The sequence below is a fragment of the Dendrobium catenatum genome, unplaced genomic scaffold (assembly GCF_001605985.2).
Source record: "Dendrobium catenatum unplaced genomic scaffold, ASM160598v2 fragScaff_scaffold_1687, whole genome shotgun sequence".
Taxonomy (NCBI): Eukaryota; Viridiplantae; Streptophyta; class Magnoliopsida; order Asparagales; family Orchidaceae; genus Dendrobium; species Dendrobium catenatum.
In genome coordinates this window covers 42,632-102,860 of record NW_021320149.1, presented here as the reverse complement: position 1 = coordinate 102,860, position 60,229 = coordinate 42,632, and the positions used below count along the sequence as shown (strand labels likewise).

General features: G+C 37.1%; 5 protein-coding genes across 6 annotated transcripts in view; 3 read left to right on the top strand and 2 right to left on the bottom strand.

Moving 5' to 3' along the window:
- LOC110112074 (meiosis-specific protein PAIR3) overlaps positions 1-8,952 on the top strand; it is a 32,345-nt gene extending 23,393 nt beyond the window's left edge. Inside the window, exons 11-13 of the mRNA XM_028701407.1 lie at positions 7,606-7,740; positions 8,313-8,404; positions 8,626-8,952. Of these exons, the coding sequence (XP_028557240.1) occupies positions 7,606-7,740; positions 8,313-8,404; positions 8,626-8,697 (299 nt within the window). The 3' untranslated portion in view covers positions 8,698-8,952. The remainder of the gene's footprint in view (positions 1-7,605; positions 7,741-8,312; positions 8,405-8,625) is intronic.
- LOC110110404 (pentatricopeptide repeat-containing protein At4g11690) lies at positions 8,451-15,785 on the bottom strand. Of its 2 annotated transcripts, none has more exons than XM_020841863.2 (2): positions 14,059-15,785; positions 8,451-8,728 (listed from the first exon to the last, which is right to left on the bottom strand). In XM_020841863.2, exon 1 carries the CDS (start codon positions 15,748-15,750, stop codon positions 14,248-14,250), a length of 1,503 nt encoding a protein of 500 aa, XP_020697522.1. In that variant the 5' UTR covers positions 15,751-15,785; the 3' UTR covers positions 8,451-8,728; positions 14,059-14,247. The 2 variants fall into 2 exon arrangements, with proteins under 2 accessions (XP_020697522.1, XP_028557239.1); XM_028701406.1 differs by lacking the exon at positions 8,451-8,728 and adding an exon at positions 9,694-9,883.
- A 9,292-nt stretch (positions 15,786-25,077) lies between these two features.
- LOC110110407 (HVA22-like protein a) lies at positions 25,078-34,382 on the top strand. Its single transcript, XM_020841866.2, has 5 exons — positions 25,078-25,199; positions 32,015-32,041; positions 32,119-32,241; positions 32,629-32,875; positions 33,964-34,382. The coding sequence occupies exons 1-5, from the start codon at positions 25,144-25,146 to the stop codon at positions 34,219-34,221; spliced, it is 711 nt and encodes a 236-aa protein (XP_020697525.1). The 5' UTR covers positions 25,078-25,143; the 3' UTR covers positions 34,222-34,382.
- A 604-nt stretch (positions 34,383-34,986) lies between these two features.
- Positions 34,987-43,438, bottom strand: LOC110110401. The gene is made up of 3 exons (XM_020841857.2): positions 42,897-43,438; positions 35,700-35,889; positions 34,987-35,493 (listed from the first exon to the last, which is right to left on the bottom strand). Exons 1-3 carry the CDS (start codon positions 43,400-43,402, stop codon positions 35,287-35,289), a joined length of 903 nt encoding a protein of 300 aa, XP_020697516.1. The 5' UTR covers positions 43,403-43,438; the 3' UTR covers positions 34,987-35,286.
- Positions 43,439-49,300: 5,862 nt separating this feature from the next.
- On the top strand, positions 49,301-50,173 carry LOC110110400 (transcription factor ILI6-like). Its single transcript, XM_020841855.2, has 2 exons — positions 49,301-49,438; positions 50,008-50,173. The coding sequence occupies exons 1-2, from the start codon at positions 49,301-49,303 to the stop codon at positions 50,158-50,160; spliced, it is 291 nt and encodes a 96-aa protein (XP_020697514.1). The 3' UTR covers positions 50,161-50,173.
- Positions 50,174-60,229: the final 10,056 nt, after the last annotated feature.

Below are 60,229 nucleotides of genomic sequence, written 5' to 3'. Positions count from 1 at the left end.
TTGAAGGCCTAATATGAATGTATTGAAACAAATACACAGGTCGCCACGGCCACATATTTGCTTAATGGTTCGAACCCTGTCGACTCCTATTGATCCGTATAGAAGGATCGGGTTCGAATTTAAATTCACTTGTTGACCCGCGCAACATCCCTAGACGTCACGTGTGTACCAATAACACGTTTGCCGGGGCCTATGCGGGTTGAGATTGTATTTACCCATTGTGTACCTATGTGTATACAAACTACGGTGCACGTGTAGGAATATTTTGAAATATTATATAGTTGTGCATGTAACAGCCATTTGAGTGCGTACAACTTTTCATTTGAGGGCTTGTACACGCCTTCTGTCCGCTAGCACGAGTATTGCGGATCCGGTGGCGTGGGGTTGTAGGTTGTAAACGCCTTCTGTCTGCTTGTATCAGTGTTGCAGATCCGGTGGCGTGGTTATTTGGATGTCATGAGGTATTTCCTCATCTTGACATTAACCCCCGTTTCTCAATCACTAGGGAAGTTATTTTCTGGATTTTGAAGTCCGTCGTTTTGATTTGGAAAGAACTCTTTTTAGGCTCTTCGGTGTAGTGGACTTGTTATTTCTGGTATTTGTGGGTACCAGAGTTGTTTTCTTCTTAAATATAGAATTAAGAAGAGACTTTGGAACACCAGAAAGTTTGGTTCTAATTTGTTCAAACATTTTCTCCCTTCCGCCAGGGGTGTCTTTTTTCGTCATCGGGTTGCCTTTGTACCCGGTGTATTGACAACACTTTGATCACAACTGTTGTAGGTGATATCTGTACTTGTGCCCACAGTGGTTCGTCGTGCCTACGATATATCCACTGTTGTTATCCACAAGTATCCATTTGCAGGGGATCGCTGCATCTATTACGATCTCCTAAAAATATTTGTAGAAGACTCATTGTTTCTGCATCATATCCACCCTTTCATCAGTCTCGGGTGGTTTTGCTAATTGTACTTGTTTACAGGGGACGGTCTTTCTTCGTACACCAGGTTATTCTTGTACCTGACATGCTTGTAGATCCTAATCACCGTTATCGTAGGTGATATCTGTACTTGTGCCCACAGTGGTTCATTGTACTTACAATACACACTGTTGTTATCCACAAGTAGCTTGTACATATTTACGGGACCCGTTGTATTTTCTACGACCTCCTGAAGGTATTTGTAGAAGACCCATTGTTCTTGTATCATACCCACCCTTTTACCAATCTCAGGTGGGTCTTGATTGTACTTGTTTGTAGAGGACATGTCTTTGATTGATGGTCTCCAGTATTGCCATCTCATTCAACAGGCTTATGTGGGGATTGTTGCTGGAGTTCACGCATTGAGGTCTTGTAACGTACTTTGAGTCATTCTTAACCATATAAATATTCTTGTAGTTTGAACTCCCTCGTGTGTGATTCAAGCTACTTTCAGAGCCGGCGAACTCCTGTTCTTTGCTTCCGATCGGAATGCCGTAACTTCCGTCCCGACAGGTAGGGAAAGTCGTCGGACTGAGCGAAGTCGGACAAGCCACGAATGGAGCTGGAGGAGCGCTTGACGGGGAGAGAGTTACCTTCACAGGCGAGCTCCCGATCTTGCTTCCGATCCGACAGAAGGAAAAGTCGTCGAAGGTGCGGGCTCGACCAGCCACGGGAAAGCCGAAGAAGCGCTCGACGAGGAGAAAGCTACCTCTACAACGAGCGGGTTCCCGTTCTAGCTTATGATCAAAACGTTGTGGTTCCGATCCGACAGCAAGGGAAAGTCGTCGAATGAGCGAGAGATCGAGAGAGAGCGAGAGAGAATCGCATGAGAACCGAGCGAGGCCGAAGGCCTCGTTTTCTTTGGCTTTTTTAACGACGTGAGGCCGTCGTGCGATGAAACGACATAAAGTCGTGTAAGAGGACGGCGAGATCGCAGAAATCACGCGAAGAATGGCCGCGTCGAATCGTGTTAGGGCGGCGTCCGTAGAGGTACGTTTTTTTTTTTATGTTTGTAGGTCAACACACAGTCCATTGGAAATCTCCTTTCTTGAGGCAGTCTCTTATGGGGGCTACGATTGTGCTGAAATTCCTAATAAACTTCCGATAGAATGTGACCAATCCATGGAAACTCCAAACATCTCTGATAGTTTTAGGTTCAGGCCACTCGTTGATTGCTTGTACTTTCTCAGGATCGGCTGAAATTCCTTGCGAGGATATTATAAACCCTAGAAAGGTGATGCTAGTTGTGAGGAACATACATTTCTTGGGATTTGTATAGAGTTGCTCCTTCCTCAAAATCTCACAGACTTGGCCTAAATGATTTAGATGTTGATCCACCGAATTACTATAAATTAGGATATTGTCAAAGTAGACAACGACAAACTTTCCAAGGAATGGGCGAAGGACTTGGGTCATTACTCTCATAAAAGTGTTAGGGGTGTTGCTGAGACCAAACAGCATAATCATCCATTCATACAGCCATCTTTAGTCTTAAATATCGTCTTTCATTCGTCCCTAGGTCTGATTTTAATCTGATGATATCCACTCTTTAGATCTATCTTCAAGAAAAGGGGTGCTCCCGTCATTATATCCAATATGTCATCCAAGCGGAGAATAGGGAAACGAAATTTCACAGTAATCTTGTTGATAGCGCGGCTATTAACACACATCCTCCAAGAGCCATACTTCTTGGGAGTTAGAACTGTGGGAACAACACAAGGACTTAGGCTCTCTTTGATAAATCCCTTTTGGAGTAAATCATCAACTTGTTCTTTTAACTTAGCGTGTTCTTCCGGGTTCATTCAATAGTGGGGAAGGTTGGGCAAAGAGGCTCCGGGTACTAAGTCTATAGTGTGCTGGGTGTTACGCAAAGGGAGTAGATGGTTAAGGAGATCCATTGGGAAAAAATCCGCACAAGTGTCAAGGAGAGGCTGGACTTCTTCCGGGATAGGTTCTCCTAGCTTCGTGCTTGCTTCCCGACCACTAGGGCATACACAGGAGCTCCTTGACTCAGTTCAACATCGACTTCCTTTGCAGTTAACAAATTTAAACCTCTGCTAGATTTAATGGGGACAGGTTTAATGTCAGTTTTGTTTGGTTTATGTTGGGAGGGAACTAGTTTGATCTTCTTGCCATTATACTCAAACACGCAGGTGTTTGTCCTCCCATAAATGTGGATGTTGTTGTCAAATAACCAAGGCGACCAAGGATAATTTGACCCACATCCATCGTCAACACGTCACACCAAATCTTCTCTTGATATCCAACAAACTCGAGGGGAATAAGGCTCATATCTTTTATCTCCATGGAAGTCGAGTTAATCAAGGAAACCTTATAAGGATTCGGTTGGGGTGTCGTCCTTAAGTTAAATTTGGATATCATAGCGGAAGAGACAGCGTTGATATAACTTCCACTATCGATGATGACCTTACCGCTCTTATCTTTAATCTTAGTAAAGGTATGGAAAATGGAGGTCCTACAAAGGGGTGTCAAATTTTGACACGACCCGAAACACGACCCGAACCCGGCCTGAAAAAATTCGGGTTCGGCTCAACCCGAACCCGAGACGGGTCGGGTTCGGGTTAACCCAGCAACCCGAAATTGACCCGAAAGTGACACTAAAACTCATATTTGACTCTAAAACTCGAGATTGACCCGTTTTTGACCTGAAAATCGAATATTGACCCGATTTTTTACTCGAAAATTATCAATTTTAGATCAACTTCGGGTCATTCGTGTCGGGTCGGGTTGACCCGGACCCGAATTGGGTCTGGTTTGGGTTGACCCGAACAGTGCTAGGTTAGTTCCGGGTTCGACCCGAACCCGACCCGCTGACCCGAATTGACACCCCTAGTCCTACGCCATTCATCACTTGGCTTTGATTGGGAAAACACACATCTAACAAGTTGTAGATCAACAGGGTTATCTTCGCAGAAGAAGTCTTCTTCCTCATCAACGTGATGAACTAGATCAGTCTCAAGCTCTTCCTCATCTTCTTCAACTTCTTCGATTATGGTGACCTTACATAGACTGGAACTTTGCAAGGCAATGTGTCCATATCCATGACACCTATCACACTTGGTTTCAGAAGTGGCTTTGGGAGTATCACGCTCGGGAGTTTTACCTCTAAAATCAGGGCGAGGTTGAGCTGGGCTAGCAGTTGGTCGGTTGCTCACAGGGCCATTAGGTCGGTTCTTAGGTTGACCGGAGGAACTTCTAAACGGAGGTGGGCGGGTTTCTAAGTGCTTCGAATGGGAATGGGTCTTAGACTCTTCCAGGCCGAGTACTAAGCTGCAGGCGGCTTCCACCGTATCAACTCCTCTGGCGAAGAGTTCATTACGAAGATCTTCCCTAAGGCCCGCTTTAAACATAGAAAGGATTTGGGCAGGGGTAGTGGTTTTTTCTCCGCTGCAACGGATCATGTAGTGATCAAAAGCAGATATATACTCTTTTACAGATCTACTCCCTTGAGTCAGTCTATTCCATCTATCTAAGAGTTTGGGGTAGTAGGACGGAGGGAGGTATTTTCGCTTGAGTTCTTGCTTCATGGTTCGCCAGTCGGTGATGGGATGCTCACCTCGAGCTTCGTGCATGTTCTCTAAGTTTGTCTAGTATTGGCTAGCTCTATTTGTAAGCTTCATCTCCGTGAACCTAACTTTTCTAGCATCCGAGATTTTATACCATTTGAAATAACTATCCATCCTTTTGAGCAAATCCAAGAAGATTTGAGGGTCGAGGGTGTCGTCATAGGAAGGGGCGTCTATTCGGATATTTTTCAATAACTGGGCTTCATTATCTCTCCAAGTCGGTTCATGTCCTACAGGCTCATGGTTGGGTCTATAATGAGGATTGTAAGGTTCCCGCTGAGGTCTGTAGTCAACCTGAGTTTCTTCGACGTAAGGCGAGGAGGTCTAGATTGTGTGTATATTATCGGGTTTACTAGCCTTTCGATGTTATCGAGGCATTCTCCAGTTTGGCGTCGAAAGTCCGCTAAATCAGTTTGGGTGTTTTGAATTTGCTGAGTAACCGTGACTAATTGACCAACAATGAGGTTTAAAGTCGCTTGAATTTGTTCCGGATCCTTAGGTGGATGTTAAGGGACACTAAGGAAGGGTGAAGGGTTAGAGGACAGCACTTAGACACTAAATGTACTCACCTAAATGCAACTAAATGATGCAGAAATGACAAAAACAGCAAACTACAACAATGGGTTAAGTTGCCTTGATGTTTAGGAGGGTTGCTAGGGTGTAGGCAGCACCTAAACACTAGGTTATACTCACCTAAAGGCCACTAAAAGATGCAGAAAAATTCTGGACAGGAAGATAGCTAAGGTTTAAAATTTTCTAGGTGATGACATGCATGTAGCAATACCTACGAATGAATATGTAGTTCCCTAGGATGAGTTATAGCATAAATGACGCATGCTAGCCATGCTTTGATACCAAATGATGTGATACATGCAAGAAGTTCATGAGAAATTAGCAAGAGAATTTATTACAAGTTAACCAATATAAAATTATGCGTCAAATCAAAGTACGATTTTATAAATTCGTAGTCTTCCACTTGCTTAGGCAAAGAATTGCATGAAGATTAACCAAAACACTCTTAATCAAATACAAATGCAATCATAATATAATAGCTTATAACATAAATATGTAATTTAATAATGAGAGGTTCATCTTGAAGGGTTTCTCACTCAACTACTCTAGGGTTTAACGGATGAAGATGCTCCATGCTAGACTTGAGATCGCCACTAAGAAAAGGGAGTTGAGGAACTTTGTTGTTGGGAAGGTAGCCGGCAGTGGAGGAGGCATGGGATGCCCAATGAGCGTCCACGGTATTCTAGGTTGTTGAAGCTCGATTGTCTCGACGAGGCAATAGATGATGCGGTTGGCGTAGCTTTCCACCGTATCGTCGTACTCCCAATCGGGTTCACAGAAAGGAGTTACGAAAGATGTCTATCTCTCCTTGGGCGTTATAAATAAAGCTGTGGTCGATCTCAGGATCGGCCATACACTATCAGAGAGAAGAAAGGAGGATGTTGTCTTCTTCTTCGGCTTCCAAACATTAGGAGGGTTGGGTCTTCAAGAGGGAAGAGGCACGTGGGAGGGGCGGCTTGGGCAAGGAAAGGTAGAGGTAATGTGAGTTGGGTGAGAGGTGGAGAAATATTTTAGAAAAAAGAAAATTTGATTTTAATTTCAGATTTTGAATTAGAGAGGAAGGGAAAATTAATGCGAATTTAAATCCCCAAATTAGGGCTAGGGGGCCGGCAGTTTTAGGAGAGGATTAGGGGAGCATTAATTGACATTTGAGTTGGATTGGAGAGAGAAAACATGAGGAAGGGGGGGGCCGGCCATGTAGAGAGGGGAGAGAGAGGGAGTTTTGTGTTTAATATGTGGGCCCCAAGGAAATTAATGTGATTGAAATCAAATCTGATTTTAATTTCAGATTTGATTTAAATTGAAATAACTTGCTAATGGGGTTTTACATCTCTAGGAAGGGGCTTTGAAATTCAAAATAGATTGATTGCCAACAAGGATTCTTTCCTAAATAGCATGGAGGTATTTTAGGAAAGTAATTATGGGAAAATTTGAAATTTGAAATTCAAATTAGGTGGACTAGGGATTATGGGACGGCAGGTTGAGCATGTAGAAGGGGAGAAGGGAGGGCAGGCTAGCGGCTGGACTGGTGGCCGGCGGCTTGTGCGGCCTAGGGAAGGGGTGGCAAGTTGGGTGGGGATTTAGGCTTAGGTAGGATGAAAAGAAAGGGGTGAGAATGGTGAGTCTGGCGGGTGGATGGGTTAGGAGAGGGGTTTTGAAGTAGAGGAAAAAGAAAGAGATTGTAGAATCGTGATCCTTGGAATCCACCAAAGATTGACGAGTATTGCTTTCACTCACCTAGAGTCAAGCAAAAAAAACTAAAATTTCATTCATAATTCATCATCCAATACAATAGAGGAGGCCACAATATATAGGCATAAGGGAAAAATACAATGACTCATATGCCCCTGGGGCTACAACTCAAGCAAACTCAAAAGAAAGGGTACAACCGGAAATAATAATTAATATTTGATACGTCTTTCTAAAAGAATCAAAATAAAGACTAAGCATCAGAAATAAAGACTGTGGATCGTAGCCATCGATCTACGACTCCTGCGCTGATATATTCGTCGATAACGTCTATCGATGTCCTCATCATCAACAACTGTAAATTTAATATTGATGAACACGTAACATTATTACTTCCCAATATGGATTGATCCTAAGGATGACCCTTCATGTTTACATGATGTACAATTCATGCTTGATGATACATTACAAGAAAATTTAAATTATGTAATAGAATTATTTGTAACTGACAATGTTGCTGCAAATTACTTGCGGTAGTTTCTTGGATTTCTACCCTAGTTCAGATAAATGGTTATACATGGTTTAAACTTACTCTGCCATATAAACTGCTATGTTAAGCTAATTTGTTGATGACGAATACAATTAATTGAATTTGGTACGTCTTTCTAAAAGAATCGATGGCTCTTATTTGTGTGCACTGATACTCTCTTTTGTGTTCGCTTTATTCCTTTGATTCAATCATTAAAGCTTAAAAATCTGAGGCCTGGTAGTTTCTTACAGAGCATCAAGAAAGGCTCGGGTTAATTCATGAGAAGTACAAAGAAGATTTCAACCATCAGCTTCTGAACTGCAGCAGCACCCTGGAGGAACTAGAAGCACAGAACGTTGAGATTAAAGTAACTTCAGATCGGCAAAGTATGTACACTTATGTTTTATCATCATACAATATAATATCTACTCATAGTATAACATGGAGCCAGCAAAACTATAACTTCAGAAGGTTTCATTGTTGGGCATTCGGCTTGTGAACTGGTCTTACATATCTTATTAGACCAATCAGGCTCCTATTCCAAAACATTTCCTTGTTCATCGTAGATATTTCCTTGGTGAAAACTAGATGATGTCTTCTGATGCAACATTAGACATGCCCATTCGTGGTTAAATGCTGTAGGAACTGTTGCAAGAAATGTTTTGTTGTTTGATGAAAAGTATTTGTAATAATACCTTACAATTATTTTCATAGATTCATAGGCCGACATGCCATTGCAAAGTCTAAGACTAGAACAAAGTTAAAGGAAAAATGAACTTCGTTTATTATCAGGTTTCCTTTACACTACTCACAAGGCTGATTCTTTTGTTTCTTGATGCATGTACAGTGATGTTGAACGGCAAATGCAAAATCTTCGTATTCTGTAAACCACTGATTATTCATTTAACAATAGGGTTTTATATTTTTGCATTGATTTTTTTTGGTAATACATGTGCAGAAGTATTGCATAGGAAGCTTCTTTTGCAGATTGAAGAAACAATGAAAGATCAGTTAAATGTAGCTGAAACAAGCATCACAGCAATCAGAAAGGTAAACTTAGTCTCCAGTAGCCGTTTTTTTTTTCTTCCAGAAACTATATGATGCCCAAAAGTTTCATTACATTATATCATTTTATTTCTAGGAACATCATAACATGATATATCAGTAATAGTTTTATTATATTACATGTTATCAGAATGTAACCTGATGAGCGAGCAAAGCAGACATTGATTTTGTAGGGCACTCATATTATTTTTGCCTAATCCTCGCAGGATGCTAGAAAAAGGTTGAACAGCTTGAAGTTTGCCTTGAAGGAGTGGCTGAGTGACGGAGCAATCAGTTAAGCAAGTTCCTATGCTCGGTATAGCCAAAAGCCTGTAAATAAAGGCCTTGATAAGACCATGTTTTCCACTTTATATAACAACACAAAAGATAGCCAGATAGGTATTAAAAGCTCAGGATCAGCTTTCTTGTATTTCTGTCACCCATATGGTACCTTCAGACTTAATCCAACATAAACATGTTTGTGTGAGTTTTCAATGGACGAACGAATCTTGCTAAGAAAAAAAATATGGATTTTGATCGCATAGTTTCATTTACTTTGGCCATCGCATTCAGGAATTAGGTTAAAAAGAAAATAAAAAACCAGGTCTAGGCCTGGTTTTGGTATTTAATGCTGCATGAAATATGATCATTATAGTTTTAAATGTGCTATCTTAAAGTATGAGTGGTATATTTGCGAATTAGGTGTGTAAGTGAGCCGAGCCAGAGAGGGCCTCGATTGGGGTGCCAGGTTTAAATGTTTTAACATAAGTTGCAGTGAAGATTAATTACTCTAGCTAAAAAAATATTTTCAAGAGTAGGTGTAAGAGTTATTTGTTTTACACAAGAGAAAATAAAAAAAAGTAGGTCATCTTTTTTTATCCACTGGAAAAAGCACAGTCTATGTGCAACGAAGCATCTATACTGTTGCTGGCTCATCGGCCGAGAAACCGGGTGGGAAATTGTGTATGGAGGGCGTGAAACCGAAATTGAGAGGCTTTACGAGCAGTGCGACAGCTCGTTTTTGTGTCGCGACTCAAGCTCGAGCTCGATATTTGACTCACGAGTCAAGCTTGAACACCTCTTGATTTGAGCTCTACTCAACTAAATTTGCACCTCTAGTGCTAATTGGAATGTACAGCTGGTATTACATTTTTCACCAAAAAAGGAGAAGACTTATGCAATGTTCTGCACAGCAAATTTAATAGAATCCCTTGCGGGTTATGAGCCGAGGCACTGAATTTACCTTTAAGTGGAGAGTGCTTGATGGTCTTGTTTATTGAACTGAGTTGCCAACTTATTGAAGTACAGTTGACCTGCGAAAAGAGCAAAAATTAGCGACTAAAATGACGGTCGACGGGCGTGATGCCCCTCTTGAAGGGTCAAACAACCTCCGATTGTCAAACGGGTTGCGCTATTGCAATTGGAGCATCGAATTCATATAAGAGTGAGCTCCTTGCAGTCAAATTGGATGAAAACAGTTGAAGTCTCCAATTAGTATTCAAAATTGACACGCGACATTGTCCATATGACTTTCGATCGTAAAACAGTCTTTGTCGTTGTGTTCGGAATATTGACAATACTAAGCCTGCTATCCGTGTCTTCCACCTCACCAACGTCACAAACTACAACATCACACCCTATTGTATACATTTCTTGTTTATTCAAACAAACATAGAAGCAATAAATGCCTTCACCCTTCCATCGTGAAACTTATCATCTCTAGACATGTTCGCTTTGATGAAAAAATCTTCCCATATGCCAACCAAACCTCCACACCTATAGACAATGTACAACCATCTACTCATCAATCCAATCTACTGCTACCTACGTCTCATATCCCTCCTACTACCAGTACTACCACAATCTCCAATTCACTCCCAATACCTCAACAAACCATCACTCAGCAAGTTCAGTCCACATCTCCACAAGAAGGCTTCCAAAGCTTTAAATCTATTCATACCACCAATCTTAAACCTCCTACACCCATCTCACCACCTCATCACCCCATGATAACCCGATCTTAAATGGGTTCAATCAAACCTGAACAAACTTTAAATCTCAGCCACCGAATCCTCCCCACTTTTGATCCCACCTGCTTCTCTGAAGCTAACAAGCATCCACATTCGCTCAAAGCAATGGCTGGATAATTCTTAGCTCTGCAGTAACACAACACCAGGAAACTTGTTTATTCAATCACTTTAGCTCATAAAGAGCAAATGACTGGTCAGGAATATCACTAGGATTCATTTTTAATCTGTTTCTCGTTAATAAGAACGTGGCATGTGTCATCTAACTGGTTGTGTTGCCGCCAGAGCCCTACACGGGGTCCTGGTTAGGTACCCATTGGGTACCCACGCTCTGCGTTAGCGTGCTTTGCTCACCCATGCCCACCTATGGTGACTTTCAGGATGGCACCCACCCACTTTTTACGCTTCTTGAATGCAGTCTGCCATGGATTAATGGCCTTGAGTTTTTTGTCATTTTCTCTGACTGCAAACTTTCAAGTCACATATCAAAATTTATCGTGGTCATGACACGGTTCAGTGTTGCGCACTATATAGTAAGGATTACTGTAATATACTGCATGCTTATGATAATTAGTAATGTAAATTAGTTTGTCCTCTGATGTTGAGTACCCACCCATACCCAACCACGAGGCCATGGGCGTACCCATACCCACCCATGCCCATTGGGTATGGGTGAGTACGTGGGTGGGTGTGGGTATGGGCACCCAATGTAGGGCTCTGGTTGCCGCCAAATAGCACCATAGATAAACGATTATGACCGGATAATTTTGCAGCCAAATTGCACCATTAAATTACGATCATGTTCAGAGCCCGTATGTTCCCCAACGGTGTTAAATTGTTGAGCAATAAATCAATAGGATATGACCGATAGAGCACAAAGACCTATGTTAGCTAAGGTGGATTTAAATCCCCCACTTAAACAAATATTCACCCCAGATCTACAAAGTACCATTGGACGAAACAACCCATTGCTACTAACAAGGATCCTTCTACCAGGTTAGGTCAATTACCTCCTCTAACTAAGTAAACTAGGGACTATGATGACCCGGGACGACGGAGCCACGGGATCTTGATCGGATCTATAATCATTCCCCCCACTATTCGCTCTAAATGCAAGGTGATGAATTTCTAAATTTTAAATATTAAATTTTCAAATATCAAATCACGTTACTACTATATGCTAGATACTATGTATATGTTTGACGACTAGCTTAAATCGAAAGTTCTCTCTTGCTACCAGGAGGGTAATTAACTGCAGGGGCTTGCGCCTATAGGAAACTTGAACTCATATCATAAAATTCTCAAAAAATGAGGGCAAAATCTCTAGGTAGTGTTATTTAAAACATAATCTGCCTTTTGAAATTATGCCTCAGAACATACTTGTTAAAACTCTCTTGATGACCCAAAAGAAAGAAAGGAGTCTCGGAGAGGCCTGGGCGCAAAGTTTTGGAGCCCACAAGTACTTAGGTAAATATTATAAAAAAACAAATGTATAATAGTATCAACATCATAAAAAAATGATAAATGTATTTTTTTGTATCATTCACGCTTCTAACATTATTTTTCTATTATAAGTAGTATAAGTTGTAAGCTAACCTTTTGAAAAGCCATGTGAACATCATCTTTTTGTTCTTACAACACCAGTACAACTACCAAAACTTCCTATCTTCTGAGCATTTCACTACATTAAATGCCCTCTTAATTCTAAAATACCAATCTTCACCTAAAGTTAGTTGTACTGGTGTTTCAAAAGGTTTCTCTCACCTTGCATTATTGTTTGCTTGAAACTTTAACCATTAATAAAATTATGTTCTTGGTTTGATATATGATTAAATAATATAATAAAATATTCTATGATAAGCTCAAAATGATCTTTATCATGTGCTGGAGGCTCGGAGCAAGGGGAAAGAGCCACCATTAATTTATATCATAACAAGCATATTCATATTATCATGTAAACTGAAAATTCAGGGTTTAAATAATATAGTATAACTTCCCTCTTGCTTCAAGTAACATATAGAGATATGTGATTTAATTGTCATGAAGGTACATCTTGATTTCTTGAAAAGCTTTTCCAATATCAAAATTGATGAAAAGCATGTCTCTCATCGGATGGTGATGGCTCCCATCTAATATTCCTATCTATAAGACATGCTTAGTTGTTTGGACCCTGCTGAGTTTGATCTGTCCAACATGAAACATATAATGAAAAGATGAGTCAAAATCAATGAGCATGGAGGCACAGTCAGATAGGCAAATCTTAATGTAGGCTAGGATAAACTTTTAAGACATACTAGAGCTAATAATCCTCGCTCTAGAGGTTCAACAAGTCAGCCAAATATAAAACAATCCAAAGTTTAGTCAAGCAAAGTCTCACGCACCAAGTTAATGACACTTTCATCTAGATGACCATTATTTACTTGGCAAAAGTACACTTTTCGAGATAACCTTACATTCATTAAGATGATGTTTCGGTCAACTAGCGAGATAGATGTCAAATTGTATTCAAATGATGGCAAAAAATGGCTAAAATGTGGTCAAAATTTCATGATCTAACTTAGATTCCACTATCACTACACATAGAGAATGCCCAAATGTTTCTAGACACTACTATATAGATGATATAGAAAAACAAATACATCGCAATACTTACTATGATATAATGACCCATAACATACATGGGATAAAAATGAAAACCCTAACTATAAAGAAATTGAAAATACATCAAAACATCTCTCAAAATACACATGATACTATATCTTTGAACTCACTGGTGATGACTTTGAAGATCCCCTGCATCACAAATGTTTGACAACTTAAACAATGTGCAACAAATTATTAAGACTCATTCACATATCTTCCCAATACCAAAATAAATAAATAAAATAATATGAAGACCCTTTATTTGTTCTCTAAACTTTTTCATCAGTGCATTAGCATAAAACTCAAAGGTGATGGTGAGTTTTCTTGCTTAAAATCAAATTGATTCTTCAATAATAACATACTTTTTCTTAGTCCATGTGATAAACAGTGGATTGATATTTTAGGAAATATTTGATTTTCTTTTAAATTGGTTTGAACTGGTCTAATTTAATTAAAGATAGGCTTGTTTGGGGGTGGCTTGTGCAATTCTCTTTTTGTTGTTATAATTTTTCTTCAAGTTGTTTTTTCGGTCATAATTTTTATTACTCTGCTTTTTTAAGAACATCTTTTCCGAAAAAATTTTGAGAAAAATAGTGACAATGCAATTTAATATTTTCATCCAAAAAGATACTAAAGTATTTTGCTAGCTATTTTTCCTATTTAAAAAAAAAACACACGTCCCAAATGAAGCCATAACATTTTTAATGTAAATTTACAACCATGTAGTTATGATAATTTAACACTAAGGATCACCATGGAGAATAAGTAAATTGCCTTTTAAATTTAATATATGCCATGCAACAACCAGTTATACTATTTTCTTTGCTTGGACACCACTTTTTGATTTTGAACTTGTACAAGTTGCTTAATCTTGCAAGTTATAAGATCCTGGAGGATTTACAGACGTTAAATTTTCAAACTGGTGTTTTAATTAGCTGCTATCTTATGTCCAAATAATTTATTAGACTAACATTGTGACGAAATACTTACTAGAACCACGAAGGGACCTTCCTTTGGCATATTTTACCCAGCATTTGTTAAAAACCTAGAGAAGGTGCTCCAAATCAGATAGACAGATACCATCCCCCATACCAACTCAATGGTCTTTTTCCTTTCAGGTAAAAAGCTTCTCCCTTTTCCAACATTCCAGGGGGCTAAACTTCGAGAATTTTCTTTGCATCATAACAAAAAGCACCTCAGCTTTGCATCCGATATTGCCCTATAAATCCAATCATTCGGCAGAAAGCCAGCAACTTGCATCTCATTGAGCAGAACCTCAGCTTCCTTAAACTTGCCCTGCTTGCAGAGAAGTCGAATAGTTAGACCATAGCTTGAGATATTTGGGACCATTCCATTCCCTGTCATTTCCCTAAGCAACTGAAGAGATCTGAAGGTGCTACCTTGACTACAATATCCAAAAATCAAAGTGTCATAGATCACATTGCTTGGCTTCAATCTCATGCTAATCATTGACCGAAACAGATTCATGGCACTCTTCATACTCCCTTCAGTGCAGAGACCGCGTATGAGAACACCAAAGGTGTAAACATCGCCTTGAAGACCAAAACGCTCCATTGAGTGATAAATCCCAAAGGCCATTTCCATGTCTCCATTCCTAGCAAAGGCATCAATGAGGATGGTGTACGTTGCTTGGGTAGGATGTAACCCCCTCTCCTTCATTTCCTTGTAAGCAGAGGCTGCTCCAACTAAATCAGCAGATTTTAAGAATGCTGCAATCAGAGTATTGTAAGTGATGGCAGTTGGAGAAGATCCGCTTGCCTTCATTTCATCTAATAGCTTCATCGCAGTAGGCATACTCCCTGCTTTGCAAAAACCCTTCATTAGAATATTAAAGGTAATGCTGCTCGGCCTTATTCCCACTTCCTTCATATTACCCAGCAAATCCACAGCATCTTTCAACCTCCTCAGCCTGCAAAGCCCACCAATCAAAATATTGTAACTGACAACGTTTGGCACAAACCCACTATGGCGCATTTCATCAAACAGGTTGAAAGCAGGATCCAAATTGTAATCTTTACAGTACTCCGCCATCAAAGAGTTGTACGTGTACAGATTGGGAACAACTCCGACGCATTTCATCTCATCATAAAGCTGTATTCCCTCCTTCTTAAAACCTTGTCTAAAGTACCCATTCATCATTGCAGTGTAAGTGAATTCATTCGGGGCCAGACCAAGTTCTCTCATTCTAATAAACAACTGCCTTGATTCCTCCAGACTGCCATTTTTGCAGTGGCCGTCGATTAGAGTTGTGAACATGACGAGGTTCGGCACTCCGCCGCGGCGCTCGAAGAGGGTTTGAAGTTGAAGAGCCTCATCCAGCTGGCCAGAATGGCATAACCGCGAGATGACAATGTTGAAGCTGTAGGCGTCGAGGGGTATTCGCCCGTTGGCATATGCGTTGTGGAATAAGGTGAGGGCTTTGGGTAAATGGGAGGTGGAGAGTAGGAGGAGGAGATTGTTGAAGGTGTTGGAAGTGGGCACGAGGCCGCAGTCGAGCATGCGGTGGAGGTAGAAGAGAGAGGGCTCTGGTTTACGCAATTTGATGTGGGCGTCTATCATGAGATTGAAGATTTGAGAGGAAGTGGACGACTGAGGTGAGGAGAATTTTTGGCTTTTGATCATTTTTTGCATTAAATGAAATGTGCGACTGGCTTGCTGCATTCTCTGCTACTACTCGGCTTTCGTTTTTTTTTTCCTTCTTTAATAGTAAATCTTCGTCACCGTCTTCCTGAAAAGAACCTACATGGCTACAGCCTACATGTGAACGTAGAATATTTTTTATTATTTTTTTATTTATTTATTTTTTAACCTACATGTGAACGTAGAATTTATTATAGACGTAGTTAAATTTCATTTTCTAAAATAAAAATATTTATTTTTTCTATTTTATAGAAATTATATTATTTGCATGATTAAAATTATAAGTATTAAATTTGTGTTCTTTAACGATCAATACTAACATCACTAATATACTGCTTGGATGCATCCATTGGATGGGAATGGGATGGCCTTTTCTCTTTATGAGTTCTCATATTCGATCTATAGGTTATTATTTTTAACTGCAATCCCACTTTATCAAATAAGAACGAATTATATATATCTTATCATTCTTAAGTTATTTAATTCATTATAATTATTTTTTTCTCTTATTTATATAGATGCATGCTTTATGCTTATATCAAATATGTTATTCAATTTAGACAAAATTAATCATGATTTTAATTTTCTAATCATAGCATAGTATTTGACAAGTCAATATTACGTTTTTAATTTAGGGTTTTTTCTTTTATTATTAAAATAAGTTATATTTTCATATTAAATTCATAATAATATCTCATAATATGACTATATACACATATATCGAATATTCATCCCCTATTTGCTGACTAAGAGGTCCACAACAATAATGAAAAACATAAAAAGTAAAATTAACTACCATTAATTATCAAGGTAGATTTAAATTTTAAGTAATATATATAATCAAGTTAAATGGAAATTTTAAATTTATAAAAAAATTTATCAATTGTTTTTATAATACAAAATTTTAGAATATAAATATAATTTGATTAACATTTTTTGCAGGACAGAACATTCGCATGGTAGAGAGATATGGGGTTTAGCATCCTAACTTTGTACGAAGATCCAGCACACACACAAATAAGAGAGAGCGGTGCAAGGGTCATAAGAGACATCAGGATTTTTACGTGGAAACCCTAAAAAGGAAAAAAAAAATCATGGGGTCTTATTTAGTTAATATGATTCCACTGTTGATTATTATTGGTTACAAAGGATGCTCTTCATCGAGGGAAGGTGTTAACACAGCGTGTAAATATACATCATTTAGAGCATGTCACATGGTTGGAGTTCAAAAAATCCAATGGCATGAAAGATGTTTTCAAGAGAAGATTGGCATATTCATTTGATCAGTAGGATCGTAGTTGGACGATAGAGGTCATCAGAGGGACCTTAATCGAAGGATATCAGATGGACCGTAGTCAGGCGATGGAGGTCCAAGGGATTGTAGTTGACTGGCGACAGAGGTTGGAGGGATCGTAGGCGGCAAGAAACGATGGTCAGAGGGATCGTAGTTAGGAGACAGAGGTTGGAGGGACAATAGTTGGGAGAAGAAGGTCGAAGGGATCATAGTCGGGTAATTGAGATTAAGGAGATGCTTGTCAAGTGATAAAGGTTAGAGGGATTGTAGTCGATGGGCGATGGAGGTCGGAGGGTCGTATTCAGTGGGAGATGGTGGTCGGAGGGACAATAATTAGACCGTGAAGGTCGGAGAGACCATAGTCGGGAGACTAAGGTCAAGGGGACCATTGTTGGGTGACAAAAGTTAGAGGAACCATAGTCGGGATATGGAGGTCAAATGCACTATAATCAGGGGACAATGGAGGTAGAGGGATTGTAGTCGGGCGATGGAGGTCGAAGAGACTGTGGTCGGACGATGGTGCTTTGAGGGCCATAGTAGGCGAGCGATTGTGGTCTGAGGAGTATAGTTGGGCAAATGAGGTTAGAACAACCATGGCAAGTGAAGGAGGTCAGAGGGATCATAATTGGGCATTGGAGGTCAGAAGGATAGTAATCAGGTGATGGAGGTCAGAGGTACCGTAGTTAGGCGTAGAGGACGGACAGATCATAGTTGAGCAATGGACGTCAAAGAGATCGTAGTTGGGCTATGGTTGTCTGAGGGCCGTAGTTTACTGATAATGGTCTGAGGACTGTATTCGACAAGCAACGAAGGTTAGAGGGATCATATTTGGGGGGGGGTTTTTTCTCTTATTTATATAGATGCATGCTTTATGCTTATATCAAATATGTTATTCAATTTAGACAAAATTAATCATGATTTTAATTTTCTAATCATAGCATAGTATTTGACAAGTCAATATTACGTTTTAATTTAGGGTTTTTTCTTTTATTATTAAAATAAGTTATATTTTCATATTAAATTCATAATAATATCTCATAATATGACTATATACACATATATCGAATATTCATCCCCTATTTGCTGACTAAGAGGTCCACAACAATAATGAAAAACAGAAAAAGTAAAATTTACTATCATTAATTATCAAGGTAGATTTAAATTTTAAGTAATATATATATATAATCAAGTTAAATGGAAATTTTAAATTTATAAAAAATTTTATCAATTGTTTTTATAATACAAATTTTAGAATATAAATATAACTTGATTGACATTTGTTGCATGTCAGAACATTCGCACGGTAGAGAGATATAGGGTTTAGCGTCATAGCTTTGTACGAAGATCTAGCACACACACAGATAAGAGAAAGGGGTGCAAGGGTCATAAGAGACATCAGGATTTTTACGTGGAAACCCTAAACATGAAAAAAAAATCATGGGGTCTTGTCTAGTTAATATGATTCCACTATTGATTCTTATTGGTTACAAAGAATGCTCTTCCTCGAGGGAAGGTGTTGACACAACGTGTAAATATACATCATTTAGAGCATGTCACATGGTTAGAGTTCAAAAAATCTAATGGCATGAAAGATGTTTTCAAGAGAACATTGGCATATTCATTTAATCAATAGGATCGTAGTCGGACAACAGAGGTCTTCAGAGGGAACTTAATCGGAGGATATCAGATGGATCGTAGTCAGGAGACGGAGGTCAGAGGGATTGTAGTTGATTGGCGACAGAGGTTGGAGGGATCGTAGTCGGTAAGAAACGGTGGTCAGAGGGATCGTAGTTAGGAGATAGAGGTCGGAGGGACTATAGTTGGGGGAAGAAGGTCGAAGGGATCATAGTCGGGTAATTGAGATTAAGGAGATGCTTGTCAAGTGATAAAGGTTGGATGGATTGTAGTCGATGGGCGATGAAGGTCGGAGGGGTCGTATTCAGTGGGAGATTGTGGTCGGAGGGACAATAATTAGACCGTGAAGGTCGTAGAGACCATAGTCGGGAGACTAAGGTCAAGGGGACCATTGTTGGGTGACAAAAGTCAGAGGAACCATAGTCGGGATATGGAGGTCGAATGCACTATAATCAGGCGAAAATGGAGGTAGAGGGATCGTAGTCCGGCGATGGAGGTCGAAGTGACTGTGGTCGGACGATGGTGCTTTGAGGGCCATAGTAGGCGAGCGATTGTGGTTCGAGGAGTATAGTTGGGCAAATTAGGTTAGAACAACCATGGCAAGTGAAGGAGGTCAGAGGGATCATAATTGGGCATTGGAGGTCAGAATGATAGTAATCAGGTGATGGAGGTCAGAGGTACCGTAGTTAGGCGACAGAGGACGGAGAGATCATAGTTGAGCAATGGACGTCAAAGGGATCGTAGTTGGGCTACGGTTGTCTGAGGACCGTAGTTTAGTGATAATGGTCTGAGGACTGTATTTGACAAGCAACGGAGGTCAGAGGGATCATAGTGGGGGCGGGGGGCACTATGATCGAAGGGACTATAGTCGAGTGATGGATATCAGAGGGGGTGACTGAGGTCAAAAGGACCATAGTCAATGGGTGACAAATGGTAGGCGAAGATTCACTTGTGGCAGCTTGACGGAGGTCTGACAGTAATGGTCAGGCAAAGATCAGGCCGATGGTAGCCTGATGGAGGTCCGACAACGATGGTCTGATAGAGATCCAACAACAGCGATCAGGCTGAGGTCTGGAGGTGGCGGTGACTAGATGGACGCCCAACGACAGTCAGCCAGTGAAAGCCCGGTGGCGACTATCAGGCTACAAGGGTTCACCGTCCAGGTTTCGCAGTTGATGGTGCTCTGGGATTCATGCCTTAGAGTTATCTGGAATCTCTAACCTAAGGTCCAAGCTCCCTTCTCCCAAAAGGCCCCTTCATATATAGAGTATGGGTCTATTAATATATATTTGAGAGTGACATGTTCCATAAAATATGGAGAAGATCCAGGACAAATTCAAAGTGCTCAATCAGACGGCTCATATTGATCATCTCGATCGTAGAGTCTTCACTCATCATTTAAATGTCTTAATGATGTTAGAATCAAGCGATCCTAGACTAATCTCGTCAAGCCGCTCGATTTGACTATAAGCATGTCAGATTTAGATATCATTTGGCTATCCAATTAATGTACTAAAGCTTCCAAATTTGCTTTAAGCCTTTGATTTGAGCACATGTGAGCTCGGATTGGACCAATTTAGTATCATTGGGTTCGTTTGATCAAGATGTTCAGTTTGACTATAAGTTTGCAATGATTACAGTTTGGATGATCCCAAATTTAATTTCAAAAATTTCTAACTTAAATATACCTCAAGATTTGTTCTCGATTAAGATGATTTTTAGTGACCCATCAATATTAATTTAATTTTACGTGCAAGTGCTTCTAGGGATAACCCTCAAATGGCCATTAACACACCTCGCATGCAAATGACATCAAAGCCCACGCAACCTGTTCTCCAGAGTGCAAATCACAAGCCAAATCTTAAAATATATCTTATTTACAAAATTAATATTCAAACTTTTAAAATGACTTGACAAAATTTTGCATTTGTACCACACCTAAATTATTAAGAATTTAATATTTCATTGAAAAATAAATAGGTTTTTTATTGCACTCTTTAAATTTTAAATAATATTATTATTATTGCCTGCTTGAAAATTTATGACAATATAGATATAGTTTTCATGTCTTAGCATTTCACCAAGATCTAACATACACACATATAAATAAGACTACAATAAACATCATAAATTTAATATGAAAAAATAATAAAATAAAATAAAAATAAAAAACAAGACACTTTGCTTAAATGAAGTGATCCACTTTGCGATTAAGTTATAAGAGTATATTATTCCCCTTAATCGGACAAAATGGGATTACAAAGTATATAACACAAGTTTGTAGTCCTATAAACTTGGGAGAATGCTAGAGATGCAATAGTTAGATGATATTAATTGGGTGACATTAGTTGAACAATAATGATAGTCAAGTGATGTTGGTTGGAATATGTTGATTTAATAATGCTTAGTTGAGCATTCATAGTCAATCAACGACAATCGAACAATGACAATCATATGATACTAGTCAGATAATGGTAGCTATACAACAAAGAACATTCAATGATAATTAGGAAATGATGATCAGATAATAATATTCAGGCGATGGTTGTGGTCTGTTTATTGTCTCCTGACTATCATTGATCGTTGATGGATGATGATCGGATAACCGTAGCTGGATGAATATGCAGGTGGTCGTCAGTGTCAAATGTCAATTAGAGTTTTAAAATTATTCAGATATCTAAGCTCTCTCTAAATTCAAATCTAGGCCCCTTCATATAGAAAATAAAAAATGATTTATAATACTTTTAGAGTTGACATTTTTTAAAATTTAGCAAAATTTTCATAGCACTTTATTAGATGGCTCATATGAAAAATTTTAATCATCAACTAATTTTTTTAGCATTTAAGTGCTTTAATAACATTAGAATCAAGTTATTATAGGGGTTGTTTGGTATCAGATTTGCAGCCAGATTTACATCGGATTGACGATAAATCTTGCCAAACAGTTTTCACGCAATAAATCTGAGTTCCATGTAAATCCTGATTTATGGATTTACAACGTAAATTCAAGATTTACTAAATCTCACTATTCAACGAATTTAACAAGATTTACAGATTCGCGAAGTTCTTCCATGAGCGAGCTCCCATCTTGAAGGAGGAGGCAAAGATGATTACGCGAGTGAGCTCCTTGCCATGACTTCCGATCCGACATCTTCGAACTTCGAAGGAGGTGAAGAAGTTGCTTTAGCGACAATCAAAAATAATTAAAGAAATGATGAAGAGGAAAAGCGATAGCAAAAAAACACGGGAAGAAGATGAAAAGCAACCCTAGATAGCCTCCTAAATTAGAAATTAATTTAAGTTAGCTTTATTAATATAATTTAAATATTAATAATTAATTAGATTAACTAAACAATTAATAGTGTAATTAAGTAATCTAATTTATCTTAATTAATTGACTAGTAGTATAATTGGTCATTAAAGTAGTTTAATTAATATAATTTAAAATAAAAATAAATTATATACTTAATATTGTAAATAATAATTAAAAAATAAATTAGTAGTTGAATATTAAATATGATAAGTAGATTAATTTGGGTTTACAAATATAATTAGATAATTATTAGGGTTTACAAATATAATTAGATAATTATTAATATGATAAGTAATTTGATAATTAACACCTAAGTAATTAATTTGATAATTTTTAATAACTAAACTAGCTCCTAATTATATTATTTATCATTATAACTTATTAAAAGTAATTAAAATTGCAGTTAATGAATAACTCATATTTAACATGCAAATTAAATTCAAAATACACTAAATTTAATTTATAAATGAACCATCCACCTTAAATCCTTGATTACATTGTCAGACAGTTTCTTAAGATTTATTAGGATTTAATATAGTCATACAAAACATTTTTCAGGATTTAACACCTTCATGATTTACTAAATTCGGATTTACATGATTTACTAAATCCGACTAAAATTAAATCCTACTTGTTGTCAAAGAGCCCCTTAGTCTTGTTTGATTTGTCTCATCGAGCAATTGGTTTTGACAATATCCGTGAAAGCTTCAGAGACCAATTGATTCTTTAATTAATGTTTTAAATTTTCTAAGTATTATTCAAGAGTGCTTCATTTGGGCTTAATTGGATTTGGATTAAATCATCTTTGGTGTTATGATATTTATTTCATTAAGACGCTCAATTTGATTATAAATTTGTTGAATTTAGTCTTAAGATAATTTTGTATTTTATTATGAAAATTTTCAAATATTTTACTGCATCAAGTTTTGTGTTCTGAATTTTTTTAGAGCATACCAATCATAAATCAAAATAAATAAGTATTATTATTTTGGACACACAAGAAGTTATCCCAAAATAAGAAAAAATGAGCATTTCAGGCAAAAGTTCAGTGGAAGTATTGCTAAGTAGTAGAATATTTGTCAAGGTTCCTAAAATTCGATCAGATCGGTTGGTTCAACCGGTTGAATTGTGTACTAGCTGGCCGATCGGTCCGAGTTCATCACAAAATAGGAATTGCACAAAACCGGCATAGAACGGTCGGCCCGGCAGTCGGACCACGAAATTGGGGAACCGATGCCAATTTTCAAAAATCGGTTGGTTCAATTTATGAGGTTAAAATAGCAAATAAAAACCTAATAGAACTCTATTCCTTCCTGTATCCCGCCGTTGCACTTGGTTTTGTTTGAACATCTCGGCCTCTCGAGTCTTTAGCCTCTTTGTGTGTTTGTCAACTCGATGCCGGCTAAGATGACGAGGACATTGTTCGGTTATTCCTCTCCGGCATCGCATTCCTTTCTCCTATTTGCTTCAAATCTAAACCATGAAATGTAAGTTTTTGAAAACCCTAATTTTTCTAGGTTTTGTTTTTGAATGTTTGAGTTGAAAAGCATTTGGTATGAGCTTTTTGTATGTTAGAATTGAGATTTAGTATTTGGATTTGATTTGATATTAGGATTTGATTTTATTCTTGAAAACCCTAATGAACTGAATGCAAATTTTAACGAAGTTATCTCTACCAAGTAAAGTAAAAATACTAAATTTTAGCGGTTTTGTACAAGCTTTTTGTGTTGAGCTTTTTATGTTTGAACAAGGGTTTGATATTACTACAAGTTTTTTAGGGTAGATGAAATTCATTAGATATATAATCTTATTATGTAAAAATACTAAAATATTTGTTTTGTTTACTTGTTTCATTGGTTGTAAATAAAATTAAATATTTATTTTTTCTACTTGATTGAAAATAAAATAGTTGAAACACCTAATCTTTAATTTGAATTATAAAAGAAAGAGAAGTGCATTCAGATTCATTTAATTTTAAAGATAAAATAGTATTCATCCTTAGTTTGATGTTAGTCTAAATAAGGAGTTGAGTTTCTAATTTCTTCTTTTAGTTGATTTTAATAGAGTTTGCTTTTTAAATTTAGGGTTTAGGGTAATTGATTAACATTTCCTTCTATTGTAGTGATTTAGAATGGATCCTTCAAACAGTTAATATGTATCTTTTGCTCATGGCATGCGATAGAGATTAGATATTGCTTCGAATCATTTTAACAGTTTCACATATTACAAATGTTAGAGAAAGAATTGAAGACGACATGCATTCCTTAACATCCAACACATAATAGAGCTCGATAAAAGGTATGCATTCCTCCACTAATACAATGTCATTTGGTCATCCTGTGTGAGAACCGAGAGCCATAGGATGGTCGGACCCCCTCGTGCAGGAATCTAGAGTCGCAAGGTGTGTTGTTTGGTGATGCTTTTTGAATTACAATTACTCTTCATTTATTAATTTATGCTTAAGTTATTTGTGAAATATTTTTTTATGTTTTATAGACTCACTTAATGTCGCATTTGTATTATGTATTATTTGTTTATGTTTTACAAACTTAATTGATGCCACATTTAGGTGTTTTGATGAGTTTGATATGAAAATAGATTTTAGATTAAAGGTATTAGATGACAATTAGTCATTCATTTTATAATTTTTAATAATATTATTATTTATTACATAATTCAGTTCGACCTCAATTTTATTGGTCGAACCGTGAACTTCTCCTTTTTTCGATTCATTGCCCGATCCGATTCTCAAAGTCTTGACTTTTTTATATAAATAGCAAGAAATAATTTTAATTATTAATTATTAATTATCCTGTAATACCAAAATTGCTACATTTCCCATGAATTTTTATGTGAAGAGATTGCATTAATATTATTTATTATTATTATTTTTTTATTTTTGGAACTAGCCCCGCCACATGCAATTATTAAAACTACTTATCAAGTAGCAGAATATTTATCGAGAAAATTAAAAAGCAAAATGGTATTACAGTAATTCTTTTGTTGGGTGTTGCCGTGTTGCGGCTTCGTTCTCAAGACTGGATGTCTGGCTCCTTGTCACTGTCCAGCCGGCGTGTGGAATAAAGGTTCGCATGCCTTCACCCCCTTTGTTTTGTGTGTATTCTGATAAAATTCCGGAGGAAGAAATCAAAGGCGGGATATCAGAGTAGGGATGGGATCCGGATCGTTGATCAAAGTTTTAGCTAAGAACTTTGACGTTCTTGCCGGGTATGAAAGCTCACTGTAGTGTTAAAAGTTTATTCCTTCAAATATTTAATGTTTTAGATGTTTTGTAAACTAATGATAATTTTTGAAATTGAGGCCTTGAGGGAAAGAAATATGTTCTTTTTTCCCCAATTCAGGTTGTTTTTTTGTAGAATTTTAATGTTTTGTTTCCTCGCATTCGGTTTGTATGAGACAAACCTTAAGATCACTTAAGCATGGGTTTGTGTTGAGAAATCTTCTTAGGATCTCTGGAGCATTGCCGGAAGGGACTTTTTTTTCTTCTTCTAGTTATCGATTTTCTTGTTTTATTTTCCTTATTTAGAAATAAATTTGCATTTCCTTGAGTAAAAAATTTCAAACTGCGAACTGTTTCTAATTTTGTGGGGATTAATTGGGGGCACTGTTTTTCCAGTGTTGACTAGAACGTGATTATGATGGCTGGTCACTTTTTTGAATATTCGAGATACTCGCCTGTTTGAGGAGCGTCAGTGATGCCGTTTTGAGGATGATAGTGGGCTTGCCTGGGTTATCCACCTGGTTTGTTAAGGTTTATTATGGATTATGTGATAGTGAACTATGAAGTATGGATAGTTCATAAAGGCTTCTTTGTCCACGTCAACTACTCCCCAACATGTGTCTGATTCACTGAGGATTATGTTTGATATATTATTTTTTTTCAATAAATAGAGTTAGGCATGACAAGGGCCAGAATGATCAGAATGTCCTTTGTGAAATATTATAAATAGCTTCATTTAATTCATTTTGCTAAAATCTTTCATTTGTCAATGGCACTAGAATCCTCTAAAAAAGTCCCAAATTGATATCCTCTACAAAACCTGCATCGTTGTCCTTTACACCGCCTGCTTCTTCAGGATTTGTTGTGCTCTCTGTAGATATTCCTTCAAGTCTGCCAAAATCCGGTCTCTTTCTCCCTAGTATTGCTCCACTGATGACACTGGTGAGTTGTCATGCCCATAATATATCATATGGGGTGGATCCCTCCCATATAGAATTTTAAGTGATGTTGTTTAGGCTGTTGTATGATATGAAGTGTTATTCCAATATTCCGTCCAGGCTTACCATTTGGCCCAAATCTTTGGTGTATCTAATACAAAACAACGTAAATAAGTGTCCACATTGCGATTTTCCACCTCCATCTGACCATCCGTCTTGGGGTGGTAAGTTGTACTACTCTTTAGGATAGTCCCCTGCATCTTGAATAACTCTCTCCATAAGTGGCTCAGAAAGACCTTATCCTGATCAGACACAATGGACTCGAATATGCCATGCAAATGTAGAACCTCTCTAATGAATGCGGCTGCCACCGACACCGCGGTGTAAGGGTGGCGTAAGGGAAATGAAATGAGCATATTTTCTCTATCTGTCCACCACCACTAGAATCACAATAAACCCATATGATCTAGGTAGACCCTCAATGAAATCAATAATCACATCTTCCCACACCTTCTCGGGTAATGCTAACGGCTGTAGAAGACTACCTAGATCCCTCACCATGGTTTTGAGAGAAACCCTAGTTTTGGACAGACTAGGATCCCCCTTGATTCTCACCTTCCTCCCTCTCACCATGAATTTCATAGTCAATGCTTTCCAGTCCACCTTAGTTTCCCCCAATGTCTATAGCCACTTCATGCCCAAAATTACATATATGCTCCATAACTCTAAGGGAAGAAAATCCTCCTTCACCTGGATCACCATCAACCCTAAGCAGATGCCTTTACTCTTCTTCATCTTCATCATTCCCATCATCATCCCAAAACAACTCGTGTCAACTAGCTTCAGCCCCAATCGGTCCACCACCTGGTTGGAGATGAAGTTGTGGGTTGCCCCACTGTCCATCAGAACTATCACTGATTGTCCTCCTATATGTCCCCTCACCTTCATGGTTTGATTTGAGGTAAACCCCACCACTCAGTTTAGGGAGACCTCCACCACATCTAGGTGCAAATGCTCCTCCTCCTCAAGAGTCCCCTCCTCATCACAGACTGTAAGTACCTGCAGCGAACAATCCCTGCAGCAGTGGCCTGATGCAAAATTTTCATCACAATGGAAACACAATCCCCTAGCCCGCTTCTCTTGAACTTCTTCCTCAGTTAGCTGCTTGAAATTTTCCTCTGGTTGTGTTCTCAATCGCCTATCCTTGGGTACTTCTCTCTAAATGGGCACAGGTTGTATCTTTGGTGCCAAAAAAGTAGTCGTCGTCCGATATGAAGCTTGCAAATTGTTTCCGTTGTTTCTTCTCTCAAGTGAGCTTTTGTCCTCCACCAACTGGGCTAGCTCCATAGCCTCCCCCAACCCTCGTGGCCTCAATAATCGAACAACAATCCTAATGTTTGGCTTGAGTCCCTTCATGAAATTTCCCTCCAACACTGTCTCAGAAAGCCTCCTCAATTGGTTAGAAAGGTACTTAAACCTCTCCCGATAATCCATCACCGCCCCCTTCCTGAGCTAGAGCAAAAAACCGCTCGTAAAAATCTCCTTCCCGACCGGTTCGAAAACGTTCTAATAATTATCTTTGAACTCCCTCCACGATCGAATTGGTTCTCTCATTTCTCTCCACTGATACCAAGATAAGGCCTTCCCCTTAAAGCATAAAGCCACCGCCATCAGTCTCTCTTCCTCCGTCAGCCCATTTAATGCAAAGTATATCTCCACGCTATAGATTCACCCATGAGAATCTTCCCCCTAAAAAACGGGCATCTTCAATTTTCTCACTCTCGGTTCCCCTCCGCTCCAACTTCCTCTTCCACCTCCGTCTCCTCCCATATAGTGATTGTTGTGATCTCTCCATTATTCTCTCCCACATTTCCTCCTCTCATAGATATCCTCTTCCTCAAAATCAGCCCTCCTTGTTTCTTCCTCCCAATTTTTCCTTATGTTATATCCTTCATTCATTTTCCTCCTGGTTATCGGTTCAAGAGGTGGCATATTTTCCCTATCATCCAAGATTTCTACCTTTAGATCATCCCACATTGTGTCGATATTGGGGGTCCCCCACTTCCTTGGCCACCAAATGGTCCCCTCACCTCTGATGTTTCCAGTTGTGTGTGAAGCTTCAATATTTTTTTCATCATTTCCTCTAGGTTAGAAAACCTTTCATGGATGAAATTCTTTCCTCAACTTTAGGTTTGAATTGACCAACTTCTCCTTCTAATTTCTCTTCCAAAGCATCCACTCTATTCGGCACCATAGGTCCTAAATCTTGCTCTGATACCAATTTGATAGGACTTGATGATCAAAACAGTACACAACAATATAAAAAATAGCAACTTACTCCAAATAGATACATAAATAACACAAAGAGAGTTGTTTTTACTAATATCCGAGCAAAGCAAGACAAGATACAAGTTGATTCATTGTTCGAGAGGTGAGTCGTCTCTCCCATAATTCCTAGCAGCTGCTAGGAACCTAAACACCTCCAAACATTGCTGCAGAAATTCAAAACATAATATAAAAAACCCTAACCTACCATAATCTCTCCCCTTAAACAGCTCAAATCCCCTAATAAATGCCCATTACATATTCCCCAAAGAGTCCCCCCCCCAAATCCCCCCAAAGGCCCCCCCCCCCCCCCCCCCTCCAAAGAGTTTCCTCCCAAAACCTTTTCTCCTATAGGTGATAAAGGAGATCCTGAGCCCCACATGGGCAGTTGAACTGTTGCTGCCAGTTGCGTCACACATATGACTGGAAATACAATACCTCATCACTAATACTTACTACCAATAAAAAGCTTGATTAATAAAGAAACAAAAAAAAAAAAAAAAAAGTTCAACGAGAGCTTCCAAACTGTAGGAGGAAATAAGGCTTGTAATCCTTATGTTAAGGCTCTAATATTCCCTTGAAAAGGTGTTTTCTGTCCTCATAAAGGCACATATTCCTTACGCCACGTCTCTAATCTTCAATTGAAAAAGGCATTGATTGTCCTCATCAGACATCGAATTTAGAGGTGGTAAAGGCCTGCAGTTCTTACAACGAGTCTCTGATATTTCCTCCAAAAAATCAAGATCCTTGAAAAAGGCGTTGATTGTCTTTGCTGAAGAGAAGGGATTTATGGGTGTGGTCAAATCTGCAGTCACTATAGTGAGGCTCTGGTCTGCTCTTAAAAATGGTGTTACTATCCTTGTTGGACGGATTGGATCTGGAGGCAACCAATATTTGTAGCTTCTGTGATGAGGCTCTGATCTTCTCTTAAGGTGTTGATTCTCCTCATCTAGAGGGATCAGATTTGAAGGCAAGGCATTTTTCCTTGTTTTCGAGTTTTGATTTTCTTCCTGTTTGAAGATGATGGTTTAAGTTTGAAGGATGGAAGATTATGTTGTGGATAATGATTGATAAAGTGATGCAGAAGCATTAATGAAAAGATGTTCCTCCAAAAATATCTAAAATTTGTTGGATACGTTGATTTTCCAATCTTGGGGCAATTATCTTGCTTGCGTCAACGTTTCTCATAAATTATATGAATGTGTATGTATTTTGTCAATTTTGATGATATGAATTATCGGCATTGAAATTTGGAGCTATTGAAAACATTTGAGACGTGTTGCAGTTGAGTTGAGGTATAAGTTATTTTCTTGAAAACTGCAACAAGCCTTAAGGAAGAAGAGATTACTTTTTTGGAAGCAAAGATGGGAGTTTGAAGAGTATAAAAGACTTCAAAAATACTTTTGTGATGTTGATAAAATGTTGCTGATATTATGAAGATATAATAGTTTTATATGAGACTTGAAATAAGGCTTGTTATTTGTATAACACACAAATATAAGTTTCTTGATGTAATATATAAGCTTGATTAATATTTACAATCAAGTTATTGGAAGTAAGAATGATATCTGATGAAATATCAATATTTTGTATAATAGTGATCTAATATTATGAGGACTTGACCTTCATCAGAAGTTAAACCATTTTGAATGTTTGCATCTCTATTTTTTTCGTGTATAAGTATGATTGACATAATATTGATAGACTATATTGATGATGTAATTTTAACCAAGCTCTTTGTCAATATTGGGGGTCATGAAGAATTATTTTAAAAATTTATCATTCTTATGATGGAAAATATTTAGGGAAATTCCTAAAGTTTTTGTTTATCTATTTAAGGTTATTTATCACAGTCACTTGATGACATTAACCTATGTGGAAGAGATAAAGAGAAATCCACTTAGATTTGATCTATTTGAGATTGTTTGTCAATGTTGATGAAGTTAACCTGTGTAGAAGAGATATGAAGGAATAAGCTAGTGATTTGTTATCTATCTAAGATTGTTTGTTAGAATGACTTGATGGCTTTGACCTCCATGGAAGAGTTCGAGAGAAACCGTCAAGAATATTTGAACAATCTATGTTATTTGTAAGAGTATTACTCGATGACCTTAAAGTGCATGAAAGAGGTCGAAAGAAATCTACCAAAGATATTCGATTGATTTGAGATTTGTTAGTGTCACTCAACGACGTTGACTTGTTCAGAGAGGTCGAAAGAAATCTATTAAAAAATTTTGACCTATCTAAGGCTGTTTTTCTAAGTGTTACTCAATGATATTAACCTGCATGGAACATGTCAAATTAAATCTCTCTAGGATTGTTTGTAGCTTGACGTGGGAATTTCCCAAATTGATGGTAGAAATTTATGTCTTTAAATAATTACTGCTCTTTTGAGGTCATAACTGTAACTTTCTTATGGAGTAGTAGTCTAGGGAGGGACTATAAAATTTAAAATTCACTTAAACTTTCTTGAAAAGCTCTCCATATTTGCAGGAGGCTTTAAGAATGAACATTGTAAGTAAAATTGCCTTGGATGAATTAAAAAAATAATGACTGGAAGGACTATAAACCCCTCCTCCCCTAGTCTTATTCTGTTTCTCATGGAATTATTACAACGATGGACGATCGATGAGAGAAGTTTTTTAACTACAACTCCTAGGGCATTGTCCTTTCAATGTTTGTAATTCAAATTTCCCCCAAGTATTCAATTCTTTTACAAGTGATAAAATAGTATACAACAAAGGGATTGCACCGCTACAATCATGCCCAAATGTTGACGTAAATGACCTTTTGAGTTTATAGTATTGGTTGCACGCTAGTTTAGAATAATTTCTCATAGACATCACCAAACTATTGCGTGTCCGGATATTCACAATGGTGGAGTGAGAATTTAACCACTTAACATTGTATAGAGATAAAAAACAGATATATAGATAAGAAAAGAGTTGTAAGAGACATCATAGCTTTTATGTGAAAAGACTAGAAAGGGAAAAACAATGGGGCTTAGCCCACTTAATATGATTTTTCTAGTGTATATCAGGATTACAAATGATGATATTCCTCGCAATGGAGGAAGACTTAGGCATAAATTGTATAGAATATATTATGTTGTGGCTCCGTGTTTTCAACAATTAATAATTATTAAAAAGGCAACTTGCATGTTTTGTTTATTACCTCAACTTTCTGAATTAAAAAAAAAACTTTTTTTTTCTAATATGTTATCTGTTTTGTATCTGCAGTCATTCTTTCACTTTTTATAACAAGTAGATGTTAACTTGGGTACTCTGTGTTTCTTTCCTATGCTTTTTTTTTTCCTACATAATCTGCCAAAGTTATTTATTTTCTTGCGTACTCCATAACTGCAAAACAAACAAGTGAATGGTCAAGTTTACACAAGCGAGACCTTTATCTTCATCACTATAATTAACATAACTTCTAAAGGTGCTTGATAAAAAATCCAGTCTCATTTATTGATCCTCATTGTCTTACGTTGTTCTTCTTTTTTTATTGATAATGCTTTTATTGCTTTTTTTTTGCAGGCCTGTTATTACACTTGTTTATCCACTGTAAGATGATTTTTTTTTTCAATTTTTTTTCTCACTTAAAATAAGGAAGTCTTCTCAATCTTGTATAAATGTTGCAGGTATGCTTCAGTAAAAGCAATTGAAACAAAATCTCCTATTGATGATCAGCAGTGGCTCACATACTGGGTGCTGTATTCTCTGTTAACATTGTTTGAGCTTACTTGTGCAAAGCTAATTGAATGGTAACTATCATTTTTGGTGTTCCATCTCATCATTGCAGTATTTTGTATGAACTCTTCCTTCATTCCTTAAACATAATTTTTCTACATTTTCATTTGCATTATATCAGAAACTGTATTCTAAGTTTCTGACCGTTTTCATGCAACAGAATCCAAAAATCAATTTTGTTACCATTTGCTTCTGTTCTGTCATCCAAATTTGCAACATAAAAGTAGTAGTTTAGGGTTTAGAATATAAAATTCTTTTGTCCCTTTCTGGTTTATTATATAGATTATCGTTTTAAACAAATCTAGGCAAGCATTGGGTTTTAATTGTTCGGCCTATTTTTCCGGCCATAATTTGGTTGATATTGTGCTGTGGATGCTGCATTGATGTTTTTTTTTATGCAGGCTACCCTTTTGGCCTTATGCTAAACTGATTTTCAGCTGCTGGTTGGTTTTACCTTACTTCAGCGGCGCTGCTTATGTCTACCAGCATTATGTGCGGACCATATTTTTGCAAAACCAGACCACCGTAAACATGTGGTATGTACCACGTAAGAAAAACATTTTTAGTGAGCCAGATGATGTTCTTTCGGCAGCAGAGAGATTTATTGAAGAAAATGGGCCCGATGCATTTGAAAAGCTGATAAACAAGGTATGCATAATCAATTCCTGGTTTGTTTTTTATTTATATTTTGACATTAAATAAAACATATTTTTATCTTAAATATATGCATCTCGAATAAGTTACCGGTTTATTTATAGTTCAACTGGTGAATAGGTCTCGGTTCTTTTGAACAGGTTGGTTCAATGAACATTTAAATAATTAATTTAATATATTTAGAATAAAATATTAACTTAAAGAACGTACATTTAATTTAGTTTAATTTCTAAATAATTATTTGCCAAAGAAATTTCAACTTTTTTTTTTCTTCTTTTTCACATGACTCTATCACTTCATGTGAGTTGTTATCAAATGTTTATATTTATTATGTCATCCGGCTAAACTCTCTGTTCGATCCTGATCGTACCATTGAACCTCTCCTTCGGGTTCTATGTTCGATATAGTTTTCACGATCTTGATAAAATATATAGAAGTTGGTCAAGGAAAAAAATTCATCTAGTAAAAAATACAAGTGTCACGATAGTACAAGGCTATATGATTTTATGTAGAGTTAGCAAGTTGTATTTGCACCACTTGGATAGAATTACATGCCCAACGTGCACACACATGAGTGAAAATTAGAAGAAAAAAAAAGGTTTTGAATCAAAGTTATCAGTTATCTCATTAGGTACCTCATATCATCTATTTATAGATTTCTCAGCTTTTGATTGATAGATGTGGATCATATGGTTGGCACAGGGTCAATCATATCTATGTTCAAGTTAATTCCTAAATTTAAGCATTGGTTTAGGTAAGATTTGAAATCCTATTAAACCTTTTTTGGTCGCTAAGCATGGATGTGTGCATTAATTCTCGGCCTCTTAAGACCACAAATAGGCATGACAAGCCAAAGCAACCCGCAGGTATCAAATTCCCTTTTGGACTCTATATGGTCTATCAATCTTCCACAGCAACAGATTTACCTTTGGACGTGTTTTTGAACTACTTTATATTTATGGTAGCTGTGAACTAGTTACCCCTAGACCCTCCCAATGCCAATGTCAGGCTTCTCAAATCACCCCTTTTTGTTATATGTTGTGAACATTATTAAGAAATTAAATTAATTCGTTCTGTTGCAGGCACGTAGGTTATCTAATGAGAAGACTGGCAAGGGCGAAAAAGCGAACAAGTCTGATGTTTCGGAGGCTGCGAAAGTTGCAAAATCAAAAAAGAAGAAGCACGTTTCGTTTAATTTGGAGGAAAATGAAAGAGAATCTAAGTTGGAGAATTACCGGAGCCCTGCAATTTATGATGAGGTCAGGACTGACAGCGAACCAAAGTTGTGGAGCAGCAGCAGCTTTCCAATCTTTGATGCTGATTACAGCTACTGGGACTAAGGCCGCTATTATTTATTGTCATCAAGATGAACCGAGCACAATCAATACACATGCTGCTTCCCTATGTTTATATGCGCAAGCAGATGTACTAACCACCACCAACATTGTTTAAGCTACGTGCAATATAAGTTTAAAGGAAGGAGAAATCTTTTCGGTCACTACTAAGGCTTGTCGAGACTTAGTAGCTTTGAAGCTTTTGGATAAATTAAATTACCTTTGGCGACTTCAAACGACTTTGCATGGTCGGCCGCAGTTGAGATATATCAAAGAATTGATCTTTCGAATACAACCAACTAGCTTTGAACCCAATCGAAACATTATTTGGGTGTGCATAAATCATCATGCTTGAGAGTTAAGTTACATAAATGTGACATAGACCAAACACTATTTCACATTAACTCGGTCTACATAATATTATCTTCAAGGGAAAAAAAAAAAAAACTAAGTCAATTCATAAGTCTAATCAAAATTCCAGCGAGTTAAAAAGATTGAAGTGCATATTATGTGACGGTTCAAATGATGTCTAAATATTATAAATCTTAGTTAGATATTTTGAGAGCGATGAATCACTCCTTAAACTTAAAAAAAAATGGCCAAAGTGAAAATTATTTTAGTAGGCGCATTAATAGCCTCATAGTTTTCTGTCAGTTCCGCTGCGCTCCGATGCTATGAATAGGCCCAACACCAAATAGTCCAAAACAGTCAATCACAAACCTTGACCCGAGCTAGTGAGTGCAACCACCTTCTACAGCATCAAGAAATGAGTACTTGCGGCAAAACACAGCACAAACTTTCTTAGAGCTTTAAAAAAAAAAGGAAACAGAAGAAGAACATCTCTCCCAATAAACAGGGTTTGCATATTTCTAAGGCTGAAGCATATTAGATCAGAGATGCATACAATCTTATTCAAGCACTACATATAGAATAAGTCTAATGCATCATCATTCTCACATCACTCGAAGAAGCCAAGGTGATTGTTACTCCTAGACCAGTCCTCTTCTCTTTGTTAAGTAGATAATAATATGATTCTGGAGACAAACTGGAACTGGAACGCATCAGATGGCATTATCTATTTCTGAAGTAAGTTGAATTGGGGCCAATAACTGGCATTTCCTCCTGGAAAGGCTGCGTAGAAGAATCAGTCAGACCAGGAAGCCTCTGCACACTTCCTTTCCCTCTCTTAGCATTAGGGCCGATCACTTCTATCATGTACTTCCAACCATCTATTGGCCTCCTTCGGCTAAATATGTGAGTTTTGATGAAACTAGCAATCTGCAGACCAAAAATTTAACTATATCATAAAGACAACGACCTCATGTTAGCCAATTCGATTATATCTTGTAACAAACCCAGAACAAGTTTCTTCCCCTACTCCTTTCTTTATTTATCACTCGCAACCATATCATTTAATGGCATTAGTTTCATTGTCATGAGATCAGCATTTATGTAACAAGAGGAAGAAAGGTTTGATGCTAGACCTGAAATTTGTTGAAGGCCATCCGCCGCTCAAACTCCTGGAGAAGTATGTCCTCTTCCCTCTGTGATATATCCCATACGCTCCCATCTTGAGTCTTATTGGTTGCTTCCCATCCATCAGGCTTCACTTTGAACTCAGAAGTGCTAGGGATCTTGGAGTCGTTTAAATCAATATTGCCAGCATCAAATATCCTGAATTACATCAACAATTTAACAAAAGGAAACAATAAATATCAGCATTTCAAAAGAAGAAGATATTGAAATAATGTTGCGACTTGCCAAACATACCAGACACTGATAAGGCATATCAGCAGAATCATTTACAATTCTTGCAAATAATAAACTACCTTAACTGACTAACAATCCAAAATATTAAATAAGAACAATCAGTAAACTTTTCACCAGTTGATACTAATATGACACTACTAGTATCTCATGCATTCTAATAAGAAGCACCCAATGTGAGAGGAATAATTGCTTTCATGTGAGCTTGAAACCTAAGGTTTGGTTCATGACTTATTTTTTTCATTTTTCCTTTCGGGCCAGATTGAATAAAGAAAGGAGCTCAAAAATGAAATATTCAGAAAAGTATCCTTACACCTCTTTACAAGTATAAGTATATGACTTCAATGCATAGTATTGTACTAAAAGATTATATGGTGCCCAGTCTTTTAAAATCTATTGACTAAGTAGTCTAAGACTTCTGTGTTCTCCTCCTTTGACTTCCCTTCCATTCAGCTCTCTAACTAAAGGAATTAACATCCTTCTAGTCCTTAATCAGGGACATAAGACATATTTTCATTGAATCCTGTGGAACTACGAATTCCTCCACTAGTATAGTACTGGTACTCTCTTGGAATTTGATAAATAGGCCCTATCCCTAGTTCAAGGACTAACTTATTTACTTATCTATCTAACTTTATGAGTGCTAATGCTAATACCAACCTTTTTGAAACTAAGTGTAAGCTCCATAACCTTTAAGAACAATGTTATCAAGATAGCTGCCAATTGAAAGTTAGCCATACTACTTGACTTTATCAACTAAGTTGATATAGACCGCCCTTTCTAAGCCGCTTATGCAAAACTCATGAAACTAAAATCTCATACTTAGTACAGTAAATTAAAAAAAAAATTGTTGTGTATGGATGTAGCTTAGCTAGGATAGGTGGAAGAAGATGGGGAGGTAAGAATTTGCTCGGCATGTTCCTCCATAACCTGAGAGAAATGAGTTGTTCATGCATGATAGTTTGTATACTATCTAGCAGCTTCACAAGCCGACTAAAGAATGAATCTATAATGCGTGCTCAGATATGGGCCTTGAGAGTTGGGACATGTACGAGGGAAAACCTCAACGGACAATTATTCAACTGGATAAAAAGGTTATGAGTAAACTACTTCATCTCGAATTGATGGGACATCTAGGCAAGTTGTATCTACAGTTAAAGCAGTAGAAGGATGGGTGCGATTGAAGCAACAGAATGCGGTCACATTTCATTAGGGCAACCAAGCTAGAAGGTTTCACGAACTAGCTTGATTGTTTTTTCTTTTGTTTCGATTATGCATTAGTAGTACAGATAGGATGCTTGCTTCATTGAATAAAGGTCTACTAGGGGAGAACTCTAAAGAAATATTTTTCCGGGGACTCTTCCTATGATATAGCTTTCTATATGATCTCCAATGTTCTCTTCTCTTGTCCCCGCTCACTATTGATGTATGCGAAGTTCCTCATCATTCTCTCTAGCGCCTTCCTTTTTTGACTTTTTTTCTTTTCCATGCACCTTTGACTGAGAGTTTAACTGTTCAGGTTAGGCTACTATCAACTAAGGAAATTGCTTAAAGTCATGCTTTCTCTCGCCTTAGCCTTTGAGCTTCTAAGGACAATGGTTGGCCCATAGCATTGTTCGGGCTCATTGTAGCTACGAGCAAGAAATGGTAAGACTCATCCCCTTTCAGTCAAGCTACGTTGTTACTCTTGACGACTTCACAGACCAAACAGATCGAACAAACCTAGCTAACCATTCATTGATGCAATGACTTCTCATCTTTCTAGCTTCTAGTTGAGTTAGAATTGGGAAAAAAACTTGATATGATGAAAAACAAAAATACTTATTGAATCTTTTCTCACTTGCTGCAAGCTTTCTTCAACAGGCTTACAAGGCACTCCCAATAGAAGGAATCGCACTACCAATGGCAGAAGTAACACAAAGATCTAATTTCTAAGCGGTACACTTTCTCCTAATGATTGGAAGAGCAAAAGAATATACTAAAAATACACGCGTTGAAAAAAGAACTTTCTTTCACCTAGTTTGGCTGGCATTGAGAGCGTTAGAGCTCCCAGAGAAAGACTCTCTTAAGATATATCATTATGATTGCATTTCATAGTCAATCCTTGCCATATAATACAACTTTTTTGATGCAGTGGATCTACCGGGGAAATGGAAATGTTTGAGTGTTTTCCCAATCCAGGGAATAAACACACAAATACACAAAGCTTAAGCTTCAAAATGAGATATAATATTCATTGCCTTGTTACCTACTACAACCTTCTTTATATAAGCAAACATGAGAACCTTCTAGAGACAAGTATAAAATTAGATATAATAATCCTAAGGAAGAATATCACTAAAATGCTCCGCATCATTCTCCCCTTGCGTCAAAAGAGCTCGACTCCGTCGAGGCTCGTCATTGGGAGAGATTATGATCAATCCCCCTGGGTCGAAGACTTTGCGTTTTGCAAGCTCAATCATTACTCGCATGAAGGTTTGTTGCTTGAGTGATTCTCTCAAAATTGAGCCAGGAGGGTTAGCTTAGGATGTAAACTTATGATTTCGAGTTGATGGTAGGGTTTTAAAGAGTTAAAGGGGATGTCGAAGTGTAGGAAATAAGACTAGATCTTGGCTTTGTCTAGTTTGTTTGAGAGATTTAAGGATGGGATTTGGGTAGATGTAAAATTTTAGCTGCTTGTATGCCTTGGAGAATGCTTATTGTTGTGTCCAGGAGTATTCGCGGCAGTAGAGAAATATAAAGTTTGGCGTCTTAGCGTTGTACGAAAATCTGGCACGCAATCAGATAAGAGAGAGGGTGTAACATTTATGAGACACCAAAATTTTTAAGTGGAAAACCACTGAAGAAGGGGGAAACCCCACGGGGCCTAGCCCAGTTTGAATGAATCCACTAGTATTGCAGTTGATTACAAATGAGGCCCTTCATTGGAGGAAGGCCTTAACTTGATATACATCTTATAAAGTACATTATATGATGAGAATACAAATAATCACTGTTGATGTATTTGTTTGGTTTGAAGGACTGTAGTTGGTGGACGATGTAAGTCGGAAGGATCGTAGTCAGCAGGCGACGGAGGTCGGAAGGACTGTAGTCGATGGGCGACTTAAGTCAGAAGGATCATAGTCGGCGGGCGACGGAGGTTTGAAGGACTGTAGTCGGTGGGCGACGTAAGTCAGAAGGACCGTAGTCAGCGGACGATGGAAGTCGGAAGTACTATAGTCGGTGGGTGACATATGTCAGAAGGACCGTAGTCGGCGGGCGACGGATATTAGAAAGATGGCGTCATGTAGAAATCCAACATCAGATAGATGTCTGGCGAAAGTCCGACAACATGCAGAAGTCTAGCGTCGAGTAGAAACTTGGCGACGAGCAGAGGTCCGGCGTCGGGTAGAAGTCCGACGTCAGTTGGCGGCCGAGGAGAACTCCGGCGTTAGATGGTATTCGGGCAAAACTCTGGCATCATTTGGAGTTCGGGTGAAACTCCGGCGTTACTTGGAGGTCTGGCGGAATTCCAGAATCACTTAGAGGTCGGGCGAAATTCTGGCGTCACTTGGAGGTCGAGCAGAATTCTAATGGTGGTCGAGGAGGAGTTTCTTCCCTCCTATTCTTCTTCTCTTCTCCTCTTCTTGCTTGGGTCCTCTCTCAAGAGAAATGAGGGGTCTATTTATAGATTTATGGAGTGGCATTGCGCGTAAATAGGTGAGAGATCAGGGGTAAATGAGAAGTGGTTGGATGGACGGCCGATATTGAATCCCTTGATCGTGTATCGTTCGTCAGACATCTGAAGGTCTTAATGATGTCAGAATTCGGCGATCTTGGTCTTGTTGGATCATCTCGTCAATCCGCTCGATTTGACTATAAGCACGTCATGTTTCGAAACCGTTTGGTAACTCAAATTGTGGTTCAAACTTTCCAACATCACTTCAAGTCTTTGATTCAGACTCATTTGGGCTCGGATTGAGTTGAATTTGGTGTCGTTGGGTTCGAATTTTCGAGACGCTCAGTTTGACTATAAGTTTGCTGAAATCAGAGTTCAAATGATTTCAGATTTAATTTTTGAAGTTTCCAACTTGATTTTTGCCTCGAGATTCGTGCCCGATCAAGCTAATTTTTTTATGATATATCAGTTGCATCCTTATTTTCGGACATCGAAGCTCCAGAAGTCCAAAAATATTAGTTATGATATTTTACGTTGGACAAATCTCAAAAAATTGTGTTCCAAAAATTAAAAACTTACTCAAAATTGATCATAGAGGCCCCGTTGAGCTCCGAAAGTGTCAAAATTGAGTCCAGAACGTCGAAAAATGTATCCGTGGACCCTAAAAACGTCCATTTGGACCGTCCGGACAAAAAAAACAGGCACAGACAAGCGTAGGCGGCCAAACCAGCAATGGACAGAAACCCAACATCAGATAGATGTCCAGCAAAAGTCCGACAACAGGCAGAAGTCTGGTGTCGGGTAGAAACTTGGCGACGAGCGGAGGTCCGGCGTCGGGTAGAAGTCCGACGTTAGTTGGCGGTTGAATAGAACTCTGGCGTTATATGGTATTCGGGCAGAACTCTGGCGTCAAGATCGAGTGAAACTCCACGTCGCTTGGAGGTCGAGCAGAATTCCGGCATCACTTGGAGGTCGGGCAAAATTCCGGCGATGATCGAGGAGTTTCTTCTCTCCTATTCTTCTTCTCTTCTCCTCTTCTTGCTTGGGTCCCCTCTCAAGAGAAATGAGGGGTCTATTTATAGATTTATGGAGTGGCATGACCCGTAAATAGATGAGAGATCATGGGTAAATGGGGAGTGGTTAGATGGAACGCCGATATTGAATCCCTTGATTGTGTATCGTTCGTCAAACATCTGAATGTCTTAATGATGTCGGAATTCGGCGATCTTGGTCTTGTTGGATTCGTCTCGTCGAGCCGCTCGATTCGACTATAAGCACATCATGTTTCAAAACCGTTTGGTAACTCAAATTGTGGTTCAAAATTTCCAACAACACTTCAAGTCTTTGATTCAAACTCATTTGGGCTCAGATTGAGTTGAATTTGGTGCTGTTGGGTTCGAATTTCCGAGACGCTCAGTTCAACTATAAGTTTGCTGAAATCAGAGTTTAGATGATTCCGGACTTAATTTTTGCCTCGAGATTCGTGCCAGATCAAGATAATTTTCTGATGATATATCACTTATGAAGTGGAAGAAAATGTTTGAAGAGTTTAAAATAGGTGTTTAAAAAGAGTAACAAGTCAGATAAAATACAAAGATAACTACTTAATCATCAAAGATAGGAAAAATAATTAAAGCCACCTAGCATAATCAAATGAAGAACACTTTTAAGCCATATTTATAGGCATTGCAAGATTCTTGGGCAACAAGTTTAAAAAATAAATGGATGAAAAAAAAGGAGGTTGATTGTCATTTATGAAAGAGGAGTTTCAACTATCCATTCTTAAATTTTTCTCTATTCCAAATAATGTTATGAATAACTATATAATTTTTTAGGTGAAAAATAAAATATTAAATATTAAAATACAAATTACATTTAAAATTTTCCAAAATTATGAACTTTCTATTGGGCTCTTGATTAAGCTCTTATAATGAGGCATTTTCTTTGACCTTGTCCTTGGAGTGTAGCCTTAGTTCTCATAATTAAGCTTTTAAATTGACTTTTTTTATTCATATGACATGTTATATCAACAACACTCTCAATCTACAAAATTGAAGTTCCAAAGGAAAACATTTTTGGTTTAAGCAAATTACTAAGTAGAAAATAAAGGTAGAGGCACTTTGCTAATGTCCTAAACAAATAGTCAAACCCTCACACTAATATGCTAGTAAATATAAGAAAAATAGAAAAATAATATTTGTAGAACAACGGAGGAATTTTGCTAATGAAAGAGAATTAGATATAACTCAAACAGAAGTCTAAAAAATAGCAACATTCTAAGAAACTAAGTAGGTGCAAAAGTTCCTTTATTACATTAAATTGAGATACCACAAAATCTTATTTGATAGTAAAAAAATTATATTGATATAAAAATATTAAATCATTAGCCCTCCCTAATAGGCATTAACTTTTAGCTTAAAAAAATAACCATCAATTTTGCATATCTATGACTTCAAAAAGAAAAGCTCCATACCATACTCAAATCCCCAACCTCTAGGGTCATAGGATTCACATTCCAGAAAAAAACTTCCTGGTGAAAATGAAGACAATATAATATACTAAATTTGAAAGGGTAAATACATAAAGTAAAGCTTTGGTGTGCAAACAGTTTGGGTAACTTATTATTTGGGATGCTCAAATAGCGCCTGAATTGGATTCAAGAATGTTCATTCAAATTCATCAAAGCTATTAACCCAACTCGTCAAAGCTATTCACACAAACATCACAGCTACTTGCCAGAACTCGATAGGCCTTAGTGAAGTTGCTTGCCAACTTCACATTTAATCTCCTCCTACTTATCAATCAACAAATATTCTTAAGGAAATCAGATAGGTATAAGCAAGCTTACTGTATTTTACAATAAAAACCTATTCAACTTTGTTACATAATTTTATATGTATCGTTCAAATGCGATCTTCGTTGTAGCTCTGACCCATGACCTAGGCATATGAATAAGGGTTATAAGGTATATTTTTGATACATTCAATTATTTTGCTCAAATATTGTCCTTTTGGAAGTGAAATCTTGGATCTTATCATTCCATATTCTCTTTCTCTCTCACATTTTGACTTGTTGTTGCGTTAATCTTACCTGCAAGGTTCTAATATAGAACACGGATGAGGTTTCACTACAGGAATTTTGAATATTTAGCAGCCCACTATCGCATACCAGTCGCAAGTGTATAAATTTAAACAACCACGGTTTGGAAATTTAATACAACCCTGTAAATCTAATCGAGGATTGAATCGGTACTTACTCAGCGCAAGAATCAAGAAGGCGGTCGATGTCATCGCCGTCCTTGGATCGCCCGAGCTTGGACTCCTCCATCCTCTCGATTTCCTTCATCCATAGGCCGGAATGAATCCGCTGCTTCTTCACCCTATAATCGTCGAGTCCGGCCTTCCGGTCTTTGCCCTCCACCTTCTCAACAGAATGCCTGCCCTCCTCCTGTTGCAGCTTCTTGGCCTGCCTCCTCTCACTCCACCGTTCGTCCATCTCGGCAACGAAGGCCTTGGTTTCTGTGTCAATATCACCGGCGGTGATGGCAGGTGCGGACGAGAGGAAGTTGACGTCGGCCTCCCATGGAGCGCGGTTCTTGGCCGAGAGATCGTCAGGGAGCCAAGCCGTCTCCCACGCGTCATTCCATTCGTCTTCCCCGTAGGCACACGCGGATTTCGCCGACGGCGTCGCTCTGCCTCTCGACGAGAAAGGTCGGAGCTTTGATGCGGAGAATTGAAATAGGCGGCTCCGCATGGACTGCATTGGTTGGTGCAGAGCAGCTAAGGCCCTAACGAGACTGAAAACGAAAATTGTAAATAAAACTCTTTCATTATTCGAACATTCAATTGATAATATGATGTGGGCTACAACAAATTGGGCCATTAAGTTTAGGCCCTTATTAGTATGGCTGCACTAAAATTAGATAGATCACTAAGACTTGATATTTTTTAGTAGAGTTAAGATGGTGTCTATATAGTTAAATTATAGATATGACTTGGACCTTTAAAGGAGTATATATGCAGACATCATCAACATGATAATTACTGTTAATTAGATTTCTCAAACCCTAAACTTAAAAAACATCAGGTTTTTTTTTCCCTATCAATGTTGTAGTTAACGATCAAACTCCATTGATCTGCTTGAACTATGTCCCTAATTTAGACTGCTAGCTGATTTCTCATGCATGGGTTCAAATCTTTATATGACGATTTCCTCATTATAGCTACATCTTTCTATCAAATTTTGTAAGCACAGACAAGATATATAAACTGGTCGACACCTATGATATGTTGAAGTGAACTGATAATTGTTTGACCATTAAACTTGATATAGTTGAAAGATTAGCATAAGAAATAGCATGTATGCAGCTCATCTTGATTTGTCAGTTTGGAATTTTGACTATCAACTAAGAAAACTCAAATGCGTATGTGATGCATGTGTGTATGATTTTATCTTAATTAATCTAAATTGTACCCCTAAAAAAACCTGTACTAATTGATTGATGCGGCAACCACCCCCTCCTCCACAAATACAAAAATCATTTGATTAAGGACTGTCTATGCAAGTTGGCTGCCACGTAGCTAGACATTATTAAGAGTTGTGCAATGAAGAATTGACCCTTTAATATATTTGTATTCCCATATCAATCTATACAAACATTTAATTTATACGGCAATGGGATTAAGGTATTTATAAATCAAAATTCAAGTACAACTCACGTTATAAATAAATTAATAAGTCCTCCTTAAGATTAAACTAATTTACACTAGCTAATTAATTAGATCGAATCTTATATATATATATATATATATATATATAAGATTCGATCTAATTAATTAGCTAGTGTAAATTAGTTTAATCTTAAGGAGGACTTTGGATTTGTGCTTCTTGAGTGCTAGAATATTCACAACGGTAGACGTAATGTATTTAACGTCTTAGCTTTGTACAAAGGTCTAGTATATACACAAATAAAACTAAAGTTACAAAAGACACCTTATTTTTATTTAAAAAATACTAAATAAAAACAACAAGGCTTGAACCAATCAAAATAATTCTTATAATATATGTCATGGTTGCGAATGATATACCTTGCCTCATAATTGGGGAATGTACTAATACAATATAATAGATATGAATTATATAGAATGAATTCAATAGTAAAAATTGTAGGACCCTTGACTTATTGGATTTGTTTCAAGAGATCGTTTGTGGTCTATTCAATTGTCCCATTTATGAGGTCTCTTCAATTCTCCCTTTGCTGAGAGAAGGCTAAAAATAAAGAAGGCATATTGGTTTTGACTTCATGAGACGAAGTTGGTGTCCACGGTGTGTATCAGCCTTATTGGAAATGACATGCATTGACGCTGTACGTAAGGTGGCAATGGTGTGCGATAAAGTTGGTGGGTGTTGACAACGTGCATAGGTGGTGTGTTGACGACGTACACTAACCTTATAGGCGTGAGTGCTTCAAGGTTGGTGCCTATCATGGGCATCATGGGAGACAATGATTGGCATACTATAGTTGGTCGATAGTGGTAATGAGGTTGCGCTTAGACGATAATGACCGGGAGTATAGTTGGGAAAAATTGGTCAAAAGGGCAATGGTGGTCAGGAAATTATAGTCGCGAGATGGTGATCAAGGGACTTTAATTCAGTGATAGTGGTTGGGAGACTACAATTCAACAATGATAGTCAAGAGATCATGGTAGAGAAATGATGTTTGAAAGATTATAGTTGAGAAACAAAAATAAATATCACAATCAGAATATAATGATCAAGAGATCATGGTCTGGCAACAGTAGTTGAGAGATTGTAGTCAAGCAATAATGATCAAAATATTATGGTCAAATGATTATAGTTAAGAGTACATAGTCGAATAATAGTTATCAGGAGACATTACTCAAGTGAGATGGTGACTGAAAGGCCATAGTCATTTGACAGTGGTAAAGAGATTGTATTCAAAGATGATGATCAGGTGATCGAGGGGCCTTTACCATTATTATTATTTTTTATCTTAAAACCACTACCTATCATGGTTTACCTTTGTTGTGGATTTCAGAAGAGGATATCCCTTCTCTTGCGGCCCCATTCGAATTTGTATTGATTGGAAAACTTCCTGCTCGTAGACCTTCCCTCCATTTAATTCATAAAATTTTATTTAACCTTAAACTCATAGGTGATTTCTATATGACTCTCTTGAATCCAAAGCATGTGTTGATTAAATTGGTTAATAATTTAGATTATAGTAGAGTTTTTTCTCTTCGTTCGTATTTTGTTAATAATTATTATATGAAACTATTCAAGTAGTCGCCATATGATATTGATGTGGAATCCATCAATATTCTGATATGGGTTTTGTTTCATAACCTCTCACACCATGTTTTTTTCTTTTTGTTACTGCATGGATTGGGTTCTTTGTTCAGTCAGCCATTAAAAAATGATAATGCTACTTTCATTGGCTCGAGGCCCTCTATTGCTCGAGTTCTTGTTCAGCTTGATATTACCAAAAAGCTACCCTAATCGAGTGTGACATGCATGATCCTGATAAATTAGGGTATATACAACATGTTCAAATGAGAAGTTCCCTCCCTTTTGTGCTGACTTCACATACCCGAGGCATTCTAAAGTGATTTGTTGTATACTTCACCCCCATTTAGATGATGTTCCCGTCATCATCCCCTACCCTATGATTGATGTTGACATGGTAACCAATAATTTAGTTCCAAATGGGTGTTCTGATGTTGTTGTTCAGGATACTATGGAAAATATGTACACTACAATTGTGAATCATATTTTGACTTATGTTGGTGATGTTATTGGCTCTTTTGATGCTTTTGATACTTTTGTTATTAAGGTTAGTATTAATGTTATTGCTGAACTAGTTGTTCCTTCTACATTTATTTTCTCTATTGTTGAAAACACTTTGGATAATTTTAATGTTATGATTGATAATCTGTTAATGGTATTTGGTACTAATATGAATGGTAATTTTTATTATTCTACTCCTCTTAGTGATTTTAATTGTGGCTCATGCTGATAATTCTCTTGTTATGTTAAATGTGCCTTTTGGTGGCATGTTAGATTTTTTTTAAACAAGATATGCTTGGCTCTTCTATTCCTACAGTGATGCTTGAGAGTTTGGATGTTTCTAATAAACTACCTATAGTTAACATTTCAATTTCCCCTATTTCTAATGAGGCTTTGCTAAATTTGGGTTTGGAAAAATTGCATTTGGTTGCATTCTAATGTTCATCCGATTGTTCAATCTTACTGGCTAAATTCTTATGATTATATGGCTATCTAGGGGACTGAAGGCCATAGTAATATTTTTCATGAGGATTATGATTTGAATGTGGTGCAACTGGATAAGAAGGCTTTTCCAATGTTGTGGGTGAAAACTTGGCGTAACCTTTCAAATATATTGAGAGAAGATCTACTCGAGCTAATGTTATTCAACTCTTTTGTTGTTAGGTTTATTTTGTCAGTGTTGCTTGGATTGGTGGTAGTAATTATGGTTGGTTTTGCTGCCTGGGTTATTTCTTTTATCTATCTTCTCTGGTCATCCGAGATTGGCTTTGGGCTCTAGCTATTTGTTTCTTGGTCTAGTTATTTTGTTGGTTGTTTATTGTGTTGGTTGGGTGCTTCTGTTGCCCACTTGTGTAGTGTGGTGTCTGATTTTATGTTTAGTCCTCTTTGATTTTCTAATTTGTTTCCTTAGAGGTTTTTCTTGCAGGTCTTTGCAAGTCAAGAGGCTTTGGGGTGCCTTTGGTGGTTAATTTGACTTGCTATCTTATCAAGTGCCTTGGTATTTTATATTACTATTTTAGGTTGTTAATTTACTAGTTTTGTAGCTTTCTATCCTTGTGGTGGATGTTTTTTGGGGATCATACAATTAGCTTTGGCTGATTTTTTGTGGTTTCTTTTGATCCTTGTGGACTTCATTGATGACCTGGTTTGGACTCCGTTTTTAGGGTTGTTTCTTGCCTCCCGATTTTTTTTCTTTTGATTATTGTATTAGATATGAACATTAGCTCATTAAGTTTTTCTTTGAATGATGTATTTTTTTGGCTCTATAGAGCATTTGATCTTTAATGACTTGTAACATTTTATTAATTAATGCGTATGCTCCTTTTTATTAATTAATGCGTACGCCAGACTTTAATTTGTCCATCGATAGGCTTCTACCCAACCCCAAATTTACACGGATAGCTGGATTCCTATCCAACACCGGACTTCTACCTGACGTCGGATTTCTTTCTGTCGCCGAACTTTTGCTGGACTTCTATCTGACGCCAGATTTCTGTCCATCGACAGACTTCTACCCAACGCCAAACATGAACCCGTCGCTGGATTCCTATCCAACACCGGACTTTCACTCGTCACCGAATTCCTACCCAATGCTAAACTCCCGCCTGCCGCGGAATTTCGTCGGACTTCTGCCCGTTGTCATACTTCTACACATCATCGGATATTCATCGGACTTCTATTCGACGATGGACATATGTTTATAGATGGACTTCTATCTGACGTCGTCCTTCTAACCTCCTTCGTCAAACAACGGTATTTATGACCTCCGTCGCCCGCAAACTACGGTTCTTCCAGCTTACGTCGTCCACCGACTACAGTCCTTCTGACCTCCGTTGCCAGACAATGTTCTTTATGACCTCCATTGCCCGCCGACTACAATCCTTCCGACTTACGTCGCCCACCAGTCCTTCCGATCTCCATCGCCAGACAATGATGTTTATGCGCGCCCTACGTCGCCCGCCGACTATGATTCTTCTGACTTATATCGCCCACCGACTACAGTTCTGCTGACCTCCGTCACCAAATTATGGGCCTTCTGCGCGCCAAACGAACACATCAACAGTGATTTTCGTATTCCCATCATGCAATGTATTCCATATGATGTACATCAAGCCAAAGCCTTCCCCCAAAGAAAGGCCTCATTTGTAATCAACTGCAAATATAAGTGAATTAGCCTCGTGGTTTTTCCCTATTTTCAGGGGTTTTCCACATAAAAATTTTGGTGTCTATTATAAATGTTGCACCCTTTCTCTTATCTAATTGCGTACTGAATCTTCGTACAAAACTAAGATGTTAAACTTTATATTTCTCTACCGCCATGAATACTCCAGGATGCTCTCTCTCTCTCTCTCTCTCTCTCTCTCTCTTTTTACTTTGCATTTATAAAGAGGGTAGAAGGCCTATCTAGAGAAGGGTATATTTAATCAGCAGGTGAACATGGCCTCTGCGTGTTAAACAACTTGAAGACACTAAGGTATGGGCGTACTACTCCTCTTGTTCTCTCTCCATCAGCTTAATTTGAATATATTAAAATGAGAAATTTATTTCAAACTATCTGATATAAAAAATATAGTTATATTGATATTGTAGGAGTAAGATCGAGGAGTGCTTACTTTGGTATTTTTAAATACGCGCACCTGTCCTCCTGTCTCCTTCTTCATCATCATCAAGAAGGTCGATCTCTTGTGACTTGTTAGCTCTTCCTCCTCTCCATTGTTTTCGATATATCTTACACAACGTAGTCCTAAGAGCTATGGCTCTAGCTACATAGCACAACTGACTAGCTAATTAATTAAGAACAGGAAACCGGCAAAAACTCTGCAGCTTATAGCTATTTAGCTATCTAGATCAATCATGTCGAGCCGCCGATCAAGGTCATCAAGGCAGGCAGCCAGCTCTTCGCGCATCACTGAACAGCAGGTCCGGGAACTCGTCTCCAAGCTTCAGACTCTTCTCCCTCGTCAACAACCACTGAACAACGATAATGACACGGTCAGCATCCATTGTCATTCTTCCCCTTCTTCTTCTTCTTCTGTTTTTTTCTTTTTCTTCTCCTTCTTCTTCTTTCATTCTTCTTCTTCTTATTCTTCTCAATACTCTTCTTAGAACTACACTATAAAATTAATATAGTGTACCCCGGAAGACATTACAACCAAAACAAACACAGATCGAGTTATGTGTGTGTTTGATCTGTATAAACATACATTATTGTTTGTTAATGCGGGCAAAATGCTCGTTGATCATTGTAATTTTAGCGCGCACATGCAATATAATTACGTACATTTCTCGCACATGAACATTAAATGCTTCTTAATCACGAATCAAGTTCTTCATTTTTTTTTTCTTTTTTGGTGAGAAAAAAATTAAAGCATTCGTTTTTTTATCTGCTGAGTGATGGGGATGACACTTGTTTATATATCTTAGGCATTAAATAACGCCACACGTACGTATCGTCCTTGTACATATTATTATCTTGCAAAACAAGTTATGAAATAAAAGTAATATTTATTAAAAAGTGGCCTGCATATGGGGATATATAAAATGGGTTATTAATGGTGCAGGCATCGACATCAAGAGTATTAAGGGAGGCGTGCAATTACATAAGGAGCTTGCACAAGGAAGTCGACAATCTCAGCGAGAGGCTTTCTGAGCTGCTACAGAACACCGATAACGACACTGATCTGGAAGCCGTCCTTAGGCGCATGCTCATGTGATCGTATTACATATAATTAATGTACTTGCGCTACTCGCAAACTACTTATCTAGCCATGCCAGTTCTATATATGCTTAGAAATTAATGGATCTTTCCTTTATTTCTTACTTTCTAGCTGCTCTTCTATCAGTTAATGCAATATTATATATTCATGCCACTTTTTAAAATTTTGTTTTACATAGCTAATTTATATATATATATATATATATATATGAATTGCATGAAATTTTGTTTTCTGATGATCTGTCTCAGCTTGTTCTTATTCCATTTTGTCTAATCATCATGCATGACTTATGACCTTTTTTTAGTTTTGACGATATATAATATAAATTAATTTACTTATTGTTTGATTAAACTGGATTTGTGGCTCTTTAAAAGTTGTTTGAAGTCCGAAAAGGATGGATGTGAATGATTTGATTTCTTTTGATACTCTCAATAAGTGCAAGGAAGAATGTGTAATGTTGTTTTTGATAATAGTGGGAAGCTATACGAGGAAGGTGATATGTTTTCTTAATCGTGTTTGCCATTTCAAGGTAATAGAGAATCGCTTCTTTTCCCAATTTTAAGAGGAAGACAGTCAATTCTCTGATTTCTAGAGTTTCATCATTGTTAAGAATAATACTACTTTTATCCTATCAACTCCACTTTCTCGTAGCTTCTGACTGCTTTTAATATAACTTCGCCCCACGTGTGAATGTCAATTCGCGTGTATAGCTCTGCGTAATATGCTGGGCTCACTTACTTTATATATATATATATTGTATGCACAAGCTAAGAGCTTTCTCATGGAGTCTTTATATTGATGGAATTTTATTTATTATTATCTATTTATTAAATCAAATAATACATTGATTGTTTCCCATGTAAGTAATAGAAATGAGTAATAAAAGAAAATATGATATTACTTTTTTATAATTGGTATATCTAAAAAAATTGCAGGATCAACAAGAATCTCAAGGCAAATACTAAGTTAAAATTTTTTAAGTTAAATTTAGGATCATCTAAACTACAATTTCAATAAATTTACAGTCAAACCGAGCGTCTCAATAAGACGAACCTAATGAAACAAAAAGAGATTCAATCCGAGCCTAATAAGCCCAAATCAAACATTAATTTTTGAAGCATGCACAATTAAAAAACTTGAGACATAAATTAGAAGACCAAATGACCACTACATTTGATATGTTTATAGCCAAACCAAACAACTCTACGAGATGAATCTAACAAACTTCATATTACTCAATTTTGATATCATTAAGGCACTTAAATATTGAACGAGCACTTCATGATCAAAGGAATCGATATCGACTACACTATAGTGTTTTAGATTCTAGATCAAATTACTAAAATGCTCTTCCCAAAAAGCATATGAATAGAGCTTCATCCTCCAAATGATGGGGAGAAGAATAAGGGCTAGAATTAGAAAGCTCTCTTGCATTTTTCATCCATATATAACTGTTGATGCCTTGATGGTCATTGCCATCTATCACAATCGACGACCACTACCAATATTACCATTGAGGATCACCACTAGTAATCGCTACTATCTCTAGACACCTATCAAGATTTAACTCTATTATTGGATATTAATTGTTTGTTAGTGGACATCAGACTTTTGCAATCCGTATAAGGGAAATCATGCATTTTTATTGGATGTTAACTATTTATTTATGGACATTAATTTATTTTATGTAATCTCCACATGAAAAATTATACATTGGTTCTCAAATAATTTCATCTTCTTCAACTCTGAGGAATGAAGGATTCTTGCATCACTAATTATATAGCAAATTTTTTAACTATGCCAGACCGTGTGGTTTTTCCCCATATTCATGTTTTCTACGTAAAAAAATTTTGGACTTAAAATATTTATTTGTGTGTGCTTTTTTTTTTTTGTAACGCTGAGACATAAAAAATATACTTTATCGACTCAAATTTTCTAGCACGTAAAAATTATGATAACATATTTTAATAATAATGATTATATATTCATAAATATTATATGGGTGTTCTAACATTTATATAAAACTGAATAATTCTCACTATAAAAATTAGAATACAATCGCCAGATAAAAATATTATTAAGAATAATTTTAGATATACATATATTATCAATTTTGGATGGATTAGTGATAAGTATAAATTATATACTATTTAATATGTTTTATTTTGTCGAAAAGAAATATCGATAGCAAGTTGATCGGTTAATTCCATAAGAATAAGAAAGAAATGGACCACCGAATGCTCGGTGACAGGTTTATCTCCTGAGAAATGCTCTACCCTCCGAACCAGACCGACAAGCTCAAAGAAGGTGATGCAAATTCTCACTTTTTTCACTCAGCTCGAAGACGCTCGAACAGGATCTCCCATGTTCGGATTGAGGACAATAATGTTGAGGAGATTGAAGAAAGTTTCTAAGTGAAAAGTATTATTTTAGTTGATTTTATATAGGAAAAACTAAAAAAAATTTATAGAAAATACCGAGGAGCCGGCCACAGCGTTTCATGTAGGAAGAAACACCGCCGCAGCAGCACCTTCAGCATCACAGAGGCTCCACATTTTAGACTTAGCAGTATATATATAATATTCTTTATTTTCGAGCGCTGCGATGGTAAAGCATCCAACGCTACATCGTTGTTAGCATCGTTGTGTCAAAAAGTCAACTTGGCAACGCCAAGTTATTAAAAATTTAAATGCAATGACACCACAATTTCTCACACCTTGGCTCCAACTTTTCAATCAAACGCCGTAACAGTCAAATGTTAATAGCATCACGACGTTGCAGTTGTAATTTCCAAGGCTCACGTTGTTCTAGTGAAAGGTTATGACTGCTCACTAAGCAACCATTCCACGTCATCAAGCATCACGATGGAGCAGAAAATTCATCACAGAGGCACCAGTTCATTTTAAGGTGGAAGAGAGGATGAACAAGATTTTGGTGGAGAAGTGTTTGATATAATTTATCCAATGCTAGGTTAGATAGAGTCTTTTGAGATGATGTTATATACTATGCCTGTCACATGATGAATTATCTACCTTAAGTAGCTATTAGGAAGAAAACCCTAAAGGAGATGTGATTGGAGAATCCTACTATAGATTATGAGCACTTTTAAGTATTTGAGTGTTCAACTTATCATATATTGTTCGGAATGATAAATTAATTAGAACCAAGAGCAAAGAATGTTATCTTTTATTTGCTTCAGGCGTGGAGTTAAGGGCTTCAACCTTTATGATTAGGGAGATAACAAGTTTTTTATTACCAGAGATATTACATTTAACGAGGTGAGCATGTTGACACCTTAAGACTAAAAATAGGTGGAGAGTTCTATTGGAATCATATATGCACTACAAAAGTTAAAGTTTGATTAAACTCAATTTGTTCTATAAAGACCTATCATTTATACTAGTGGTATCAATTACTGAAACGACCCAAAAACCTAACCCAAATATGACTAGGGTCAACACACGAAAGAAAAGTGTTAAGTTTGGGTCCAATTTATGGACCAAACTATAATTCGAGTTGAATTTGGGTTAACTCGATAACCTGATATCGACCCGACTAATATGTATTAACATATCCCATGTGGTCGCGCCTGCGGCTTAATCCCTTTAGATTTTTTATTTTAGGCATTTAACATTTTAAGGTTTCAGGCTTTCAGCGTGACTGGGAGACTAAGACTAGACCACTGGAGACGCTGTGGCCGCGACTTCTCATGATTTCTCTGGCTTCCCCTTTCTCATTGCAAATTCTTTGAATCTCTCCTCCTCTTGTCTTTGTTTGTAATATCTTGAATAAATCATCATGTTTTAGTGTTTTTAGTTTTCATTGAACGGTTCTTTTTAAAATTTTGAAATTAGATTTTTGATCGAATATGTATTCTTTCGATTTGCTCCACTTTGGTCATTTTGATTTAGGGATTTGAAAGTGAAGTTGAAAGGCTTTTGGAGATTAGGGTTTTACAATTTTATTATTTTAGATTTTTCATTTAATTAGTTATTATAGTTTAAGATTTCTAGGGATGTTAAGATTATGGGATTTTGTTGACATATTGGTATGGAGATTAGAGTTTTATATTGAGAATTGATATTAGGGTTTACTGTTGAGTGGTTTCCTATTATGTTTTGCTATTTTAATAGCTTGATGGGGTTGATATATTGTTATGTTTATAATGAGATGCTCTGTTGCTATGTTGCACAACTGTAGTATTTATTTATTTTTATTTTTTTAATGTGCGAGGGAAGTTTTTCACAATTGTATTATAGTGTAGTGTTGCTGTTGAGATTAGGGTTTGCTACAAATTTTAATGAGTTGCTCACGTTGGATAGTTATAGCGGTGTTGTTATTGTTATTCGTATGGTTGAACTTTTATTTCCATGTAGTGGTAATTGAATCTATTTTTTCAATTATGTAACAGTAAAATCTGTGAGGTCTTAGTTCTGCTTGGTATCATTCAAACTTTTGCTCGAATGACTTGGTGAGTGGTTGGATCTATTTTTTCTTTGCTAGATTATTTCCATATTGGTACTCGACAAGAAGGGATTGTTCTTTAGTTGTTGGTTTGGTTAATGTTTCATTCTTCAAGTATTTTACTATTTTGTGGAGTTGTTTATATAATTTTTTTAATCAATTTATTATAATTATAAATTTTTATTAAGATTTATAAAAGATGATATATTTAATCAATTGGCTATATTTATTATAACTCTTTGGATTTATTTGTATAGTGAAAAATATGTCATGACATAATATACATTTATTATTAGTATTGCATAAAGATATGCATACACATAGCTAATATAAATTCACAATAATGAGCTGGTATGTTGCACAGTTCTAGTGTAGTGTTATTGTTGTTATTATTTTTTCTGCTATAAGATGTTGTTATATTGATGCCACTGAACACGGGCTTTGCTCAGTGCTCGACTGCTCTGGCGATTTGGAGGCGATCTAGGGTTTCTCCATTGTGCTCTCTGCCTAGCCTTCATGGCATGGTTTTTTCTCTACTTTTGGTTTCTTTCTTAATCGATGTTCTTTGCTGTTCTTTCTCTGTGTTTGGTTTCGGGGCTCACGTACGACTCCTACGGGTAAATCTCATTCTTTTAAGGATGTTTTAGCTGGATCTGCCTCGTCTTCTTCAAAGCTGAAATTTGTGCATTCCTCTTTTAAGGGATACCCGACTCTCTTGTTTGAGGACGTCGTGATTAATGAACTTGCTGCTCCGTTCTCTCTAACGTTGTTAGGCAAATTTTTACTGAAACAACCAAATCTTGATGTTATACGAAAATTTTTCGCTAACCTAAACTGTTGGGTGCTTTCCAAATTTGTTTATTGGATCAAAGGCATGTCGCGATTCAACTATTTAATGACCTTGACTACAACCAGATCTTTGCTCGAAGATCTTATTATATCCAGGCATGCCAAATGCGTTTGCTAAAATGGACACTAGATTTTGATGTGAGGGAAGAATCACCGATAGGGCATGTTTGGATTTCGTTTCCGAATCTTCGTCTTCATTTTTTTAATTAGCAAGTCTTATTTGGTTTGGCTTCGATTTTTGGATAGCCGTTACAAACTGATTAGGCTACAGCGGCTATTTCTCGGTCGTCTGTAACAAGGGTGTTGATGGAGTTAGATATTTCCAAAAAACATCCTGCTGAAATCTGGATTGGGTCAGAATTAAAGGGACACTTCCAAAAAGTTGAATTTGAAAATCTTTCCATTTTTTGCTCTTTTTACAAAATGCATGGTCATGGTATTAGTGAATGTTTTAAAAAGAATCCTTCTCTCCGTAAGGAGAAGGTTTCTTTGAACAAAACATAAAGGATTAAGGGGGATTTGATTCATGTTGATAGTACTGACAAGGTGGTGGAATCTATTTTGGTTCCTAATGCTATTGATGTCACTAATATGATTCCAACCCCTGTTATCCCTTCGAGTACTAATGTTGGGTTGGTTCCTGTTAAAAATCTGGTCCTCTTAATGGGGCCGATTATGGAAACAATTAAAAATATTGAACAATCTATTACCATTTTGGGTGATGTTTCTAATGGCCAGGGATTTCCTTCTAAAACTTTACCTGATTGTACTATGGAGGATGCTCATGGGGTGGAACCGATAGTGGTGGAGTTAATCAAATTGAAGCTATAATTGATGTCGATGCTTTTCTTTCTATTAATAAAACTTGTCATGAATTAGTTCATATAAGTTTACCTAATAAAGCTACTAATGGTTCCCTTTTGATTGAGCAGGAAATTACTATTGTTAATCAGGTGGAGGAATTGTGTGAAAATGAAACTTGTGCTGTTATTGGGAATCAAAGGGAGGAAGGTGAATTGGCTAGGGAATAGGAAAATCAATTGAATGTGGTGGAGGATGGTAAGCTGGTTTTGTATATGGAAGATCTTTTTATGGACAATGAAGGCCCTCTATTTGACTCCACAAATGTTTTTAAGCGCCCATCTTCTTTTATCTATAATTCTGATGCTTTAACTGACATTGATGATATGGACATGGTTGCTAAAACTTATGCTAAAGATGATTTTGACACTAGTTATTCTAAATCTCAAAATAGGAAGGGAAGGAAAAGCAAAAATATGATTTTACAACCGACTTGAAATACTCACCTTTCAAATAATTCTTCTTAATCTCTTTGTTATGCTTAAAACTATTATTTAGAATGTGAGAGGTATTGGTTGTCCCTCTTCTAGAGTTAGAGTTAAGAATTTATGTCGTATCCATAATGTTTTGATTTTGGTTTTGCTTGAACCACTTATTAACATTTCTAAGCTCCCATCCACTGCCAGAATGCTGGGTTTCCATCATTTTGTTTCTAATTCTGCCAATAAAATATGGGTTTTTTGGAAGGATCCTATTAGAATTGATGTGATTGGCGACTATACGCAAGTTCTGCATTGTAGTATTGAATTTTTAAATTTAAATTATTTTGCTTCTTTCATATATGCTACTTCTGTTCGTACTTCTCGTCGAATTTTATGAGAACAACTAAGCCATTTTAATAGTATTTCCAATGTTCCCTAGCTGGTTGGCAGGGATTTCAATACGATAGCTAACCCTTCTGAACGTATGGGGGGGTCTCCTCCTAATTCTCTTGCTATGGAGGAGTTTAACAATATGATCATTGATTGCAATCTAATTGATATTGGTTTTATTGGTAATCTATTTACTTGGAGTTGTGCTCATCTACGACAACGTTTGGATCGTGTTTTGTTTAATGATAACTGGTTGAATTCATTTGGTACTACTTCAATTGAGCATCTTAGTCGTACCCTTTCTGATCACTCTCCTTTATTGATAAATGTTAAAGTTAGAACCTAATTTAGATTTCAAAACATGTGGATGCTTCATGATTCCTTTCTTGAAGTCGTTCAGGAAAATTGGAATGCTCCTATCTTTCGTAGTAATTCTTTGAATGGCATGAAGATGTTTTGGCTAAAGCTTAAAAGATTGAAACAAGTCCTTAATTAGTGGAATCATAATATTTTCAAAAATATTTTTACTATTATCCTCCTTTGTGAGGATAAGGTTTTATCTTTGGAGAATGTTTATCAACTCTGTCCTGACAACACCAATTTTAACCTCCTACAAGAGGTTAAAGCTAATTTGTTCAAGTTGCAAGCCCAGGAGGAAGCTTTCTGGAAGCAAAAAGCTTATGCTAAACACTTAGTTGATGGGGATAATAATACTAAGTATTTTCATGCTTTAGTGAATAAAAAAAGGGCCAAGAATTCTATTTCTAAAATCATGCGTGATGATGGTTCGTTCATGGAAGATAAAGAGGAAATTGCTAATCTTGTTGTTCAACACTTTCAAAATAGGATATTTAAAGCTTATTTCTAACATTATTTCTTAGGAGGATAATGCTCTGCTTGTTAATCCTCCTTCTATGGATGAATTAAAGGGGATTGCCTTTGATATGAATGGTGATTCGGTTGCTGATCGTGATGGTTTTACTACTAAGTTTTTTCAATATACTTGGAATATTATTTGTCATGATCTTTTTTCTGCTGTGAAGGATTTCTTTTAAGGGAATTTGATGTCCAATTTTTTTACTTTCACTTCCATTTTTCTTATTCCCAAATCCTCTTCAGTTACATCCTGGAATAATTTGAGGCCTATTAGCCTGTATACTTTTTTAGTAAGCTAATTTCTAAAATTTTCATTAGCAGGTTAAATCCTATTTTACTTAAAATTGTTTCCCATTATCAAATGGGCTTTGTTAAAGGTTGGGCCATTGTGGACAACATTCTCGTGGCGAATGAGTTGTGTAATGATTTGGATGCTAGGGTGAGAGGCAACAACGTTATTTGGAAGCTTGGTATTTTCAAAGCCTATGATAACATTGATTGGAGTTTTCTCAACAATATTTTAAAATTTTTTGGGTTTAATTCTGTCTTTATTAATCTTATTTGCTAATTGCATTGAAAGTTGAGTTTTTTCTATATTTATTAATGGCAAGAGTAAAGGTTATTTTAAGTCCTCTCATGGCCTCAGGAAGGGAGACCCATTATATCCCCTGCTCTATTTATTATTGCGGTGGACTATTTCTTGAGAGATTTGGCCAATCTTTTTCAGCTTAACCCTAATCTCTAGTTTAAAACATTGGGTGGGTTCTATATATGTCATTTGTGTTTTGCTGATGATTTTATCATTTTTTTCAATGACACTTTAAATCGAATTAATAAACTGTTAGATTTTTTTACTTACTTTGAGAATGTGAGTGGGATTTTGTTAAACAAAACTAAATGTTGTTTTATTGTTCATGTTATGATGTCCAATGCTAGTATTGTGGCTATCAAAACTCTTTCTGGTTTCATGAATTCTTACTTGCCTATTAAATACCTTGGAGTTCCTCTCTTTAAAGGTCACAAGAAGTCATTCTTGTTTGATGATTTAATTTCTTCTATTCAGAATAAACTCTTGTCTTGGGATTCTAATTTTTTTGAGTTTTGATGGCAGAATTACGTTTATTTTTAATGTTCTTTATTCCCTTCCAGTTTATAGTTTCCAAACACTTTAACCTACTAAGATGGTTTATAATGGGATTGATAAAATTATTAATAAGTTTTTCTGTAAAGGGGCCAATGCTAATACCAAAATTACTTGAGCTTCTTGGGATAAATGTTGTGGGGTGCTAAAAGAGGGTGCTTTAGTTTTTAAAAGCATGTGAGACCTTGCACTACACACTACAGGAAAAATGCCAAAAACCAGCAGTTTTTTCTGGCGGTTAATATGGTTTAACCGGCGATTTTATTATTTACCGGCGGCTTTGCGGCGGCATTAACGCCGTCGGTAAAAATCACGTAGGAAATACTTACCGGTGGTCCTTTACCGGTGGTTTATTTCGGTGGCGGTTTTCCGGCGGCGTATACCGCCGGTGACAACCGGAGTTGCAACCGATGGTTTTCTGGCCGTTTAACCGCCGGTTAGTTAACTGATGGCTAACCGGCGGTCATATTACTGACGGTCTTCCGGCGGTTAATACGGGTGTCGTGTGTTCGCTAAACCGCCGGTGTACACCGCCGGACGTCCACCGTAACACCACCGGTGTCCGTCGGTAACCGCCGGTTTAATACCGGCAGTTTAATGACGTTACCGGCGGCTTAGCTTTGGTCGTCTGGTATCATCGTTCCCGGCGGCCAAACCGCCTGTTGGCTGCCGGAAACCTGTAGCACCTGCAAAAAAAAAAAATTGACAGCATTCCCTCTATTTGAGGGAGGTTCACCCTAAAGTCTAAACCTGCAGAAAGTGCAATACATATTTGGCAACACGCCGCTATATTTATCAAAACTATAAATATAATCATAAATTCTAAATACAATCACAAGTTCACAAGTTCATCATAAGGTTACAATCACAAGTTTACAAGTAAGTTCATCATAAGGTTACAATCACAAGTTCACAAGTTCTAAATACAATCATCAAACATAAAAAAATATCTAATCCTCAGCTGTATCCTCCTTTTCTGCAGATGGCTGCTCCTCTTGCTCCTTCTTCCTCTGTTTTTCATCTCTGTAGGATTGCAACTCTGCTTGCATTTTATTTTAAACTT

Excerpts from the sequence above, each read along its gene's own strand:
- LOC110110401 (XM_020841857.2), bottom strand. The coding sequence starts at position 43,402 with ATGCAGTCCATGCGGAGCCGCCTATTTCAATTCTCCGCATCAAAGCTC. Across the intron at positions 35,890-42,896 it reads CTTCTTGATTCTTGCGCTGA|GATATTTGATGCTGGCAATA; the intron begins GTAAGTACCGAT and ends GATGTAATTCAG. Across the intron at positions 35,494-35,699 it reads TGGCCTTCAACAAATTTCAG|ATTGCTAGTTTCATCAAAAC; the intron begins GTCTAGCATCAA and ends TTTGGTCTGCAG.
- LOC110110400 (XM_020841855.2), top strand. The coding sequence starts at position 49,301 with ATGTCGAGCCGCCGATCAAGGTCATCAAGGCAGGCAGCCAGCTCTTCG. Across the intron at positions 49,439-50,007 it reads TGAACAACGATAATGACACG|GCATCGACATCAAGAGTATT; the intron begins GTCAGCATCCAT and ends TTAATGGTGCAG.
- LOC110110407 (XM_020841866.2), top strand. The coding sequence starts at position 25,144 with ATGGGATCCGGATCGTTGATCAAAGTTTTAGCTAAGAACTTTGACGTT. Across the intron at positions 32,242-32,628 it reads TGTGCAAAGCTAATTGAATG|GCTACCCTTTTGGCCTTATG; the intron begins GTAACTATCATT and ends TTTTTTATGCAG. Across the intron at positions 32,876-33,963 it reads TTGAAAAGCTGATAAACAAG|GCACGTAGGTTATCTAATGA; the intron begins GTATGCATAATC and ends GTTCTGTTGCAG.
- LOC110110404 (XM_020841863.2), bottom strand. The coding sequence starts at position 15,750 with ATGCAGCAAGCCAGTCGCACATTTCATTTAATGCAAAAAATGATCAAA.